The sequence below is a fragment of the Dermacentor albipictus genome, chromosome 3 (assembly GCF_038994185.2).
Source record: "Dermacentor albipictus isolate Rhodes 1998 colony chromosome 3, USDA_Dalb.pri_finalv2, whole genome shotgun sequence".
NCBI classification, from domain to species: domain Eukaryota; kingdom Metazoa; phylum Arthropoda; class Arachnida; order Ixodida; family Ixodidae; genus Dermacentor; species Dermacentor albipictus.
Window position 1 is genome coordinate 105,407,455 of NC_091823.1, and position 72,089 is coordinate 105,479,543.

At 47.3% G+C, this 72,089-nt stretch overlaps 1 protein-coding gene across 5 annotated transcripts; it reads left to right on the top strand.

Annotated features, from left to right (window-relative positions):
- The first annotated feature begins 29,042 nt into the window (after window positions 1–29,042).
- LOC135904910 (high-affinity choline transporter 1-like) lies at window positions 29,043–55,955 on the top strand. 5 transcript variants are annotated; one of them, XM_070535907.1, is made up of 10 exons: window positions 29,043–29,397; window positions 31,578–31,685; window positions 32,369–32,524; window positions 46,295–46,443; window positions 46,949–47,098; window positions 47,630–47,759; window positions 48,253–48,470; window positions 50,383–50,680; window positions 50,774–51,026; window positions 54,827–55,954. In XM_070535907.1, exons 1-10 carry the CDS (start codon window positions 29,205–29,207, stop codon window positions 55,029–55,031), a joined length of 1,860 nt encoding a protein of 619 aa, XP_070392008.1. In that variant the 5' UTR covers window positions 29,043–29,204; the 3' UTR covers window positions 55,032–55,954. The 5 variants fall into 5 exon arrangements, with proteins under 5 accessions (XP_070392008.1, XP_065291986.1, XP_070392009.1 ...); XM_065435914.2 differs by having other exon boundaries at window positions 50,383–51,026; XM_070535908.1 differs by lacking the exon at window positions 54,827–55,954 and having other exon boundaries at window positions 50,383–50,567; window positions 50,774–50,988.
- Window positions 55,956–72,089: the final 16,134 nt, after the last annotated feature.

The window sequence follows — 72,089 nt, forward strand, 5'->3', positions numbered from 1 at the left end:
TATTTCTTGCACTTGAAGAAACTACGGGTGACCTCAAATAATTGCGCGCGAAGTGATGGCGTTATGTGAGGATATACATGACCTCATCACAGGCGACAGCTCAATTTAACAGCCTGAGTCCTCTCGCTAATATAATCTTACTTCGTGTAATGGTCGCCTACTTGGCTATCACTAATACTGCCTCACCTTTCCGGCGAAACTGCAGCCTATCTCTCGCAATCTCTCTCTTTTTTGTGAGTCCAAGTATAAGTGCTGTTGCGGATGACTGCTGTTGATTCTGACTTCAAGGGAATCCGGCTTGGCCTCATTTCGGTTACTGAGTGAGTTATACAGTGTACCCCTGTTATCATGCGCCATGTCTTAAATGAATAGCAGTTGCGTTACTCAAAGAAAACCTAATGTATATTGTTTGCGCTTCAGTGGAGTAGCCGCCAGTGATTTATTCGTTATTGAGATTTAATACACTAATTGCAATTAATTATCAAACTCGAGGAGTACTGTCCAAATATTCAAAGTGTCAATGATGCATTTGTAGTTATTCGAAAATGACATCTAAATGCGGCATATTTAGCGACGTACTAATTGCGTACATTTTTTCCGATTGGCAAAGAAACCTCACGAAGTATGAAAAAGGCTACGTGAGTCTGCGCCCGCCCGCACGACAAAGCAGCCTCCTCAAGTAAGCGGATTGAAAGCAACTGCATTGCCTGTCGCGAACCCGAAGAAACAACGCATCACTCTGACAGCTATTCCTTCCTCTGATTTCTACGTCACACTTATTATCCGTCTCTCAAGGCCGACTGATCACATTGATAACAAAAGTCCCTTCATAACGCGGTCAAAGCGCCGCTCTCACCACGCACGAGATGTGACAAGCAATGTAATAGGCACAGAATGTTCCAATATGCAAACATTACTCGCACCACCTCGAAAGAGTGCGCGCGCAGTCATATTTGGCGTCAGAAACTTGCTTCGGACGAAATCCAAATTAAAGGAATCGTTTTATTTTTGATGAGAGCGCTGCAAAACAGGATCGTGTCAAAAAATAAAAGTGAAATAAACAGAATAAACAGACCTGGAAGTGACCAACGTGCAGACAAAGTGCAAGACTGATGCGTCCATGAAAGTGAATATACCACTTCTAAAAGAGCCGCATTGGCAATCAGGATCCCTACACACAAAAAAGCACACACAGATCACATTTCAGTGTGCCCTTATTATCTATGAATTCATAAGCTCCGTTTAACAGCAGCCCAAAGAACGTGTCGAAACAGGTCTCCTTTTGCGGCTACGCAGTACTGTGTCCGTTTTATCACATCTTCACTGGATTTCTTGGTGACCCACGCCGTAATATTACGGCAGACATCCGTTATCTTTGCCGCGAACTAATCTGACTTCCGTCTCGATCGTGTAAGCACGATCTTTCGCATTACCCCAAAGAAAGAAATTGAGTGGAGAGATTAGGTGACCTAGCCGGCCAATATACAGGCCCATGCCTTCCACTCTATTGCACATGAAAAGTCGCATCCACCCAGGATCGCGCCCGGCTGCTGCTGTATGCTGGCGCCCCATATCGTTGATACCGCAGATGAAGAGGACGTGACAGCGGGACTTCGCTGCGAAGCTCATCCACTACTCCTTCAAGGATTTCGCTCTCGTAACGATGTCCAGTCAGTGTGTGATCGAAGAAGGGAGGACCGATTACAGCACCGGCGTGAATTCCGAACCACGCATTGAGCGACCACTGCTACTGGTGCCGACTGCGGTTTACCAAGCGCAGATTGTAGTCTCTCCTGCAGTGTGCATTATACAAATTTACATAGCCATTGCTGCGAAAATCGGCTTCATCTGTACTCATGATGTTGCTCAAAAAGTCCGGTGACTCACTAGCTTTTGTGAGGACCTGATTCGAGAAATTTAGACGATTCTATAGGTCCCTATATTCAAACTATTGGTGCTGGTTAAGGTGGTGCGGGGGATAGGGGTCATTTCGAATCCTCTAAACTGATGACTTGGAAACTGGTACTTGGGCGGCCGCCTCCTGCACGATAGCATGAGGGATTGCGGCCATAGATTCTAGAAAATCTGTGCGTAGGCTAGGACTCAAAAATGGATTCCTCCATCGCTGTTTCTTGATGCTGCCGCTTTGTCTCAGGTTTTTATAATCGCTGATGATAGTCGATGCTTTTGCTCTACCACCCCAGTTCCATAGTTCTATGACTGATATATATACATATATATATATATATATATATATATATATATATATATATATATATATATATATATATATATATATACATATACATATATATATATATATATATATATATATATATATATATATATATATATATTTGTGGCAATATGTATATTTGCGGCCTTCTTCTTGTTGCCATTTCCAGATCGTAAGGCAAGGTTCACGTTTACCTTCTGCTCATTAGAGAAAAACATGCGACTGGGACAGAATAAAACCCACCTTTAAACATGTGCACTGACATTCTCAATTCGCTTTTGTTGTCACAGGTAGCGTGGCAAAAAAAAAAAAGAATCGTCCGTGCACTTTATGTACGCTTTGAAAACAGTTATCACAGTTTGTTTCCAACTAAAGCCAAACGCGACGTATTACTTCGGCAGGGGCTCGGAGATAGGGCCCCAGCTCCATCACAGTGCTCTTCTTTATTTCCTTTATTACGTTCTGGATAACTCAGAGGGAGCCTGTTCAAGGGCGCTGCTTTATGATACGGGTGGAAGTGCAGTCACGTGGTACCCTACGAATTTCGAGGGGGTTTACTTATCAATCGGGAAAAAAATTTGTCCGAAATTATTACGTCGCTGAAGATATTGCAGTTAGATGTGCCCTGGCTGTGCCTTCAAATGCCTCATTGAGACTTTGATGATTAGGATAGTACGTCTCGAATTAGATCATTACAATCACCTAATTAAATATGAGTAGCGACAAAATTACTATCAGCTACACCAATGTACTGTAAACATTATGCACTAGGTTTTCTTCGAGTAACGCATTGCTCTTCTTTAAAATCTTGGTGTATGATAGTTAATTGGGACACCCGATATATATCTATGACCTTTACATACAAATGACAAAGTTTTCATCTTTAATAAATGTTGTAAATTATTAGAAATGTTTTTTCATGAGTGTTAGCATTGCTTACTGAAAAGAGAAGAAATAATGAGACACAGAACATTCACGTGTTCACCATTGATAAAAGGCTGCCGAAGGGGTCACAGAAGTCTATAGGTTTTTTTTTTTCATGGTCAGAAAAGCACACAAAGCAATTTGAAGCGTGGTGAACATACAGCAACATTTTTATTCTCTAGGGATAGGCTATCCATATTTTTTAAAATTATTTTTAATTTACTGCCTCCATCTCTTTCAAAAGTATAATAAATTTTGTTTTTGTGTATATTTAACTATATTCTGTGTGTGCATGCTGTTTACAGTGGAAATTTAAAACAATGCTGAAGTGAGAAAATACGCATTAGGCAGGTGCCGATAGTGCTTCTAATGCGCGTGTCCTCCTATTGTCAGGATTTGCAGAAATAAAGTGAAAGTATGAATTCAAAACCATGCACGTCCGCGCTAACAATGATGCACTAAGGTATTAAATAAAGCGAAAGTATGAATTCAAAGTCATGCACGTCCGCGCTAACAATGATGCACTAAGGTATTAAATAAAGCGAAAGTATGAATTCAAAGCCATGCATGTCCGCGCTAACAATGATGCACTAAGGTATTACCCTCAGTATAATTTAAAGTGAAAAGCTCGAGGAAAGTGAAAAGAAATCTCAAATGATGTGAGCAACAAAGCTTTGGCAATGGCACCTTAAGTGTGTGTAGGGAGGGGGTGCAGGGGGCTTCGACATCTCCCGCGGGGGGGTGTCGCAGCACCCCCAGAAAAACTCCGGTGGGAGCTCGGGCCCCCATCCCTACCCCCCGTAGTCGATGCCTATGGCCGAGAATATTTTACCGAGTCCTCCTGAGGTATAATGACCATGCGTTATTTAGGGTGTGTATTATTGAATCCCGTAAAGTATAATTAAGCATTGCATGGCATTATGCGAGAGTTGAATGTTTTGTAACCAGTTTTCTATGGCGCACAGGTATGTTTTCAATCGACTACGTAAGGAGTGGATTTCATTGCCTGATGCAAAAAGCGCAATGTCATTTGCGTGAACATATGTGAATATGTAATTATCACAAGGTATGCGACTTAGTGATTTGCGAAACAATAAAGGTGAAGTGTCAACTCCCTGTTGTACCTCAGACGACTATCGATCTCTATTTGAAGAAAATCGTTTCAGAGAGCAATAAAATTATTTGTCAGTTCTCTGTCTCACTAAACCAGTTTGATATATACATTGGGAAATCAAGGGTCGTCAATAGGTTGTATAATTTAGAAGAGTTAACTGCTGGGCTAGTTGGTGATCTTGCACACCGAAAAGACTTTGCGCCAAAAAACAACCCAGTCAAGGAAGACGACGACACCATAGGAGTATAAAGCTTTAAGAAAGGTTGTAAAATGTTTTAAAGGTTGCATATAGCTTCGTGTTATACCCTATCACAGGTGTTTGATTTATCCAAAGTTACTGGAGCCGGATCTTGTCTCTGGTGAGGCGCTAGTTTTATCCGGCTTTCCACGTCAAATGTAACACTCCGATAAAGATCCATTTTGGCAAGGACTGAGTGCACCTATGTCATCGACTAATTTCGTGAAACGAAGATTCAGAATTTTTTTCTCATAATTTAACCAAAACATAGGTTAGAGCAACTCGGGGCATATTGTTGAGCGTGATTCTGTCCCCATTATATCTAAGAAGCCAAAGTAACATCAGCGTGTTTTCAAATGAAAGGTGTCCACAAAAATTGAGTGGAATGGCTTACTACGTCCACAAGATCATCTGTGAACTCCTTGAACAAAATTTTTAACATTTTCACCAGGGCAGAATGTGGCAGACTTCAGTGCCACAGCCAGTTCTTCTTACTGTATCGTCTTTTTCTTTTTTTGATACACGTGGATTCATGAAAGCTTCCCGCAAGATAATTGTCTGGAGGCTGTTGCCTTGACCGCTGGCTTGCACTATGTGTTGACGCAACACTGCTCGGGTACTGGAGTCCGCTCAGGAGCACTTCGTAGTTCTACACGCAAAACACCGGCATTGCTGTCTCTCCAGACCAGCGGTACATGAACACTTTTTTATCATTTATTGCGACCAGCCATGAGACAGCCGCGACACTGCAGACTGCAACCTTTTCTTTGATTGGCATCAGCTTTGTTAACTTTTATAAAATGCCTTGATCTTTTTGTTAACGCCGTGTTCTTGCTTCATCCAGATTCTTCGTCCGAAATCGCATATGCTTGAGTGCATGTGCGAGTTGTTTAGGAAACTGTAGTATTGAGTTTGAAGCTGGCAGATGGTAGTGTGCTGAGAAGCTATTAGGCATAGCGTGGAGCTGATGGATACTATTGTTTCAGTTTTTCGTGCATACTGCAAGACTGATTACACTTTTTAATTGTACTTCACACGTGTATGACTGAAGAGGTTTCCAAAACTTTTTTCTGTGACCGGCCAATTGAATTTAGCGTTTAAAACGTCCCTTCCAGCAGTTGCGTCAGATGTCTTTGCTCGAAATGCGTAGCCTTCATATTAACGCTTTTTACGATTCTCATATTGCACAGACATGTGCCAGTTTGCAATCGACTCCAATAATCTTCCCTTTCCATTCCATAATTATTCCATGAATTCCAGCTACCACCATGCTTGTAGCCTTTGAATCAATTTCGCACGCAACTTCCCTAGGAAGTTTTCTTCGTTGCTGACTCTGTTTCGTGTTACGGGAACGGGTGCTGACAGAAAGTGCCGTACATTTGTGTTGGCAGTCCATTACCCGAAGTTTTCATGTTTTCTTCTTTCTTTTCTTCTTCAGACATGGCCCACCCTTACTTGTTATCCTTCTTTCACACTTTTTTTGAACAAGCGTTCTCATTTGCGCACGGTTTTGTCATCTGATCTACTTGTTGCTCGCTCGCAACAAAAAAACATTGTTCACGTCTGACGCCGAAGCTTACTGCAGGAATGAAAGTGCTAGCCGAATTACAGACACTGGCTCCCTTCCCACTATACTTATAGACATCTATAGAGAATGTGAAAGATGTACGAAGAAATGGGGCAAAATAAATGCCAATGAATAGCACGAATAATAAGAAAGTATACGGTCTGTCTTTATTCGGCTGGGAATCCAAGGATGCCTGCACGTGGCCTCCGTACTGGAAAGATTGTGGTCTCCGTTTGCCTCTTCACGCGTGCTCTTTTTCTCCGTTTTCTTCCGCAGCAGCAAGAGGTTTTCCCGGAGGCCTGCTTTTGAACGTCAAAAGGTGACCCCCTGTCGACCTGACTCAACTAAAAAGCGAACTTGCGTAGAACAGTAACCACCGCTGGAAATGTGATAAACATAAAAGCTGATACAACCGGGTGAGCTAAAAACGGGTAGCGATGACCATGGGGCTGTCGGAAAGCCAGCAAACTGCGCCCAAAAAGTTGGTGGAAGGGAAAAAATTGTCTTTGCTTTCAATATTAATCATACTGGCAGCTTCATACCATTGTCGTTGCCGTCGTCATTGTCTTGCTTATATTGCCACGAACTTGACACAACTGACAACTCGGTGCACTTCTGTGCAACATGCTAGGCATGTTGGGTGGCTCCCAGAAGAAGGCAACGAGGAAGGTGCCAGAACAGCTTTATAAAAGATCTATAGCGTCAACCGAAGTAATTTGTGGCATTGTCCTTGACAATATCGTCACATGCACGCGTGCGTCACGCGTACTATTGGTCGCCTTACACGAACACGTTGTTCCATCTTGTAACCGCTTGTAGCACCCCGAACAATGTCAGATAGTCATCTAGGCGCAAAGTGCTTATCACAGCATTGATTCCAAGATTCCGTAAAATTTTCAAAATGCCTTTTTCCCCCACATTGATGTCGCTTTCGGTTGTTGGTCCACATCGCCTAATCCGGCTTTACCGCTACTGCTTTGTGCGCAACAGCGATGGAGCCGCTTGTAGTGGTAGATAGGGAAACGCCTGAGATCAAGACTTTTGTTTGCTCTAAACTTAGCCTTTCGAGGAAATATCACTGGTAGTGAGCATTGCTTAAGCCGAACATCAATAAAAAGGAAAGGACGTGACCAGAGAACCAAAATTCAGGTTTCCTATTATACAATATAATTAATAATAACCCAAAGCAAAGCAAAACTAGAAGATCAATAACGCACAGGTGACACACACCGGTATCGATGTGGAGGACATCCTCGGGCAGAGCATCTTTCCCAAGTTTCCCGCGGGAACAACGTTACGTAGCTCCTACAGAGAGGCTGAAGAAAGCGGGATCCTGTGCATAAACAAACGAAACAGTTGCCGGTTAGAAAGGCAGAAGTGAATCGCGAGGACTAGGGAAGCTCGGAAACAGACATGCGAGGTAGAGAAGTTGGGCCCAGAAGGAATATGCGTCCAGCTACCAACGACTATTGACGGAGACGTCCCCAGAATGAGAACGGACGAAGAAGAAATGGTATTGGAGGGGGAATTCACGGGAATAAACATCGTGGTGAGCTTGCGAAGCTTCCAGCGCCTTACTCTGAGCGTGTGTTCGTCCCGGCGTACGTAACAGACATGTACGCACACTGTTGCACGCACCAGCTCTCATGGGGCCTGCTTGTAACGTCCGAGGAAATAGGCTCTCGCACTTCAGTCTTCATATCGGAACTGCAACGTCGGTGCTCCTATTTGCCTGCTCGGTGTGCTTGCGTCAATTCCAATTGCCTTGTGGCCATTCTGTCCCGGTTATTAGCAAACCTGTCTTGCCGTTCCCTCCCAGTACCACTCTCTTTGGTTTCTGAGCATGCTTCTTGCTATTGTGTTGTTCCATACATCGGAAGCCAAGATCGGCCGGCTCCAACGGCATCGTGGCACATGCCTCTATCGACGTTCATTTTCGTTTTACTTTCTTAAAGAGCCCGCGGGCGCGAGGGGGTATTACGTAAGAGATGGGTTAAAGAAATGTGTAAACAAATATCGTCAGATGGTTTTATTGTGAATTAGGATTAGCTCCATATGCCATTATGGCCTAAGGGCAGGTGATAAGAATGATGTTGTAGGAAACGTCGTTCTCGTCTCTGGCTTCTTTTGGGAAAAAAAGATGCTGCGAATGCTTTATTGTGGGCACGTGGACAATGAACCTCTAATTCAAGGCTAGTGCGATGAGACGCGTAAGCGTGTAAAGGCAGCGATTTAGTGTACAATGAAATAACTTATTGAAATTGGAGAGAGATGGGAAGAGTGCAGGCGATATCAATAACAAGGCACAGGAAATAAATCACAATGTGCTTTTAATGTCAAAACGCTAACATTAGAGCAGTATGAAGAATAAACGAACCATGCGGCAAAGGTTTGAATTGATTCAATATTCTTAGTAAGACCAAGCTGAGATGGACTCCAGATGGGGGATGCGCATTCTAGTTTTACTGGACTAATTATTTGAGAGTACTAAGCCTTGCATATTGTGGTGTGTGGCGCAGATGACGTTTAAAGCAACCCAATGTTTTGTGAGCTGCGGAGATGACATTAGTCCCATGTGCGTTCTAGGACAGGGGCGCTATAACGTAAAACTATTTCAAACTTTTCTATTCCAGTTCTGTAACGAGCCCTCCGCGATTGGCCAAAAACATTTTTGGACCACCCCCCCTTCACCTGATTGTCACGCGACGTGACAAAAACCGCAATCGCTCCCTATTTAATATGACGTGACACACTGGTTATGCATGATTTGACCGAAAAAAGTAAAATAGTTATTTCTGATTCAACGCATTTTCGCCATTAGCCACCGGCTATTGGTCAAAAATTTTCGGGCTGCACCCACTTTACCTGCCTGTAACGCGACGTCACAAAACCGCAAAAACTCACCGCGTCAAAGCGACGTGTACGCATTAAAGATACATTAATATGCCAAACAAAATTGATATTTCTTCTGAATAGCCGCAGGCTGTCCCGTTCCGAAAGGAATAAAAGATGGCTGCCGCCAATCGCTCAGGCGCTGGCTACTCGCACCAGCTGGAGAGCATGGGTTTATTTGCGTATAATAAATCATCTGTCGTGGCCGTGTAACGTTTTCAAGCACTTACGGCATGTTTACGACCTCATTCTGCCAACTCTTCTTTGCTGAGGATCGGTTTTAGCGTCATTCTTAAGCTTCCGTCGCATGCCGCCGTGATTTTCGACCAGCCACCGCAAGCTAAGTAAGGTAAAGCGGACCAATCGCAGGCGCTGGCACGACCTTCTTCATCCGGTTATCGACTTTCAGTGCAGTGGCTCGGCCCTATCGAATCCCTCTCCACTTGAGCGTGCTCCTCGCCTCTTGTCAGCCAATTAGATAAGACAAGGCACTCGGCGTAGGCAATGTTATTCGTTTTGTAAGCAAACGAAAGTGACCTCCTATGAACGAGGACAGCGTCTGCTCAGACAACTCTGTCGGTGACCGCCCATTGCTTGCGTCAGCGGTTACGCAAATTTGACGTCAGGAAATTAGAATAGAAACATATTGGAACAGTTTTACGGTATAGGGGCCCAGATCATTACATACGGTAAGGCCAACGTATTTGCAATATCAAGTTAAGTTGCTCGCGATGTTGTAAGTGAAGCGGAACGGGTGATGTTGTAAGTGAAGCGACGACTGAAGGACATATTTTTACATTTAGTAGGATTCAACGTCATTAGCCACTCATCGCACCAATTTTGGATCTTGTCGAGATTTGGGTTAAGGAAAATCTGGTCTGACAATTTAGTAATGGTCCTGTAAACCACATATTCTTCAGCAAGCATGCTTATATTGGAATGTACATACAGGGACAGGTCATTAACAAATATTAGGAATATGGTGGGGTTGAACACAGAACCTTGAGAAAAACCAAAACTTACTGAAATAGGTGTAGACACAGGCTTAGTTAAAACACTGTTTGGGGACGACTAGAGAAGAACTCACTGATATAAGCGAGTACGTTAGGGTGTAAGGTTAAGTAGGTTAACTTTACCATTAGGCGTTGGTGGGGTACATTGTGAAAAGCTTTGCCAAAGTTAAGAAAAATGGCACCTGTTTCAATGTCAATGTCAAGATTAACAGGAAGATCGTGGACGAAGATGGCCAGCTGAGTTTCGCAAGAGGAACCCCTGTGATACCCATGCTGGCAGGAATGAAACAAATTGTTAGAATCGAGAAAGTTCGTGACATGAGCGTAAATGATGTGTTCCATGAGCTTGCAAGGCATGCTGGCAAAGTATATCGGTCGGTAATTTATTGGGGTGTATGTCACAAGATTTGAAGACGGGAATGACCTTTCCCAGTTCCCACACATATGGTATGGTACCTGAAGGTAGTGACTGCACAAACTGGAGAAGGAATGAAGTGAGGAGATGAGGTGTGATTTTCGCTTCTTTAGCAGTTAGGATTGACTTCATTTACTACGGCTCCTGATGACAGCTGATAGTTTTGAATGACCGATTAGATATCATCTACAGCAAAACTAATACATGTCATGGGGAAAGTAAAATCATCAGAAAAAGGTGCGGAAGGTGCGCTTAACTCCTTTTTTAAGACAGAAGAAAATGTTGCATGAAACATTTAAACACATGATGCGTCGGAAAGCACTTCGCCCAACTCGCTAGTAAATGTGGCATGGTTTGTCGCTTTTGGATTAATTACTTTTCAGAAATTGAGTAAGTTACTCGTTAGGATATGGCAAATAATGGGTCAAGAAGGAAAACACCGCCAATGGGGGCTAGACAGCAGTACCTCATAATTCAGCCGTCATGAAATAGTGTTCTTTTTAAAAGTTTTAGGAATCTAGTAAACCATGAATTTCGAGAATCAGAATAAAGACTGGTAATAGGGATGAAATTGCGTAATTTTTCGATTAAGTTTTTTTTTTAATATGAGCAAGTTTTCATGAATAAATCAAAGGCAAAAATTTGTCTCATAGATTGTAAGAAAGGTGCTAAATCCATTATTTATTTTGTCGTAATTTTGTTTGCGTTGAATGTTATTGTTTTGTTGTGAATCAGGCCACGAATAGGAGTATGTGGAGAGAAAGTACTTTTTTTTACTACATATATCGCCAGGCACAACTAGACATTGCTCAGTGAAAACCTCCATCTTCCAGTGTAGAAAAACATTCAGCAGTAATAATGACGATGATGATGACGGTGCCAGCTACCTAACGTCCATCATGCAATATCTGGGAAGCGAAAGCATGCAATGCTCCGCAGCATCAGGTGGCTCGACGTAATAAAAAGCAAGCAAGAATACAAAAGCACTAGTGCTGCGTACAATGCCGCCAGCCTTCAGTTGCTTTTAAACAAACGAACGGACTACCCAGGAAAGCACGTCTGTTGCCCCGAAAACGAAGCAGAGCAGACGAAAGATTCCACGAACGCCATGTACAGTTTTAGAGCTAATACGAATCAGTAAGAAGGTTTTAGGGCAAAAAATTTTCTGGTTGTTGTTGATCGTGGGTCTGACGGCCACTAACCTCATAACCAAAAATACTGAACAGTAAACTGCTACGTGTTCTTTGATGCTCTTTCTTTTTCTTCGTGAATTCAGTCTTCTATGCTCTTAGGCAACTCTTTTTTCCACGCATTAACACCAGTGCTTACCGAAGCCGTGACTTCACCGATGCATAGCACCCGAGGAACGTTGCAAGGAAGCCATTCATTTCCGAGCAAGGCGCGAGCCTTCTATTGACGGCATATATAGATGTGTCCAAAGAAAAAAAGAGAAATGAAAAGAGAAGAAATGTCGAAAGCCCGTAAGGAGAAACGGGATAAGGAGGCGAAGAGATTTACGACTGTTTGTCGTAGAGCTAGCACCGCTTACAATTTTCGAGATTTTGCTTGGCGTTGCCTCAAGCACCCGCTATGATCATCAATCGAAGCCCCGTCTCAGCCGTTAGGAACATTGGCTTGCTGCTCCAACGTGCGCAATCTTGGTTTTTTACGAGTTTTACACCTTAAGAATGAGACATATAAACACCTAGAAAAAATGTTTATTTTCTATCTAAATGTCCGAAACACATCAAGAATAAGCATAATCAACAAAAAAGCAAAGAAAAGTATTTTGCGTATTTTTTTTCAGCAATAGGGAAAAACCACCGCCAGGTAAATGGCAGTGCGCTTCATCTCAAGCCACCTAAGGCTCCGTTTTCAATTTGTATAGACCGGTCCAATCACAGGTGAACCATAGGCGTACATTTCATTTGCTTTACATAACATGTGTGAAACTACTGCAGCTGGACATCTTGCATCGGCCTGTCTCCTCTGGCCATGCTTTGTAAAGACAGTCGCGTCCCAAACTTCTTCCTCGTCAGTGTTACCGCTCTAAAGCAAGAAATTACGCTTGCGGCCTGTCATTCAGTGTTCTCCAACGATATTTAGCCAGAAACTTGGTAGTCAACAGTGAAACTCGGCAAGAAAAAAATTTATTTTCTGGTACATTGCCTGCAGGCAGTACTATTCAATAAAGAGTTAAAGCTACCTGCAATTAAGTGGGAGAAGTTACTCACAAGATTTTATGTTTTATTGCTGCAATCATTTTGCTCGTGTGATGCAGTGGCTGGCACCAACGTCAGTCCATGAAGTAAAGCCTTCGGTGCGTCATTAAGAAAAAGGCACCTAGAAGTCGCGGTGCGCTTTTGGTGGTTGTAAAAAGTTAGTTTGTATCACTTTAAACTGCTGTTCTTTGTTTGTGCTCTTCTCAATTAAGGTATTTGCAAGACATTTTCATGAAGAATTCCAAAATAAATTTCGAAATTGTGCTTTAGTGTTCAATATGGGCGCAAAGTGTAATAAGGCTCTTTCGAACGTTGGCTTGCCTGTAGCTCAACCGTAGATGCATATTCTGCGTCCTACTGCTGCTATCAGCAAAAAATGAAAAGGAAAAGGAAGAAGAACATAATATGCATCATGTAATACACTACATTGCATACAGATGCGTCCCAGCAGTAGAAATAGGGGGCAGAGGAAAATGCATTCTGATGAAGAAACTGTTCTCTAGTTTTCAATCTTTGTATCAAGATATATTCACTACGTTGAATCGCATTGCCGGTAAATCATGACAAAGAGGCTTTGATGTGACTTTGTGAGTACTGACTCTTATACTAGATAATATCCCACGCTGATTATTGAAGTTTCTCCTTTTTTTACAAATCTCAGGTCGAATTCAGCATCGGCAAGTATTAACATGCAAGATTACTTCGTTCGTGGTAAAGTAATCTCGACATGCATTTTTCATATTCTGAAACGAAAAATCCGACGACCCAAGTTGGCGGCGTGACGGAATCTGCAGCTTATAGGTGTCCTTTGTCAGCACTCAGTACGTCTAGAGGCTTGCAGATGGTGTTCATATCACCACGAAGAATGCCGAACATGGGATCGACCTTCTAGCAAAAAATCTGAATTCCTCCCTTTTTTGAAGTTTTGAAGCCCACCACGAATATTTTAGTGAACAAGAAATGACGTATTTCATACTATGTCAGCACATTGCCGAAGACGGTGCAAATTCTTCTAGGTTGAACAGTTCTCTTCGACTCACTTTAATTTGCTATGTTAGTCCCGGATAATTGTTTTTATGTCTTTGCAGGGTCCATCAAATTTTAAATGCGCAAAAAACTCTATGCCCACCCAACGAAAAAAAGCCCGTCCGTCTGTCCATCCATCACTAATTTTATTATATTGTTATGGGGTTTTACGTGACAAAACCACTTTCTGATTATGAGGCACGCCGTAGTGGAGGACTCCGGAATTTCGACCACCTGGGGTTCATTAACGTGCACCTAAATCTAAGTACACGGGTGTTTTCGCATTTCGCCCCCATCGAAATGCGGCCGCCGTGGCCAGGATTCGATCCCGCGACCTCGTGCTCAGCAGCCGAACACCGTAGTCACTGATCAACCATGGCGGGTCATCCATCACTAAAAAGATCGCCTTCGACACAGGGCTCGCAGCAGTGAGCGAGTTGATCTTCGTGCTGCCTCTCGCTTCAAGGCGAACCAAGCGGCGAGCACACAGCGCGCACGAAGCTATCAGCACTCGGCGCACTCTGTCCCCATCGCATATTGCTTCCACGACTCAGCCCGCATGGCACGCCATGTGCAACCACCACCGGCGTACGGTTGGCCACGGTTGATAATAACTGGATGTGGACGGATAAGGCGCTAAATTGCGATAGCGGCCCGTAATGATTGGAACGTCATCAGCGAACCTGGCACCACCACCTACAGTAGTTTGCTTGCGTGAGTTGACCTTGCGCCGCCGTCCCCAGCAGTTCATATTGGCGCAGCACTGCCGTTTATACTGGCCGGATCGAGTTTCATAACGTTGGCAATGACAGCGGGCTTCATGGAGACGAGCAAGCGGTACAATGCTTGCGCATAATTAGACAGCTCCTAGAGGTGTTTCAGCGTGTCTTTCTTTATTTTGCTCTAGGAATCTAATATTCAAGTTATTTTACATCTCTACATTACAACTTAACAAAGGCAACAGATAACTGAACATCCTTTATCAAAAGAAAAAAAAAAGGTAATACGCATATGAAATAATTATCAAAGTTATGTGAAATTTAATACCTTATGTGTTTCAGCTGGCAAATCTGTCATTCTTAATGAAAAATAAACACAACATATCTGAATGGAGAAGAAATAGTTCTTGTATGACTGTGCAATTAAAAGGCGCATGCCAGGCAGTGCAAGCCATCGTCTCGCTACATTCTCCTCCGCATTAGAATCAGAGTATATAGAAGAATCGACATTTAGATAAGTTCGTACTTCTTGAACATATTTAAGGGGCAGAGCAAGAGGACACAAACATGGGGGAGGGGGGGGGGTGCTTTGTAATAAAGTCAGTAGCGAGTTCAGCGCTGCCTTGTTTTTTCTCTCCTTTTTTTTTTCGTGTTGCGCTGCCCTTTCAAGATGTTCAATCAGAGTATGTGTATTTAGGAAACATTTATCCGTAATACAGTGCAGTTCATGACTAAATGTGACAATTCTGACTTCCGCATACCCGAGTTACTTTCCGAGCACTTCAAATAGATTTTAATGACGCGTGTGCGGTGCTTAAGCACCTAGGCCCAACTTATCAGAGTTATCTGCAAATGTTCACGGCCGGGTCATCCAGCGTTTTTGACGGCGCTTTCACTGCTGCATTTGGAGTCCCTTCTTTTGAGGTCGCACTATACCGCTTAGTCTCATCGACGATCACAGAGAATGCTGCGACTACAGCTGCGCCACGCATGCCCTAATGGTGGCCTAGGTAGAACGCCGCCATGCTAGCAGACTCGAGTGCGACTCCATAAACTCGCTAGGGGCAATAAACCACCCAACAAATTTTTGACTCAAATATCTGGCTTTACTGAACGATTCGAGAACAAAGGATATGACAAGGGCTACGGGATAAAAGGGATTTTCTTGCACATTACCTGACCTCAAGACGACCAATAGTCAGAGCGCCTATATGAGCTAGCAGTCGCAGAATACGAATGGAATCGGCCCATGAACCCGCATGGGCGCTCAAATCTGCTGGAGCCTCCTCGTTATTATTCACAGATTCACAGACTGTAGTGAAACTGATGATGCAGAATATCTCATTTAGTTCAGGCGGCATCTCGATGCCGTAGCCGAGACTCTGCTAGACATTATTCAAATAATAGGCTCTGCACAAGCCTGTGCCAATACGTAATGCTGCCCGATGAACATAAGATAGAGAGTAAGGACTTTCGCATTCTAATCGCCTATATACACCGAAATTATGGATGCATGGCAGCGCGTTTCTGAGTAGCTTGTAAAACCGCAGAGGCGGCGTAATTGCGTGTCCAGAAGAACCAGACAACCCACCGATCGAAAGACCAAATCTGTTACATCAAATAGTTCACATAAGCTACTCGCAAATCGAGTAGAAGGGTAGTCTTTACGCATGTACCCAATTATGTTACAACTGGCTGCCACAGATAGTAGTTTCAACTAGAGCTTTTATGTGTAGTCGCTTTCCATCGCCCTCCTTGCATTTTCATATACCCTAATGCCACACCAAATTGTCCTCACCTTGTAACTTATCGCACACAATGTAAGAGACGTTAGCTCAAATAATCACTGCTGTCTCCTCACATATATAAAAAAATCTCGCAGATAAAGACAACTAGAGTTACTTCCTGGCGTGAAATACAAAGCAGCTAGATAAATAGGCATTACGCTTTAAACACTTCTTTTTATTCTAAATCGAAAGTAAATCCGAGGAACTGAACATCCCACATTTTACTAAAGGTATTAGATGCCACATTGAGGTCTTGTTGAAAACATCGATTGGCTTTGTGAATGAAAAACTCACTCGCCCTCTCGGCCCTGTGAAAGCGGCTGTCCAGCGAAGCTGTTGAAAACCACCACTAACTGCTGAGGGTGGCACGCAAATCTTTATTTCTCAATTCTCCCTCTGGCTCATTATTCAGCCCCAGGAGAACATGGAAGTGTGAACTTCCCCTGTGCTGGAATTCCACGGCAATCCAACCAGCGGCGACACGCCGCCGCTGGTCGTCTTAATGTTTATTTTCCTTCGTTGCTTCTCGCATTCACGATGCTTCTCGGGAGCCCTAACTATGCAGCAATCAGATCAGATGCTGCTCTGGTTCTTTTATATATGGAAGGCTAGTGACGTCAAGTCTCACTCCGCAAGCTGCCGAGTGCGCCGGCAGCTTGCGCAACGTTTAATCTTTACCGCGAAACATATGTGGGTGAGCTCTGCGTACTTCGCATTGTTAGCAGGAGAACCTTATCATCAACTATGTAGTTTGGATGCTTGTTTTGTGCTTGTTCTTTATTGAAACAAATGCCGTGCTATATGCTGTGTGCGTGATATCAAAGAATGTAACCGCTTTGAGCTTGAATCGCTGAAGTTCTTTTTTTCTCCGTGAGGACGACGCCGCGAAAAATCACGACCGACTAGAGGCTAACAGCTTCCTCATAAAAATCGCAGTTTGGCCCAAAAGGCGAAGTATTGATTGCAAAAGCAAATTATAAATCAGCATTACGATGTAACATTCGTAGTTTCTTTTTCGCTGCATGAACTATAGCAAGGACTCACCTACAATCTAAATTAAGAAGCGCGTTGTCGCGCTTGCACGTGCGACCATAAAAATATCTCACCAGATGACCGCGCACACTCGCTGTCAGAAAACTAGCGTAATTAGCGGCAGCGGCGGCGAGCGAATTGCCCTTCGTGCCGCCTCTATATTTAACGCGACGTAGGCCCGGGAGAACGCAGCGCACATGAAGCCAAAAGATATCTTGGGTCGGGTAGCCTTCGAACCCACCACAGATCGCCATTAAGAAATGACTCGCGCAGCTGCACATTTTGCTGTTGTGACCTGAGTACAAATGAAGACGCGCTGCCTTTCCCCGCGCCCCTCCGTTGCGCGCGTTAAACGTTCTCGCGCGCCCGAGAATTCTCCGCCGCACTAAGCCACAACCCTTCTCGACTCACCCTCGCATGATTTCCCTCGAACTCTATACAGCACACGTCGCGACACCGCAATTTCGTCGCGCTTGGACATTATACGGAAAGGTTGAAAGCCGGGCGAGTTGGTACATAGTGGAAGGAAAAAAAAAACAGACACAAAAGACAAGGGACAAGAAGAGAGGTTCACACCACAACGACTGGTCGTTGTGGTGGGAACCTTTCTTGTCCTTTGTCTTTGTGACTGGTTTTCTCCCGTCAATTATACGGAACCCCACGGTAACGACGACCGCGGAGGTTCACCTGGAATGTCCATATTATTGCTATCTGTCGTGTGTTAGTGAGTGACCGTGCGCGAAGGCAGTCTCGTAGATAAAGGGAGTGGTGCGGCGAAGACAACTTAACATCGAGAGCGAATGGGTGGGCGCAAGAAGCCGACGAGGATGAAGTGACGCGGGTGATATCTGACGCGCCGTCAAAACAAAATAAGAAAGGAACCATTACGGGCTGTACACAATAGAAGAAAATTAAGGAAGGAGAAATGAGGGAGAGACTCTAGAACGGCGTGGTGGTGTTCGGACGCAAGTGAGCGCCGAAGAAGTCAGCATCCGCTGGGAGCGGGAGTAAGCCGTGGGCCCGAACTTCCAGACTCCTACTGGCAGAACCTGGACTGCCTAGCCTCCGGAGCTAGGACAAGGTCCCACTGCGGGACTGGAGTGAACTGTCGGGCCACGGGCTCGAGCTTCCAGATTCCCGCAGGCAGAACCTGGACTGCTTAACCACCTGAGCCAGTACAAGGTCCCATCGCGTGACAATCTGGAGTTGGATCAAGTAGCGACCATTACCTTCCATCGACGACGGCTCGGCGCTCTTCACCTACGCGACCATGCGCCAGAACTGTTGGTGAGCGGCACCCCGCTTCCAGTCTACTGTCCTTGTGTGTTCGGACACACCTAACTACAGGATTAAAATAGCGGTGACATAGATTAATGAGAACTGCGTTTGTTATAATCAGGGTGGAGTGCTCTTTATATTCCTGGTCTTTTTCTAACCTTTCTTTATGTGTGTTTTCTTTCCACTTTCTATGTGTAAATATACATTCCTCTTTCACTTCTGAAATCAAACCCTCTCATCCTTCATTTAAATAGAAAACATGAATAGCGATATTATCTTAAGGCGCTATCCATAAACGAACCGTGACACTATCACAATAAATAGAGAGCGTAAAAACGGTAGTATTGGTTGGAACTAACAACGCAATAAAATTTGATGACCCGAATCACCAAAGCACCATCCGCTGCAAGGAATTTTGTCATCAACGCACTTCTGTCAGACCTCCAAATTCGGAATGCTTTGACTTTTGGTGCAAACAAAGAAGCATTCGAACAGGCATTATTGCGCGGGTAAAATAACAGCAAAAAAAAAATAGTTTGTTTGAACAGGTGATCACCAGATCCCAATGCTTTCGCCCAAAAGCGACGTGAAATGTTACTCCGCCAGATGGCAATATAGTAATTGCACGTCTGGACGAAAATTGCAGACTGCTTTGCACTAATCGAACGCATCTAATTCTATAGGGAAGAGAAGTTCCCGCTGGCACGACAATTTGTCATGAAAAAGATCAAGCGAGGTCTCATAGATTTCAAGAAACAATCTATCAGAAAGAGAAACAAATTTCGACGAAATGTCAAAACAGATTACGTTCAACAAGTATTTATTCAGAGCAAAGCTGCCCACATCAAAGGGAAATTGCCACACTCTTCCTTAACCTACCAGCGCAATGTGAGGAGCAGCTTTCTTACATAAAGTAAAATAAAATAACAATTGCCGCAGCTTTTGTTGCACTGAGGGAGACCTCCACTTCAGCACAATATCACATGGTTTTCTAGCCAGCACAATTACAGTGACCGGAGGCTTATTGTGAGGCGGTCCCATTGAAGTAGTTATTTGCTTTTGGAAAGAACTGGCTATCGGGAAATCTAGGGGATCATCTGTGCATGTTAAATGACCTGCATCCACTGCCTGCACTGTAGGAAAAGACAATAAAAACAATTAGCTTCTCTTGGAAAGTTGATAGGTATCTTTCCTTTCTTATGCACGCGAATTCTGAGACGAAAATAATTTGCACTACCACTAAATGAAGCGAAAGAATTGACTTCTTGGCATCAACGTAATAGCGATTACCGCTGAAGGGAGACGACGCGGGAAAAGTTCACCATTGGATTCCAGTTCATATCTTTAGGAAATAATTATCCTCCCCCTCCTTCCTGGCTGTATTCAACAAGACTCCGCATGTATTGGGCAGTTATCTAAGCTTTATTAAAAAACTGTTTTCATCGAGGTCTTGGAGCTCATAGGTGTGTTCTTTTCGCATATGTTTCAGCAAGAAAGCGCAAATATTACGAAGCTAGCAATGATTTATTAACAAGCTTATGTCTTCGTGGTAACTTGTGCTTGCCATACAAAATACATGTGCGCTCTGGTTTATGTTTGACAAGACAATACGCGAACTTCAAATATCTTCCACAGCGTTAAGCGGTATGCGTATTTTCATGTTCATTTTTGTAGGGTACGTGTCAGAACGACAACGGAGCTACCCAATTACCATCACTTAAACAGGAGGCTCAGGAATCGCAGTTATATGTTTTTGTATAACGTAAACTTTATTATTAGAGCACGTGCTCTTCCACCCAGAGAAAAGAGGTTTTCGCAGAGCGGGAAAAACCATGTGACAACAAACATCCGTGAACCACAACACCTTCCTTGGCCTTCATAACAGCATCCCTTCTCACTCGAAAAACTTTTATGAAGGACGGACGACGACGAAGTTTCCCTGCTAAGGTGGCTGCTCACCGCTCCTGTGAAAAATCTCGCCTTCCGCGTAAATACGTTCCATACATCAAGAGATTGGACCCCAAGACATCTGAGGACGCCCCGGACGCTCATGCGCAGTCTGGTTTTCTGACATTCAGCGAATGTCACTCCATCAGCCCTGCAGCTGAATTGTACACCGGGACTAGGCCTAGTGCCTCCGGTGACGCGCTGGCGGCGGTAGATTCACCGGCGGCGCTCGTCACGACGGCGTTACCGGCCACACAATTGACACCTGAGCCTGGATCCCAGCTCCTGGTTCCTGCTCCAAGTCCTTCGGCTACAGCCCACCCATCGCCTTCCCAAAATGCACATCAGACCGTGAGTGATCTGCCCACAGGGCGGAGTGCCGCGATGGCTTCCCAGACACCGATCGGGAATGGGGCTCCAGTTGTTGTGCATGACGAACCGAGTACCCCTATGGACTTGTCTTCTGCGCTACCATCTGTGGCGTCGGCACCCCGTGGTTCTCAGAAGCGTCCTTCGGAGCAATCTGCACCAGATTCGTGTTCGGCCAACAGCGGTTCCCAAGGCAAGCGTTCCTGTCTAACGACTGACCACCCAGTTGTGTCGACACCGGGCTCGGCTTGCTATAAAGCAACCATTAAGGCTCTGGCCCCAACAAGCCTCACGGAGATTCCGAACAGGATTATTCAGACGAACCTAGACGCTTGTCTTGGCACCACAGGCTTCCGCGGCTTCGCGGCCCGGAAGAAGTCAAATACCATCGCTGTGTGGCTCCCGACATTGGCTGCTGTCGAGCGTTTGCAAACGCTTCAACGTCTCTCGATAACGAGCGAGGTCACCGTGCCGGTCCAGGTGTACCTGGTAGAGGGCTCGGATCTACAGCGCTGTGTCGTTTACAACGTTGACGTTGGCGAGGACCAGACTGCTCTCCAGCGTGAGCTCTACTGTCCTACTCACCGTGTCATTCAGGCGCGTTACATGGGAAAGGGGCGCTCTTGCATCGTCACTTTGCAGGGCCCACCAACTCCTCCAGCCCGCCTGTACTACTATGGCTGCATTCTACGACCTCGGCCATATAAACCCAGTGTCGTCTATTGTTACAACTGTTTCCGACCGGGCCACATGCGCCGATCCTGTCCATTTACCGCGCCAGATGAAGCTGTATTAGCTGGCGCAGTGTCCTATCGATGTGGACTCTGCAAGACCGACGACCACGAGATCACTTCTCCAACTTGTCCCACAAAGCAAAAGGCCACTCAGAAGGTTCGTCGCGGGATCCCTAAGCAATGGCCTCAGCATGCTACAACACAACCAGTGCCGACATCAAACAGGTTTGCGGCACTCCAGTGGGATGACGACGACTGGCCAGAGCTTTCCGAGCCCGACCCGCCTGCACCCCATTCCCAACAGACTTACAGTGACAAAGTTCGCAGAGACCGCCGCCGCCCGCTGGTTATACAGAAGCAGAGCGGGCCGGAACATCCGCGCGATGATATGGCAGCAGTTGACAATCAAATTGCCCGCCTTTTAGCGGAGGTATCCAAGCTCCGACAGCACCGTGAGCTACTTGCGCGTCGGCGACGTTCAGTGGATTCTCACACTAATACAAGTATCGATTCCGCTGCATCATCGTCTCTGTCACGCCCTGCTGTATCGGTCGCAGAGTCTACCAGATCTCCAGCTCCATTGCCGGATAACTCTACAACATCCCTTTTGCGGTTCATGGTCAGCCAGTTATCCAACCTGACATCTGTGATTTTGCAACGCCTGGACTCGTAATCAAAATGGCGGGCACATGTGTTTGTGGCGTGCTTCAGTGGAACTGTAGAGGGTCTCCACGAAAGTGGGGGAGCTTAAATCCCGTCTACGTATGAACAAGCTGCAGGTGTGGGCCCTGTTACTACAGGAGACCAACGCCTTGCCTGCCATTCCGGGCTTCAGTGGATACGTGTCTCCTTCGATGAGTGACCGTCGCGTGCACACAGCTGCCCCTCCAGGAAAGGCGGCAGTGTATGTTGATACGCGCTATCCTCAGGTCTGCCTTTCTCTTGAAAACTGGTGTAACTCATATCAGGAGGTAGTGGCAGTAGCTGTGAAGTTACCCAAGACAACTGTTGTGGTAGTGTCATACTACATAAGACCAGCCGGTGGCTCTGCTTCAAGAATTAATCTGGGCTGGTTAGTGAATGTCCGTCGCCAATACCCAGCGTGTCCTATTTTAGTTGGTGGTGATTTCAACGCCCCTCACCCAGATTGGGGGTACCCTACTTCTAGCCCTCGAGGTAGGCGTGTGCGGGACGCCTTCGCGGATGCGTTGTTTGTACTACTGAACCATCCCGATTCAGCAACGCGAGCTGTGCCTCAAGCTCGACGTACGACATACGCACCGGATCTTACGTGGTGGTCGGGTCCCGGCACTCCTACTTGGCACCTGGAGCCCGACTGCTGGGGTAGTGACCACCACCCTATCATCATCGGCCTTCATCCGTCGCAGGCCCGCCGATTGCGCCGCAAGTGTTCTGTGGTCAATTGGGACAAATTTCGCGCCGTTCTCCAAGACACCTATGTGGACTCGTCATCACTACTTGTTGACCGCATACAAAGCGCGCTCAATGAAGCCACAACCATCAGCTGGGTAGACGTCAATCGACCGGCACCGGATATCGGCCTGCTCAACTTGTGGGCTGCTCGCAGACAAGCTGAGCTGGCAGCATCCCGAGACCCCACTTCTGCACAAGCACGTACAAGACTGAATTTCCTTACTGCTAAAGCCCGCAGATATGAACGCGACCTCTCGCGGAGGCACTGGCATACGTGGTGTGAACGGTTTTCATCCAAGACATCGAATGCTTCTCTCTGGCGGACCTTCCGCGCCATGGAACACGGTGGTAGCCGTCCAGACGCGGCAGCCACAGCCTGCTTCGCTGCTGGCTTGTCGCCGGATGATTTCGCCAGAGAAGCAGCCCGGAGGTTCTTCCCGCAGTACGACGTGTTGCCTCAAACAGCCAATGGTGTTTCCTTGGCAGGCATTCCGACACATATCGACAGGTTACCATCTACGGCAGACTCCGAGGGGATTGCAAGCTCTTTCACCATGCCTGAGTTGCTTGCAGCGATAGATGGTACCAGTCGCAAGACAGCACCAGGTCCAGACTCTATTACTTATGAGGCCTACAAGAACCTGAGCTCCGCTGTGCTGCCTCAACTCCTCGACACCATTAACAAGGTATGGCTAGATGGCGTTGTCCCTCCAGGCTGGAAGTCAGCTATTGTGATCCCGATTCCGAAACCAAGCAAGCCGCCGACTGACCTTGGCAACTTCCGACCCATTTCCCTAACGTCAACGTTGTGCAAGCTTGCTGAGAAAATGCTTGCCACGCGAATGTCGTGGTGGCTAGAGCACCACGGTTTCTACCACCCTGCTCAAATTGGCTTCCGTCCATCCATAGGTACTGAAGATGGACTGGCTGTCTTGGCATCCTCGGTTTTATCGTCAACTCGTAGCCACAGTGTCCGTACTGTCCTCGCTATGGACGTCGAAAAGGCGTATGATAACATCAGTCATGCTGCCATCTTGGCTTCAATTGACATGCTGCATTTTCCCCCCAGAGTACGGAATTTTGTCAAATCTTTCCTTGAAGACCGACATTTTGCAATTCGCCTCAGTGGTGACGCCGTCGGCTCATTTGTCCCTCTTCGTGGCGTACCCCAGGGATCTGTATTATCACCCACATTATTCAATATTGCTTTCATCCCGCTTGCATGGCGCTTACACGATGTACCCGACATAAAGTTCTTGTTGTACGCTGATGACATCACGGTATGGAGCACTCATCACGACCTGATGACTCAAGCCGCTGCCCTTCAATCAGCTTTAGATATCACGGCGACTTACGCTTCTTCGGTCGGCCTTAGGCTTTCCGTCAGCAAATCTGCTTACATGTCAGTCGCCAATCGCTGGGGCCGGCGTAAACTCTCTGCAACACCCATTCGTCTTCATCTATCCGGAACCCCTCTTCAACAATGTTCAACTATAAAAATTCTGGGTCTGACGGTACACGAGTCGGGAACCGGAACTGCTTGGCTCTCCAGCGCTAAAAAGCAGGCAATTCAAACGTTGGGTCTGATTAGGCGCATTGCTCCTAAAATGGGCAGCGCCAGCTCATATGTTGCGCGACAATTGGTAAAGGCGGTAGTGCAACCACGCCTTATTTATCAAGCCCAATTCCAGCATTTGACGAGGGCACAATGGGATCGCCTTGAGGCTGTTAATCGCGAGGCAATGAGGGTCATCACTTGCCTTCCCCGCATCACCCCGATCGTGGCTCTCCAAGAAAATGCGCAGCTCAACACACTAGATGAGCTGGTGCAGCAGCGGCGTGATGCTCGCAGGCTTAAGGCCAGCCTTTCACACGCAACGAGTGCTCTTAGGGCTTACGCTTTCTCGAACTCGCTTCTACCACCACCATCGCCAGTTCTTCCTCCCTGGAGTTTTGTACAGCTGAGTGACAACAAGCCAACTGATATACATCGCCCGACATCAACTCACGCGGCGGCATCGCTTCGTGACCGAATTGTAGATCAAAATGCCCACCTGCCGCTTGGCTCCATCGTCCTTTACGTTGATGCAAGCATTACGGGCTGTGAAACAACCACTGCAATTTATTGCCCATGCGCACCTGCCCTTAATAAGACGACCCGGTTTCAAGTCCAGGAACCTCCTTCCTCCTTTTGTGCTGAGCTCCTTGCTGTCCGAGAAGCGTTGTGCTCTGTGGCCGCCTTTCCCTTGGTCCCCACGGCCCGCATCGTCATCCGCACTGATGCTCTCCAGGCGACGCGGCTTCTGCGACGCGTCAGTCGCAGCCCTGACATATGCCAACAGATCCATATTCTGGCGGCACGCATCCCGCAGTCAATATCTGTCGAGTGGATCCCACGGGACCTTCTAAGCTTCCAAAGCCGTGCGGATTCTGCGACCCGTCTAACGACCTCTCCATCGTCACCGCCTCAACTCTTTCACCTAGATGATGCCACCCTCCTTTTAACAAGAAAGGAGCACCTCCGGCGCCGCACACGTGCTCTCATACCTCCGTGTGCGGTAAACCTTCCCCGCGGTCTTACCCGTGCAGAGGAGGTTGCGCTTCGGAGGATCCGGGTCGGGGTTGCCCTCACTCCTGCCGTGACTAGGAAGTGGCCGCACTTTCGCCCGCTATATCCTCGTCCTGAGTGCCCACTCTGCAAGTCGCCAAACGTTGAAGCCGACATCCACCACCTGCTGTGGGTGTGCCCTGCTCTGAAACCGACGAGGCTCCGGCACCTCGCAGCAGCGGGACTCTCGCCGCATAATCTGAGCCATTACGCTGCTTGGACGCTGGGACCGCATTATCGATCCCTCTTGGACTTCATTAGGTCAGCAAATCTATTTTCATTCATTTAATCATCCTTGTTCACCCCCATCCCATACCCTTGTATGCCCTGAGGCATTTATCCTCGCATTAAAAAAAAAAAAAACTTTTATAAGAGACCTCTCAGCCACATCTGTCCGAATTTGTGCCTACATTGACTATGCTGGTCTACATTGGAACAACGTGCATGAGCTGGTGTACTTTGCCACGAATGAACCCTTGTGGTGTCTTTGCTCGAAACTGAAATGGATACTCAAGAGTGAAATAAATTGAGAAGAAATAGTGAAATACAATTCTGTATTATCAAAAAAGGCACGCCTACTGTGACAGCTGGTTTGGTAAGCGAGAAAAGAAGCACTAATGAAAGAGTCGTTGTGACGCGATTCTGAAATTCCCGCACCAGAACGCAATGGCGTCATAATTTCTGATGTCGTATTTTGCGGCCCAGTTATTTTTAAAGCAATACCTTCTTCGCCTCTTCATCGGCCTTTGGTGTTCGTTGTCGTTTCCTCACCTAGTAGACAGCTTGGACAACTTAATTGTTATGTGTCTGTAGGTGTGTGCTACAGGGTACGTGTCCGAATAGATAACTTAAGTCACTGGGTATGTGTTCATTCTTGGCCACTTGCCCATAATGTATATGTGCCACTGTGGCACAAATAGTATATCAGCCGTAAGTGTTGTTACATATATACCTTGCTTCGTCGCTGCATGTACCTCCCATCAACATTCTATCCTTGACAAACATCCCTCGTGACCTTCCGGCTCGGCACACAGCCTACGACGCCATGCGCATGTCATGCGGTTCTGCTGCTACCTCGATAACTCAGAGAAGCTTAGCTTCATTTAGAATTGTACATTGAGTTGGATCTGCAACTTCTTTTTATTGTTAACACTGCGCTAAGGAAGTTGTACACTAAGAAAAAAGACGTTGCTAAAGCTTAGTAAGTTCTGACAACTTTTACTTCTCCTGAACTGTATAAAAACAAAATGATAGCTATAAATCCGTACTTCAGACGTGAAATTGAAGAACATAAAAATTTTACTTTTGCTTTTTCCTTCTAGTAATCAACGTTAAGTCGTAGAGTTAGAAAAAATCTAAGAAAACGTTGTCAGCCAAAACTTACTGAGTTGTTATTGTCAGTGTCTCTTTAATAAGACAAATAAGTGTAATTTTGACCTAAATGTTCACAGAAAAATGCCTGCAGAGTGCCTTGTACAAAGGACGGCATGAGTTTCAAAGGTTTATTTTTCAACCGTTCATTTTCAAAAGACTGGCGAGAAAAAGTTTTATAAGCAGGGGCAAGAATTATGCTGCTGCTCTGTGGAACACCCTGCCAAAACAGGACGGTAATTGAAATTCCTTTCTATATAGCACTCCTGGGGGCGCCCCTGGCTTTTGCGCCTGCACAGCATTGATATTCTGTCTACTAAACCACGACTCAAGCACCATATAAGCGTAGTCACTGCTGGCCAACGACAGAGGCAAGAATAAAACAAAGCTGAAAACTGAACAAACGCGAAGAGGCAACTCTGATGCTTGAGTTTGCAAGAAACCAGGGAAACAACACATGCGAACGGGCGCCAACAAAACAGTTTGGTGAGGGTATCAGAAAAAGAAAACAAAAATATTTGGCTACCATTTTCTCGGTTGCACTTACGCACTCAATTGTGCCGTGTAATAGCGTTCATGCGCCATTTTGAGCAATAAATGGGAATCATGCATCGAGAAGTTGTTTTTTAATTCTGAAAAGGAATTGTTTTGTTTGGCTATCTTCCAGTCTGTATGTACTTTTTTTCAAACATGTTGCTTTTGGTACTACAAACTTTTCTGCTCAGCATGCACTAATCAGCTCATCAGCAAGTACCACTGACGTTTAATTTTTCGACAGAGGGCCTTTATGCTATGCGTTCCTGCAGGTTATCGTAATCCAAATGTGTTGATTACCCACATTGGATTCACAACATTTCTTGCTCTTCACATTATCTTGCGGGTTAAGAAAGGTCTGGTACCCCACGAGGTACTTGCCATCTGTGGCCTACTTACGCATTGATAGGCTCACCTTAGGTGAGTTTGCAAGATTTACCATTGAAAATTATGGTGTCAGTCACGGTTCTTCGAGGACACGCCTAAGGTTGCCTCTTATGCCCAGTATATTGACTGGCTAGAATTGAAGACTCTGCTGGCTATGAGGTAACTTACGGTTGGACTAACTGAGGTAAATGGACGTGTGTTTTTAAGTGACTAATGAACAAAGAAAAAATGTGGAAGAGCAGATGCGCTTTGTTGTTCTTTATGAAGTGGATCTGTCTAATTCAGTGGTGCGCCTTCTTGAGAAATGCTCCAATTATGGCTTGGAACCCACAGTGGCTGCACAGGAATTGGTCGTCATCGAAATATGTGTGGAAAAGAGCGCTGATCAAGCTCAAGAGCGATATTTGATCGAAAGAATGGACTACTGGCTCATGAAATTCCTAGGAGGCAGAGGTCTTCGCGCGCAAATTGCTGTAACAGGTGCTGTGAAATTGCTCACACAGTGGGCTGAAGGTTTTGCAAGCGGACAAAGACAGTGTGTTCGCTGCGCTTACGAGTGGACTGTATGGACTGGACTGGACGAGTGGACTGGACAGTCGTTCTTCATAATCAATTTTACTGCGAGCTTCCCTCACTTCAAGAGTAGTCCAGCCCATACCACCCTGCACAACTTCATTTGTAGTCTTCGCGTGAGCGCCCAATGAGGGGCGACCCACTGACCTTTGGTTCACATGGAGTCCGAATTGTACCCCTCATTTCAAACAAAACCACATTTCCGCACTTCAACAACTGACAGCAGCGCAATGCTGCGGCACTAGCGGCAGATAAGGCGTGCCCGGCCCAAGAAAGGTCCACCGCTGGGAATAGATATGTTGACTTCGCATTTACAGTCGTAACATGGCTAAAAAATTAAGGGCGAAAATTTTCTGTTTCGCCCTCGTATAATGCTTACACTCAGTATTGGGGTTGACGAAGAATCGAGTAGGCTTAGAAGTATAGTTACTCAAGTCTAAAAAGAAGAAACACTGATGGAAACGTTTCATAATATCAAAGGAAAGAGTACCACAATGTAGCGTTTTAGGAATTCAGCAAGGAAATTATTTCTTGCTTTCCATGGCTCCTGGGAATGCGCTGCGCTTGAAACTGACTCAAGGGCGACGAGGACGAGGCGTCACACGAGGCACGAGCTCTGCGCTAAAGCACGCCAGCGGTCGAAGACGACGGCGAGGAGCAGAGCGCAGCGTCCGCCATAATTATTTTTGACCGTCGAGCTCGCAGGTCACGCACTCAGCCGCTCCTCCGCCGGCGCCCCTGCCTATCCCCGAGAGACTGTCCGTCCCCGCGAAACCGAAGCGAGATGGCGATCAACATACCGGGCCTGGTGGCCATCATATTCTTCTACCTCATCATCCTAGTGGTGGGCATCTGGGCTGGCCGCAAGGACGATACGCCGCGTCGAGGCATGTTTTCAAAGAGCGTGGGCGAACAATCCCACATCATGCTCGCCGGCAGAAACATCGGGCTGTTCGTCGGCGTCTTTACTATGACCGGTAAGCGCCGCTGAGATGCCAGTAAATTTTGATCGTCCGTCGATTCCAGTATCTCCGTCTGCTGGCGCCTGCGGCACACGCGCAGGAGCCCCAAGTCTATAATTACGATAATTGTTGGAGGTACGCGGCAAGAACTACTTTAAGGTGGCGCCAAGAAGCGTGTGTTTCTGAAAACACATCCCAACAAAGCGCTTCTCTATAGCGAAACCGTGGTAGAACTTCAATGACGTGACTTGTGCGAGCGCTGAAGTTCTGATTGGCTGGCCTGGGGTATGCGTCAGAAGGAGACAGGCACCCCCACCAAATCAGCACTTCAGGAGCGAAAAAAAAAGGACATGTCCACTAGGTAGACACATACCCCAGGGGCGCAATATTCTAATGGTTCGGAGAATGAACCGTTCGCTTGCCCTCGCATGTCTGGTCAGCAAAAGCGCCATTCTGACCAATCACACGACTAAAGCGGCCGGCTTTCCGGACCATTATAATATTGCACCCCTAACATTAAGAACGAAAGAGCAGATATGACACACCTGGCGGCGGTGTTAACAAATATGTCCTGGCCTGGACGCTCAGATTAGCAATCAATGGTACTTTTGCTCATACGCTTACCTTTTCTTCCTCGCGTAAAAGGAACCATGTCGTCTATAGCAACATTGCGATTGTTTGATATGCTTGAAGAGCCATATGATACCATGATGTTCCAAACCGCAATGAGACGGCTGCGAGGTCAGTTCTTCACAGGGGCTATTTCAGAGCGCCCGGTACCATGAAACTAAACCTAATGACATTAAATATTGTGTCAAATCTACAAAAGAAGTGACAGATGAACTCCCGTTCAATTCCATGTATGCACTGAATGCCAAAAGAGTGAGGAACAATTTCCCTGCCACTCTGCGATTCGAAGGAGCATTAGTATAACTTCCACAGCTCTTCGCACTTTTGCAATTGCTTCGCACTTTTTTTAGAAATGTTTTACCTGACATAGCATATGCATAGTTAACTTAATTGCTAAGGCGCAGTGACTTTTCTTCTATTGGCGCTTTGCTGGTGACATTAATTGGTGCTTTCAGCTGGCGTGTTAGTTTTCAGAGCTGGCCTCAGAAGGCCATTACAGTGTCTTCCTTTCTTCAACCACTCATATGTACTATAAACAAGGACTGTCATTGGCATGTGGTGATAAGTATTGCACTGTGGCTGGCACTGCCGGATACGGCGGCGCTGCGAATCCTACTCGATGGAACGAGCCGATAAATTACGTTGCTGTGCTTAGACGTAGTGATCACTATCTACTACCAGGACGCGTATTCACAAGGTAAACAGTCCTTATAGGCTAGTGCAATTTCTCAGAACAGGCGCTGGTCAATCTAGATGGGCACAGCGCCTGCAAGTGCGACAGTCTAATTTGGTTGCACACAGTTCTTATATGGGAAGCGAGAAGATTTGCTAATTTAGGCTCGCGTTCCGTGGGGCCCACCCTATATTCGCCACTGAAGTGGCTCACTTGCGGTAGAAATGGACGCTCGAGGCGCATTCCTGCCGTCGCGCCGCCGCCGCCGTCGTGCTGTCCCGCTATGGACGGCTCATTCGAAGCTTTCGAGAGCTGAACGTTGATGTTGCGTCCACTTTGTCGTTTTTCCAGCCAAACTCACTCGAGGGCGTTCGGCTGCAAAAACGACAAAGTGGACGCGCCATCAATGCTCGATTCAATCGGCTCAAGCGGTTCGAGCTGTTCAAGCCAGGGTAGATCGTTTTGCCTTCCACTGCCGGCATGAGCGTTGTCTGCAGGCGCAGCTATGTAAGTGCACTACAGCATTCCTGCGGAGCATGCTGCTGTGTGCATGCACTGGTCCGAGCTGAACAAACAGTAAAAGTCAGGCTAACGTTAGGGTTGTGTTCCGTTCTGCCCAGCAGCAGTTGTCATGCGTGCTACGTCGTGCTAACACGTAGCACCCGCGTCACGTAGTGCGTAGTGTCCGAACAGTTAAAGCACAACGCTTGGTATCACTGTCGATGCATCGCCCTTCGGGTGGAACTGAAACTTTAGTGGTGTGTTTCCGTATCGCGAGAAAGAGGTGCCGGGGGGATAAGCTTCTAAAGTTGTATACGGTACAATGTGACCCTACACCTGCAGTGTTGGCATGTCATGGGTTATGACAGTTGAGTTTTTCTCGTCTCTTTAGCGACTTGGGTTGGCGGCGGTTATATCAACGGTACCGCCGAAGTGGTCTACCTCAGCGGGCTCTCCTGGTGCCAGGCTCCCTTTGGATACGCCATCAGCCTGCTCATCGGTGAGCTAAGCTGATCGGGTAGGTTGGTTTGCAGTAGGGCACAATCGTTGACCTCGTCGTCACGTCTGTTTGAAGCTTGGCACATGAATATTGACATAAGTACGTTGCTCGTAAAAATATCAAATGCAAAATATATTTTTGTTCACTACTGTAGGTATTCACACAAAATCGCACATGTACAGATGCATACGCACACAACATAATCACGATCGCATATACACACATAAAGAAACAATTAACACGCACGCGCACGATGTGACATGCACTTGTCGCATATATTAATTTTAAAAAATACTTTTCTATGCAACACTACCGACTTCAACAAGGAGATACAAAAAGCAGGGAAAGACCGGTCACCACGGCCCTGAACGTCTTGTAGTTGCCATAGTAGATACTCGAACAAGCTTGGCGGAAGTCACGTGGTGGCTCCCCACTTGCTTGCGTATTTACCGTGGCACAGTGCGTCGTAAATACGAATAAATGTGAGGATTTTTATGCCTCAAAGATCAGTTACGACCAAAGAAATCCAGAGCCTCGATTTGCTTACTGCGCAGAATCGGTACATATGATAGGGTTCGAAATTCGTACACGACAGCTTCCCCGAGAAACACTTATGCAAGAACAACCACCAACATGGCGATAGAAGCGCGTTACATTTCAGGTGCTCCTTATGCTTTGCGCAGGCGGATACCTGTTCGCGGTGAAGATGAGGAAGGCCGGCTACAAGACAATGCTGGACCCTTTCCAGCAACACTTCGGCGCCCGCATGGGCTGCCTGCTCTTCCTGCCGGCCCTTTGCGGCGAAGTGTTCTGGTCGGCCGCCATCCTCGCCGCCCTCGGTAAGATGGCGCCGGTCAGTGTTGTCACGGCGCTCTTTCCAGATCTGTGCGTAGACGAGTTACAACTTGCTCTGTTTGCCATCATTGTACGGAAATATATTTGGTACTGGCGTGGGAAATTTGGCCTGTATTCCTATACTCTCTGAGGAGAGCTAAGTAGATGGCTAAGCGGACAGCGGCCATCTTAAGTCTCGTTCCACTTTTCACGAAGACGTCAAAGTAGACAGCTTCGCTAAAACAGCATCGAAGTCGAAAATGGGGTATGCTACTTTCCTGTCCAAGCAATATGGCGGCTGAGCAGGACGCTTGGAAAGCCGACAGCAAGGTTGTCCGTGCACAAGAAAACGTAGACACGCTATCCTACGCCCTTAATGTAAGCTACATCGGGCTTTTCGTTGGTTTGCAGGCGCAAATACTTCAAATACAGAAATAATGGGTGCTTTTCTCAACTTCTTCTTGCCGCCGCAAGGTGACGTCACGTCGCAGAAGCGTCTTCCGTGCGTCTTCCAGACGGCTAGAAACTCGTTCGATTAAATGGCCTCAAAGCTTTCTCGGCTGTCTCCTTAGCTGCCTACGTAGACTGACTCCGATGCTGGTCATAATTGGAACACACTATAAATCTCACTAAGTATACTAACAACGAAGGGACGGAACAAACGGAAGCTACGTTCGTAGCACTTTAGATCGAGGCAAACTCCGATGCCGCTTGTTCAGATACATGTAAAATGTAGAATTGCTTCTATGAGACGACGCTTGGGCAAATCTGAATGAGATTTGTTCCACTTGAGAGAAAAAAGGTAAATTCTAATCACTCTAGGAACCAAAGCCTTGATTTAGGGCTTGGAATAAAGAAAAAAAATTAAGTCCATCTAGCATACGCTAAAGAGCATGAAGGCAGAAGCCGGCACGCCACCGAGACATTCATTAAATTACTTGACATTCTCATACGACTGCGTTGTTACTTCCTATTATATGTTTTCTCCCGCCAAAGGTCGTGGGCTCGAGTGCCCTAATTGTGCCTTAGTTCGCCTTAACACCAATAGTCGCTGGTTCGACCCCTACCAAGGGTCGTTGGTACGACCACCAATAATGGCAACATCAATTTTAGTGCCACTGAATTTCGGTCCCACCAAATGTCGTCCCACCTCTGCGCTTGTCAGCTCAAAATGGCCAGACCTGGTGAGGGACCCGGTCAGATGAGGAAGGCCGACGCAAGATCTCCCGCTGCAGTGGTGTCCCTCATGTGATGTAAAGCAAATTAATAGTACACCTATGTGTCGCATATGAGGATGGCTTCTATAAAAATATCTCAGTGAATCCATAGGGGCCTTGGGGTGAAGCCCACTTCAAGATTTCTGCCTGTTGTTTCACCCCTATGGCTGAAAAACTTGCCGCAGACTATTGTTGAATCCCGTTGATTAATGCTTGTTCTCGGTGCGCTTTCACATTTCGATAGAACATAAACTTCATTTTTGCGCGTATTGGCCCTGGACCGCTGTTATTGAAGTCGAGAAACGCATTCGAAGTTAAAGTAGACTATTTCACAAATACTTTGCCGAAAAATGTACTTCACTTCGTTCAGCAGAAACAAAGTTACTGCCATTCGAACGTCCCCTGCGCAGTGCTCCCGCTCCTTCTTCAATGTATTGCACTGCGAAGGCTACGGTGGAGTGGGGCGGGCCCGTAACGCTCTGCCTACAGAGCCTCGCCATGGCCCACAGTTCAAATTTAATTTTGGGTGTTCACGTAGGCACCACTACTTCCGGTTTTGGCGCCCACGAGGTGCCAAAGGTAGGGTGCTTGAACAGTCTCATCCCGTGGCGTCCGCGGTATTTACGCTACGTAGAAGACCGCAGCTATGCTCGTAGATTCAACTGTAGTGCGTATTTGCAGTGTTTGCTTTGTGCACGACAGGACTTGAGCGCGCGTTCGCGCCCATACGGGATGCGGACCGGCTTTGTCCTGCACCAGCTTGACCAACGGATATTTGCCGCATCCAACTTGCGCATCTTGAATCGCTATTAATAGTTCAATACGAAATGAAGTCTGCAAAGGCGTCTAACCAGGTGCGGCAAGGAATGAGCGCGCACTGTGAAGCATGCTTCTGGTCTGAGCTTAAGTTTCGCGTAGTTCGAGGCATGTTGGTTGATCAAAAATAGTCGAAATTAGCGAGACCCGATGACTACGACATCGATATAAGCAGGGTGGCCAATGTGTTATTTCCTATGCGGGCGGCCACGGCCAATCGTGAGCAGACGATAGTCGGCTTCTTCCGGAAGTACGTAATTATTACAGAAATTCGAAAGCAACAGATGTTCACTTACTTCAGCCTGGTTATTAAAGTGCGTCAATAAATATATACGATAACAGTGTGAAAAAAAGCGTTGATCCAAATACTCTTCTTGATTGATGTCCGCCATAGAGTTTTTCACTATATTACCTATACGCCTCGTGTACCGCCTGTAGAGGCGCCACTGAAAGCCACCTAGCGGACGCTTCCAACAGTACACGCGGGAGCAGTAGCAGACGACAACCCTTTGCGGCAAGGATGGCTGAAGTTCGCGGCTGCGATTTCTCCTTTGTTCGGGTGCCAGGCTGCTTCTTCTGCGGTGACAGCTGTAGGGAAGATGCTGACCTCTGTGCGAGCGGGTATGAACACGATGTTACCTGTGTTTGGGACAACATCGTCCACATACGTTCAAGGTGTGTCCCGCAGACAAACGCCATAAACTCCATTTACATGACGTGGAGCTCATGTTCACTAGCCGAAAAATTTTGTTGAGTGATGCGATCTCTCGATGGTTTTCTTTATTCTACCCTTGCCGCAATGCTGCTTCTGTATCTAAATAATGAGCACCCGTCGTTAGTGCAGACTTATATAAAACAAATCCGCACGGTGCAATCTCTGCATGCCATTGGGATTTTTCTGCCGATGAATACATTTGACATCGCCGAATAAGTACAGTCGAAGTCGCCTCAAGAAGAGTAATTGCCAATTTATTGATGGAAACGCGTACACTAGCCAACGAGGTCACCAAACACAGAGGTTAATAAAAGCGCGTGTTAGTGCTGCACCGCCGATGCAATTATGCTGCACTACCCGCCGTGGTTGCTCAGTGGCTATGGTGTTAGGCTGCTGAGCACGAGGTCGCGGGATCGAATCCCGGCCACGGCGGCCGCATTTCGATGGGGGCGAAATGCGAAAACACCCGTGTACTTAGATTTAGGTGCACGTTAAAGAACCCCAGGTGGTCAAAATTTCCGGAGTCCCACACTACGGCGTGCCTCATAATCAAAAAGTGGTTTTGGCACGTAAAACCCCATATATTATTATTATTATTATTATTAATTATGCTGCATACGCCGATGACCTACCGTTCCCGCTGCAGTTTGTGCAAATTTATATTCCCCAAGGCAGCTGCTTGGAAACGTACAAAGCTAAACACTGACTAACTTTTCAATACATTTTTATATTACTAAATAGAGGTGCCACATGATATATTTAAAGGCAGAGCAGTGCCAGTCAAAGTAGATGAGCGCTGGCGGCAAGGCCTGGTTTAGTCGTCTACAGCGTAGGTACAAGAAAGAATTCAGTTGAGTACAAAACTCACATGCAAGAAGGGACTACGTTGTAAAACAAAATCTTCACTCGGCGTGTTAAGTTTGCTCAGGCAGCATCGAGGTGTGATGACTTCCCAAACGGTACCCGAACTTTTAAGCGAGAAGTGCAATAAAAAGACCATATGCAGCAGCTATTAGCAATTCTCACCCTGAACTACCTATTTTCTAAGGACATTTCTAAAAACGCAAACAATATCTAAGATGCCTTCGGGCGAAAAGAATAAAGCTGTTAAAGAAGCACTTCCTTGGTATCATTCCGATAAGACACAGCGTGATTTACACCCTTTACAAACAAGGCAGGCTGAAAACTTCGCAGCTCAAAAGGATCGACAAGAGTTATGCACGGAGCTACTAGCAACTGTTAAACATGTGCAAAGCCACGCATAAAATAGATGTAAAAACATGAAGTGCGCGACAGCTGGTGCGAGGATTCACCGCACCGCATGAAACCATATATTTCAGTTCTCGCAAACTTCAGTAGCCTTAAGATACAACGCAATGCCCTCGTGCAGTCTTGCTGGCTAGCTAGCGCAATGCGGTAAAGAAGCGGAAAACAATATAAGCGGCAAACAGCATTCCAAACTTTAGCGAAATGCCTTTAAACCTCATGCTGCACTGCAGATGAACTTCGTTGCTCACGCGTCTAAATATGATCGAGTGAAAAAAAACACCGACGAGACAAAGGAAAGAATGAGAACAAGAAATTTCCCTTCGAAGCGACGATCCATTTTGGCTACCGTTGCTCCCGCTGATGAGGCTTTGCGGGGAATGATTAGAACCCTATCGCGGGCACGTTTTCACCGGTATTTGAGACGCCCCCCCCCCCCTGCAACAATTCTTCTTCGACATTCCCTGAAGCTTTGGCCACCCTACACGTGCGAATGGTGTTGCCTATCTTGCTCTGAAAACATGAATAAGACAGAGAAGCATGATCACCGACACAACAAACTACGGCGCGCTCCAGGCTCCTCTCCCGCCTGTTCTGCGCAAGGCCGCCACCAGTGGCGCGTCCGTCGGTGTGCACGGCGCGTATAGGAAAATCTGGCGCTGCTGCTCTGTGGTATGGATGGGAATGCCGGTATATTGTGCCTTCGGCTTGGCATCGTCCTCAGAGAGCCAGGACACCTCGAAGACGCGCCTGGCAAGCACCGTTCCCTAGGTCACAGTGATGCATTTTCTACAAAATCAGCATGTAAAAAGCTGTTTTAGCCTTATTATTACACGAAAACATGTTTTGTTTAACTATAGAACCTGTTATTGCATGTATAATTATATGAAACGTAAAAAAGTATCCACGGGCCGCTGAAGTTGGAGGACAGTCGAAAAGATTCGCGCTGGCTTTAATTGGAACAGTTTGTCGTCGGTTCTTGCTTTTGTTCGCTTGGTTATACATTGCAGGTGAGTAAACTTCAGTGCAAGATGTAATATACGTGAATGGAAACATTTTATAAAGATTTTACTTTAAGAAAACGGTATTTGTTTAGCCATATCTACATTTTGAACGAAGCCTCTTGCAACACCAGCCAACACAAGCCTCGCAGACACATATACCGTCATTCTCATGACGGCACAGCGCCCCTTAGGACCCTTCCATAGACGGTGGCGCCAGATTTCCCTCTAGGTGTTATAGCGAGAAACTCTATGATGTCAGCAATGGGCCAGTAGCAGTCACATATGGGAATGTGCTATATCACGAAATAAAGCGTCGAGAAAAGAATGAGGAGCTCGCTGATGTTCATAAGTAAAACTCTTGCTTGAGCTAGTTGGTTTATGCTTGAAGTAGTAAAGGTAAAGCGCAGAAGACCAGGACTCAAGAAGAAGAACACAAACGACAGGACTGGTGCAACAATATGTTATGTTCAATGTGTTATGTTCATAAGAGAACGTTTGAGAGAAAGGTGACTTCGCGTTCCGTTTGCGAGCTCCACGCACCGCGCACGACTGCAAAATTTGGCTGAGATGTTCACACCAGCGTATGCTATCCACGCATTGTGTTTCTTCACCAAGGCCGAGGGTTGGTTCAGGATCCCTTTGGAGGTGTGCTGGCTGAAAATGTTTTTCTAGTCTTTATTGCTCCTTTGGATAGCCGTCGATCCAGTGATTGCACTAGGAAATCTCAGTTCCCTGAGAGTGCGACAAATAATTTCTTTATCTGCGGCGAGCTCAAAGCGAGCGCCAATAGCAGCGTGCCCTGGGATGGGAAAAAAGGTGACCTATCACCTCAACGAAACTTGTCTCGTTGCACCGCGTTACGGCCGCTATGCCAAGGCTGCCAAAAGCTGAGTCGGTTCAGCAATTGACGGTGCAGGAGGGGAGAGCGTGCCCCCCTTCCCCCCTATGTTTCCAAATTTAGCCGCTTTCGGCGATGCGGTCATTGTCTGGTCTTCAAGAATGTCACCCCGCCACTTCTGCTTTGGAAGCGATGATCACTTTCGGTGATAGTACCTCGTCGGTGACTTTGCCGCCGTCAGGTGGGAGCTGATTGGCTGGTTGAGCAAAATCTGCTGAGCTCCTTAGCTGGTTGCGCCCTATGTCACGCGAAGGCGATCGTCGCAGAGAAAATCCCAGATGAGTCTCCTTTTTGACGTCCGCACCCACGCGGCGTTTTTACCCGCGTTTGGAACGAATTGTACAAGAACTGGTGTAATTAATCATTTGTGCTGCTGTCGAGAAATCGGACGGACGGAAAAAACTTTAATGGAAAAAGGACCTGCGAGGTTGCCAGCCCGGGCTCAGGCCACCCGGGCATTGTGTGCGGTGAGGCATAGCCTTTCCACCGCTGCCCGGGCCCGCTGGATAGCCCATAATTGGTCGTGTAGTTCTGAGCGAGACAGAGCGCTTAGCCATCGCTCCTCGAGAAGGTCCGGTTCTATCTTGTCCTCTACGTATACTGAACCGATCTGTGTGCACTTCCACAAGATGTGTGCCATGTCTGCGTGTTCGTGTTTGCAGAGCTTGCAGCTTGCGTCTGGATATTGTGTTGAATTTATTCTGTTTAAGTGTACTGGGTTTCGGAACGTTCTGGTTTGCAATCTTCTCCAATCTGTTTCTTGAGACCTGTCGAGTTGGTTGTGGGGTTGTGGGTATGCTTCTCTTTGTTTCGTGTAGTGTGTCAGTATGTCGTGGTACGTGACCAGTCTGTCCCTGTCGTCTTGTATCGCTTCTTCGTCGTCCTCGCCTCCTCCGTCTTCTCCATCGCCTCCGCCGCAGTCCTTTCCTCTTCCCCAAGGGTTGCGGGGTGTTGGGCCGTCACTGTCCGTGCCGCGGTGGGTTAGTGTTCGCGCGACTCGGTGGGCCTTCTCGTTGAGGTTGGGAGGGGCATTCATGGTAACTTCTCCCATATGTGCCGGGATCCATTTGAGGTATTTGGGTGTAATTGTGCCGTTCTTAAAGTCTTCTGCTCTGTGGTTCAGGATTTTGGCCGCCTCGGTGGAGACCCAGCCTTTTGTGAAATTCCTAATAGCCGTCTTCGAGTCGCTGATTATTGTTCTGTATTGTTGCCGACCGCTGATTATAGCCAATGCGATTGCGGTTTCTTCCGCTGCCTCCGACGATCTAGTCCTTACGGAGCCCGCAGTCACGGTCTTTCCTTTCGTGCATACGACCGCCATTGCGAAGAGGGAGTTACCTTTGTCAGCGCCGACACCACCATTGTCGTCCCTGTTTCGGGGGTACCGCGCGGCGTCTACGAAGAGCACCCCCTCCCGCGCGCCGTGATTTTTGAGAATCGTTTTCGTGCGGCATTTTCTTCTCTCGACATTGTGCACGGGGTGCATGTTCTTCGGGATATTTTCCGTGTTAATTGCGGCTCGGACGTCTGGGTGAATCTGTATCTTGGGGCCGTTCATTCCGTGGTAGTTTATGCCGATCTTTTCCATGATTTCTCTGCCCGCCTTGGTTCCGGAGAGTCTTTCAAGTTGCGCTATTCTCTGTGCTTCTGCGATCTCCTCCAGCGTGTTATGCACCCCGAGTTGTAGTAACCTTTCGTTTCTTGTGTATTGGGGGAGACCCAGTGCTGTTCTGTACGCTTTTCTAATGAGCGCGTCGATCCTGTCTTTCTCGGCCTTGTTCCAGTGGACGAATGCCGCCACGTACGCGACGTGGCTGATCGCGAAGGCCTGAACGAGCCGTACGACGTTTCTTTCCTTAATGCCCCTCCTGTTGTTGGAGACTCTCTGTATTAGCCGAATGGCCGCCATGACTCTCTTTTCCAAGCGTGTTATAGTTTCCGTGTTTGTTCCCCTGGCTTCGATCCAGAGACCCAGGACTCTAATCTTTTGGACCATGGGTATCTCCGTGCCTTTCCTCGTGGTTAATCTGATTCCCCTTTTGTGTAGTTCCGCTACGTCTCTGGACGGTTTGCCGGACCTCCTGGGGCGGTAGAGCAGCAGTTCCGATTTTTCCGGTGAGCATTCAAGTCCGGTGCCCTCTAGATGATTTTCGATTGCCTCCACCGCCCCTTGAAGTCTGTTCTCCATATCACCCTCGCTTGCGTCTTTCGTGGCCCAAATCGTAATGTCGTCTACATAAACGGTGTGATTAATGCCTTCTATTCGGTCCAGTTTTTCCGATAGTCCGATCATGACGAGGTTGAAGAGCATCGGTGACACGACGGACCCTTGCGGCGTGCCAGCGCTGCCCATGTTCACCTGGATACTCTCCTCCTCGTCCAGTCTGATTCTGGCTGTTCTTCCCATAAAGAAATTTCGGATAAAATTATACATTCGTTCGCCCAGGCCGAGTTGCACGATTCTGTCGAGTATGGCCGTGTGCTTGACCCTGTCGAAGGCCTTCTTTAGATCAAGTCCAAGTATTGCTCTCAAGCCCCGCCCCGTGGTATCTATGACTTGCTCCTTTAGTTGTATCATTGCGTCTTGTGTAGAGAGCCCTCTTCTGAAGCCAATCGTGTTGCTGTGGTACAGGTCGTTTGACTCCAGGTAGCCGTTAACTCTACTCAGGCAAGCGTGCTCCATCACTTTACCGGCGCAGGAAGTGAGAGAGATCGGCCGCATGTTCTGTATTTCTAAGGGTTTACTCGGCTTCGGGATGAGGATCACGTCAGACCTCTTCCATTCGTCGGGTATCCCGCCGTTCCGCCAGCACTCGTTGATGTAGTCTGTCAAGCGGCTCGTTGCCTGGTCGTCCGGGTTCCGGAGCATCTTGTTGGTCACTTTGTCGGGGCCCGGAGCCGACTTGGTCTTGATGGTCTGCAGGACCGCCTTGATTTCTTGCTGGGAGAAAGCTCTGTCGAGGTCTTCGTTGGGAGAGCCGGAGTAGTTCCGGTGTTCAACGGCTGGAGGTCTCTCAAGGTAGAGCTTGACGATTTCGAGACTTTGCATGGCAGTTATGGAGTGAACCGATGATTTAAAAGAAAGGAAAACAACAAAGCAGGACACAATACTTTTTGGGTCAGTACTCACTTGATGGCCATATAGTGAATTTTGTTTCTACGCTGGAAATTGTTACGTGCCCTCAAGCGAGCGTTCTACCGCAATAATTGGTTTCAATAACAATTTCAAATTGGTTCATTATTAGCAGCGATAGAAATATATGTGAAGTGTCGCGAACCCATGATCTCAGGAGGCGAGCTTCACTGTCAACACTGACACTTTCTCCACTTGCCCCGTCTAGCCTCCACACGCAAAATTCCTTGCCCGCGTTCTCCCGTACCGGAGACGGAGGACCGCGTCACCTACACGTCACTGAGCCCCGCCTCCTTTTTCTTTCTCACGTATTTGCTGCGCGTCGTACTTCCGGGTTACAGTCCTGCGCGCGAGCCCACGAGCTGTTGCGTTTGTTTCGTTCCGCTCTGTGCAAGAGCTTCCAAGCTGTGCGTGATACACCTGCGTTGTCGTCTGGGCCGCTGCTGTGAACTGGATCCGTCAGTGTGCGCACATTTGGAGAGGCTGGCCAGGCTCACGGATCTTTACCGCGACACACCGCGTCATTGTACCGCTGGCACCTGACTAGGGGTATCATAAGTCAGTGCCACATAAACACTGAGGCAGACGCTAGCGGATTACAGAGCATGACCGTGCGCTGGAACATGTAAAATGAACATGTAAAAAACTACCACGTGACATCTGGTGGAGGTGCTAGTGCGTTCATGTACCGAACGCACCCGCAAAGCCGCGATCCAAGCCCGAAGCCCGAGGACAAAACCGACACCGCCCAAGACCAGATGTCACGTGGTAGTGACGGTGAAGAAAGAACACAGTAGTAATACTGTGAAAGACAAAACTAGCTTTTATTGGGCGAACCTGTGCCCACAAAACAGGCTACACTTAAAGCACAACGATAGCGGCGAACACAGTCGGCGATCGTCGAAAATCTGATCAGCGAGTCAAGCGCGTCGGCTTTTATAGATCAGTCGTCGAATGTTCCAGATTAACTGATGGGACCCGCGTGTCTTCCACAAAGTTCTACACCATTCGTGTCACGCGATGAAATCTGATAGCACAAGGTTCGGCGACAATAGACACGCTGATAGAAGCGTCGATAACTTTCCAGAAACGTCGGATACATGCAGGCGCGTCCCTCGCTCTGCGATTACAGTTGTTAAGCGGCGAAACGTGGTTGCCCGATAAACATAAGTACACGTGTCAATACTTTTGTTCCCTGTGCGCGCGACTGCACGACGTGGGAACAATAAACAGACGAAATAGAAGTGCATCTCTTTTTCTAAGGTACGAAGTAAAACAAAACCAAAATAAACACACAGACATTCGGTTCGTGTGTTTTCTTATTTGCCTTAACTTTGATTCGTCTATTGAAGCAACAGGTCAAATAAATACTTGCTGTTGCATTTACTAATGCTCAAAGTCATGTGTCACTGTGGGTGACGTCACAGCAGTGCCAACTACGTAGGTTCACTGGTGCGAGTGACGCCGACTGGGAGCGCGGCGCCCGCGAGGAGAAGCGAGTACGACGTTTTGTTGGAAATTTCAGCCGTTTTCGGGACGCGTAGCGGTGTGATACTTTGCCGGCGCGATTGTAACCGCGCATTGTATGCACCGCTCTTGCCAGCTCATAATGGCCAGACCTGGTGAGAATTAGTCTTCAAAGGAACACTGAAGAGAATGGTTTCTTCTGTATTTCAGTAAATCACCCTGCTACAACGCCAAAATCACCACTCGTACCATGATAAGACGCTTGGTAAGCCAGAAAAGTGCAATAACAAAACACGGGTGCTAACGCCTCCTTGAAGTTCCCGCACCAGTTCACTGTGATGTCATAAATTTTGACACCGTCTTCTAGCTTCTCTAGGGCCTAGTTAATTCTACATTGTGTTCTAATGGGGCCAGAGATCGAACATGGCGAGTTTCGGAAACCTCTGCTGAGCCAAAGTGGCCTCAATGCGACAAAATACTTTCGTGTCGACACCGTGACGTACCCTCGTTCGGAATTCGGCCCGAAATTCAAAAGCTTCGACCTTCATTTTATTTTTGTAATATAAAACCTATTATTTCAAAATTAACGACAACGATGTCTTCAAAAACGTTCTTTCCGTCTAAACTTATCTATTGTTTTATTGTCTTTTGAGCTTTGTACAGCCCCTTGAATATTGCATTCGACACCGTAGCTTTTGCGTGAATCCTGTTCTTATGAGGGAAATGTCTACAAGTTTGAAAGGTTTTCATGGACACCACCTACCTGTTCGTCAAATATTGCAGTGGTTGCCGCGAAAACAGATTTCCCCTTTTTCTATGTATTTAAACAGGAGCCCCCGCTTCCTCTTAAAGCACAGTACAATCCACTGCCCACATATTTGCAATACGCGGCCCCTACGCCTATATAACGGTCTGAAAGTTCAGAACTTTCGTGGGCCACCAGCAGACTTGCACCTAACGAATAATGCGTAATTAATTAACCGAAATCTGTTACATTTGCTGATAATATTGCAATAAAACAATTGCATTTTTTACTCGGTAACGCTCACTGTAACTCAGTAAATATTTTTCAATGACCAATTACATGTAAATAGTTGCTTTACTGACGATATAAGCTGTAACACGTGACGCAGCTTTAGGAACCTGAATTTGGTGGCAAATATAACATACAACGCCCGAGATTGTGCCACGCAGCAGCTTCACAGATGCGCCTGCTAAGACGGGCAAGTCCGAGAGCTCAGCATCTTTCTCGTATGAACGCTCCACCAGGCGTTGCCCGTCGAATCGAACTGGAGCTGGTATGTCTCGATAGCGACTAGCACTTGGGACGTTAATGCATTTGTACAGCTTCTCATTGGTCCAACCGGGAGCGTCTCCGTGGAAGACCAGCAACTATGAAACAATGAAGCGCCTGCATTTCATAGTGTGGACCCAGATGCTGAGTAGTGATGGCCTTGTGCGCAGAATATCCGCACGATAGAGCACCGACCCAGCGTGCACATTTGAGCGACTATTCATGATCACAGCTGATTCCGATGGTATAATAAGTTCAAACGGAAGTAACGTAAGAAAATAGATTTATTTTGATTTCCGTAATTATTTTCGTCGGCCACTAATTCGTCAGAGTAATCAATTACATTTCTGAATGAAGTACTCGTAATCAGTTACCTTTTTCTGTAACGTGTAAAAGTTTGGCCACACTAGCGTACGCCTTACGAATTGCGCACAAACGTATAACGTATACATACATTGAGAGGATGACAAAACGGAGAACACAGTGCTCCTCACAGGTCTACCGGCAGGAATACAAGTACTGCGTTCATTTTTGAGCAGAATTGTGGCGTAGCGAAAACTAGGCATGACAGAACCAACATGAATCATGCGCACACTTTCAATTAATGTATTTCCAGGTGAAAACGGGCTATATAAAGGACACGCGCATCACAGGCGTAGCCAAAAGCGAAATTTGAAAAAAATATATTTGTTACTGTCGATCAGAATAGAATGTTCCCTTATCCATGTGTCCCCCCCCCCCCTCTTTTTTTTGGATGAAATGTGCCTCTGCCGACTCACGTGCAATTGCGGCACAACTTCGTTTTAGAGTTCGAGTTGCTGATAGCGCGGGCTCACAGCCTGCGTCCAAGGTACACAGTTTGTTTATATTGTTTTTTTCTTTCAGAAATAAATGTATTGCAAGTATATTGCGTCTTGCACATGTTAGTTCTGTCGTCCCTGGTCTCTTGCTGCGCCGCAATTCTGGTATATATATATATATATATATATATATATATATATATATATATATATATATATATATATATATATATATATATATATATATATATATATATATCAACGAGACGAAAGAGGGTTAACCGAGGGGCCCGACTTTTATTATAAGGTTGCCCTCGGTCTCAGTGTTTGTTGGCTTCTCACGATATGACTACACACACACACACACACACACACACACACACACACACACACACACACACACACACACACACACACACACACACACACACACACACACACACACACACACACACACACACACACACACACACGCACACGCACACGCACACGCACACGCACACACACACACAACACACACACACACACACACACACACACACACACACACACACACACACACACACACACACACACACATGTATACATATATATATATATATATCCCCACATTTGGTCCAACAATGTCTTTTATAGAGCCCTCCTAAAGGCGTCACGCTATAAGCTCGAGGTATCTGTTTCTATCGTTTCTCCTGGCGCTTGTCGTTACCGTCCACTTATGCCATTGGCGCTTCTGCCTACTATTGCGACAGGTTCCACACAAAGCAAAACAAATCATCGTTTATTCGGACACACTCGTTCACGATATTGGAGACAGCGCCTTCCTTAGCGAGTCACCTGCACTTTTCCGTGTCTGACTTCTGGGTTTCTAGAATTTTTCGCTGACCGATCCCGAAGACAGTGCAATCTGAAAACGCGGGCAAGTGCCGAAAGTATTGTAATCTAAATTGGGGCGTTCCCGTGGGTATCTAGAATAAAACTAAGTACAGTAAAGAAAATTTATCACTCCTACTCACCTCCTCCTCACCCCACGTGAGCGCTGAAGCTTTAAGCGCCGTGCGCAGTGACTGTGCCCACTGTCACCCCCAACTTGCTCAGGAAGACCTTGTCTTTGATGCACTTCCAACTGGATGGTTGAATGGCCATTCAATTATTGACTGCGCAGGCGCCACCGTAGAGGTCATCATGGACTTTGAGCGCACAGAGTCGGTGGTCGCGTCGGCGTGCATCGCTCTTTTCTACACGTTCACGGGCGGCCTCTACTCGGTCGCCTACACGGACGTCATCCAGCTCATGGCCATCTTCTTTGGCCTGGTATGCGGTCCTTTGGTTGTCTTTCCTGCTCAACATTCTCCATAAGTGCTGCTGTGTGGGACGAAAGAGGCATCTGCATAATCTAGGACCTCGTAAGGTCCTAGATAAGGTCCTAGACCATGCCTTAAGGCACGCCGTTCTGGAATTGTTTTCTTACTAACGCGCCTTCAGAAGCCTAAATTTGAGGAGGGAGCTGACAGCTGAAGTTGCACACTTTGGTATTGAAGTTACGTAAACAGGGCTAAAGTGCCTCAGAAAGGCTGGCTAACGTTTCGATAGGTGGACCTATACCATAGTCGAAGGTGGCCTTGTCATGCACGGAGGGCTGACAAGGCACCTTTGACAAAGATAAGTCCACTTACTGGAACGTTGGCCAGCCTTCCTGAGGCGCTTTTGCCCTGTTTATGTAACTTCAGTGCCACAGTCCTCAGTAGTGTAATTGTGCTTTTCTTTATTGGTCACATGGCACATGGCTGATGGCGCGTCTTTGCCCTTCGTCGCTCAGTGGCTGTCGTTGCCCTTCGCCATGTTCCACGAGGCGGTCGGCCGGATCTCCTACCCGATGAATGACTTCGTGGGTAGCATTGACTCGACGGAGTTCGGCCTCTACTGGGACTCCATGCTGCTCCTCATGATGGGCGGCGTGCCCTGGCAGGTTGGTGGACCACGTGTCCCGAAACTCTCGCATTGCTCTCTGTCCGACTTGCCACCACTCGTGTAGCCACCTCCTTTGCGCCGGTTCCAGGCTAGTGCACTACTCTCCTGCGACAATAGGAACACAAATACCCTCTCGCATTCAGCGGAAAATATTGTTGCTGCGTGTACTTTTCACCGCGCGTTTTCCAATGGTGCATGGACCTGCGAACCTGAGGCTAATGGCTTTTCTGTAGCGTTCGTGAAAGTCGCCTATCTTCACAGTGCGTGCTCGAAAAATACTGCGTTAATAGAAGGGGACTCAGTGACATATAGAAGTTGTGCTAGAGACGTGGACAGCTACGAAAACCTGTTGTATGTGGCAATGTTCTGCATGTCTAAGGAATGGTCGAGTGAAGTCCTCGCCTGCTCTAGCGCGGCTTTGCCAATGTGAGAGTTCACCGATTAAACCAAGTTTCCCTGCTAAAAGCGGCCCGCCGCCTCTCTCCTTACTACCTGTCGCTCTGCAACACTCAACGCGCCGCGCACGCAGGTCTACTTCCAGCGGGTTCTCTCGAGTCGCACGGCCGAAGGTGCCGAGCTGCTGTCGTACATGGCGGCCTTCGGCTGCCTGTTCATGGCCATCCCGCCCGTCATCATCGGCGCTGTCGCCAAGGCGGCTAGTGAGTGCAGCAATGCTACGGAGGGGAAAACAGAGGGCGCGACTTGTAATTGCCAGAATCACGGAGTAGAAAAAAAGGCCCCTAGTCCATTGCACTAGAGAATTGGGTCTCATCAACCAGCCCTCCCGGTGCAGTATCAAATACACTTCAGCTGTCAAGGAGAGCTGTCAAGGATGGACGTAGCCTGTATGGATGTGCCACTCGGTGACCGACGTGACAGGAAATGCGTGACGATCACAACGAACGGCACGTACCGCGCGTGGGAGAAATAGCAGGACCCATTGTGTGGCCTTGGCACGGCGGCTGTTTCAACCTAATTGTCGTGCTTTGCACCGTTACATTAAGCTGCCATGCTCAGATGGAATTCGAGACGTTATCCATACGCCGCAGCGAACGGTATTTTCCGTTCCTGATTGGTTCTTGCCCCATGCATGGCTCGCCTTCACCGACGCGCATTCGCACCGCCAACTCTTTTCTGTGCCCTTGCGTGCAGACTTCACGCAAGCGGGCTACACGAAGGCCGTTCCACTGACGGGCGAGGCGACGTCGCTGGCGTTGCCGCTGGTGCTGCAGTACCTGACGCCTGGCTTCGTCTCCGCCATGGGGCTGGGCGCCGTCTCCGCTGCGGTGATGTCCTCTTCGGACTCGTCCATCCTGAGCGCGGCCTCCATGTTCGCCTGGAATATCTACAAACTCGGAATCAGGCAGAACGTGCGTGCTCCGCCCGGTCCCTTTGTTTTTTTTTCGTTTTTTTTTCTTCTTTGCTAACAGGGGTGGGCTAGCGTGGAGCTTTGTTCTGTAGCCAATAGTGCAGAACGTCACAGGGCACTATGGGTTTCCTGCGGTGGGCAATCATCACAGAAGGCACAGGGTGCACACACGTGCAGCTGCCACTACGGCGCTGAATGTGAAAAGTTGGAGCAGAGAACGTGCATTTCAGAGGAATGGCCATTGCCACAATAATCACGTAATAATGACGCTGCGGATTATGATATGTAAAGGTGGTGACTATACTTACTTGTTACAGGAATCGGTACGTACGGTTTGAAATGAGAGAATTCTTTTCAAAGGGGTTATCGCTCCTTATTACAATATAAAGGATTGACCTTGGCCGATATTTCCGGATATAGAAGCCATATCAGCGAGGGCACCGCGTCGTCTGACGTTACGCAGCGACTCAGTCGTGGTGCCACTGTCTTTGCGTGAGGATAACCGAGAATACCAGTATTGTCTTATTTAATATTTTCGTAATTTCACAATATTCATTTCAAAGATGACATAAATACAGAAAGAGGTCTCATAGTCAAAAGATGTAAGGTGCGAGACCCCTTGGTAATGCTTACGTCAAAGAAAAAAAATTCATCCATGATTCACCTATACTCCTTAATGCGAAATACAAAAGCAGCTCCATATACGTTTTCATTTTGCGATATATTGGCTGGCGCGGACAATCTGTCTCATGCGGCTCGTTGAAAATGGAGTGAAGCGTCACGTGATTGCGTCGCTAGTAGGGAGACTCCGACAGGCAGCGTGTGGGTGACGCGTGGGCGAAGTTCACAGCAGCCGTCGCAGACAGGCCTCCGCTCATGCAACGCGTTGTTTCCATATATAGTATCGTGCGACGCGATCACCGCATGCCATCGGTAAACAGACGTGGGCCCACTCCTCTGGCGCCATCGTGTAGCGATCGTCGCAAGCCTTACGCGGCACTACGCTTTTCTTCTCAGGCTGGGCTCAGCGTTCGCTTTCATGTTTCTCCGTTCTCGTTCGCTCGGTTACGCCGAGGGACAACGCCGACGCTCGCCGCAGGAATGGGCGCCTAAGATCTGCCCTCTAAAATAACTATACAGTGAACAGCATCAGGCTATTCAGAACATCATGCACTCATGCACTCATGCACTGTAGAGCAGCTGTAACATCATGCACTGTAGAGCAGCTTTCAGTATATAGAACGTTGCGAACAATCAGAATTATGAGAAATACGATATTCATTCTACAAGTCTAAACATACAGAAGAACGTTGCAAATAAATAGAATAATGAAAAGTTAACTTTCTATTTAGCCCATGTAAACGCAAATTCCTTTTAAATGAATCAACAGAACCCTCTTTTATACCAGGCGGCGATGAATTCCACATCGGAACACGTTAAATATTTGCAGTGAGCTTACCGTAATTAGTCGAGGGCGTAAGTAATAAGTAGTTATATTAGGTAACAAGAAGCGTCGATGGAACATGACGAAATTAGCTAGGATGTAGCAAAAAAAATGGAACCTTTCCAGAAACGTTCTTAAACATAAAAATTCCACTATATCTTTTCAGATTCTGCATTGTTAAAATTTTGCGCGTAAAATGTAATGAAGGAGTCTGAGACATAAAACCGCTAAATATTATACGTATTGCTTGATTCTGAACGTGTTGAACTGAGGATAAGTAACGTACGTGTTGCGCCATGATGAGATGCAACAGGTTATATGGCTAGGGGAGCGCTATGGTTTTTCCTTCTTTTTGGAGTTATTCTGCAGCATAAGTGTTCGTGTTCTTTGGAATCGCAATATTCCCTTCCAGCGTGATGCGATTCTTGTCGTTAGAGTGTCCGTTCGATCGGCATTCCGTGCTTCGCAGGCTACGGAGAAGGAGGTCATCAGTGTGATGCGCGTGTCCATTGTGCTGGTGGGCGCGCTGGCCACCTACATGGCTCTCACGGCCGACTCCGTCTACGGCCTGTGGTACTTCTCCTCGGACCTGGTTTACGTGATCCTCTTCCCGCAGCTCGTGTGCGTGGTCTACCTCAAGGAGTACGTAAACACGTACGGCTCCTTCGCCGCCTACGTGCTCGGCTGCTTCCTGCGCGCGGGCGGCGGCGAGCCCATCTTCAATATACCTCCCTTCATCAAGTACCCCTTTTACGACTACGAGCAGGGCACGCAGCGCTTCCCGTTCAAAACCTTCTCCATGATCATCAGCTTCCTCACCCTGGTGGCGGTGTCCAGCGTCACCTCATGGCTCTTCGCAGGTGGACGCGCGCCTCTCGACTGGGACGTGTTCGGCTGCTTTCAGCCCGGCGCCAAGGTGCTCGACAAGGTGCCCTTGGTTGAGGGCGCGGAATTGAGGGCGCCTGCCGCTGTGGGATCACCGCTCGCTGCTCCCGAGCCTGTGCTCCCGCCGACCACGGCGGAGACGTCTGCGATTCCGGGCAGTAGTGCGTCGGCGTCGACTACACCTCGCGTCGCCGCAGGCATCACGCCCAGTCGCATATCGCAGCACTCGTAAGTGAGCCGGCGAAGAGTCTTGTTTTTTTTTTCCCTTTATGTTAAAGCGCAGCTCTTAGTAGACGCCTGTTCCTGCGGTGAGCGTCGGCGTGACCGAGTGAACGAGCTCCGCGAAGAATAAAAATGAACGCGGAGTGCCGTGGGAGATGCACGAAATGCGATAGCGCAGAAGGAGTGTGCCGCGGAACCATGAGTGAGGCGGAAAGCGGAGGAGGGCAGGAGGGATACGGACTGTGCATGCGCTAAGTTGTCGACGGCCCGGGCAGCCTCAGCCGCGTGGGAAACCTCATCTGCGCTTCGGAGGGGGGCAGGGGGCCGTGGGGTGGGGAGGGCTACGCTGGTCCGCGGCGTCAGATGCCGAGGTCAGTCTGCGGTATGTGGCACGGGGACCACTGCTCCTGCAAGGGACGATGCCGAGCGGCTACGAGTGAGGCTTGGTGTCACGCTTCCTTGGAAGTTGTCGCCGGTGACACTGAAGGCACGACTTCCCAGCGACGAAGAGCCACTGTTGTCGTTGATGGAACGAAAGCGTTAGAATAAAAGCGTAGTGTCGCGCAAGACGGCCTGTGCGGCGACGATGGCTATATGCGATATGGCGCCAGAGTAGCGCGCGCCCTCTGAGTGGAAACAAAGCACTGCATGAGCGAACGTCTGTCTGCGGCGGCTGCTGTGAATCCCACCCACGCGCTGGCACCACGAGCTGGCTCTCACGATCTCCGGATTAGTGAGGCAGTGATGCCACACTTCGCTCCGTTTGAAACGTGCCACACGAGACTGATTGCCTGCGCCACCCAATATATCGGAAAATGAAAGGAGTATCGCAATCATCGGTGATTTTTTTTTTCGCATACACTCGGCAACCATGAACACTGAGTGCACTGTAGTGGGTTCCGTCTCCCAAGATCAAAGTGCACGCTCAGTGACGGGACGTATGGACACACTAACGATCGACTACGATCAACCTTGATGCGCGCGCAGATATCCGAACGGTTCAAAAACATCTCGATCAGTCTAGGCGCCCCGCTGCAACCCAGCGCTCTGGGATAGTTGTCATATTGTTCTTGTATATGGCTCACGTATACAAGGACTCTATTCACCTCGTTGCCTTGTACAGCAGATATCTACAGGGACATCGTTGCAGCTCCATTCTCCGCGTTGTTGATGGCGTACTTCGGTTTATCTTGGACATAATGTCCGAAATATACCACTGCTCTTCAGAGCTGCGTCGGAAAGAGAGGCGCAACTCTGAGCATATGCCCAGGGATACTATTCGGAACAACTGAAGATAAAAACTCCTGATTTCAAGATTATTTCAATTCGTACCAATGACATAAAGCACATGATCAGTGACGTAGCAAAATTATTAAACAAGTACGTCAGGGCGGACCTGGGGAACACCAATGTAGTCCAGTTCGTGATATTGCAAAGCTGAATCCGGAAGCTGAAAGCAGCTGTACCATTGAACCGGTTTGCGTTTTTTGGCGAGGAAACGCTTCTGCCCATACTCTTGCGCTTAATTGAGATCATGCATAAAAAATGCGTTACACTCCCGAAAAATTCCCGGTCGCTTTTTTTTTGTCCGAGGAAATTGAAATAAACTCTGCTATTTTACACGCCAAAACCATCATTTGATTATGAGGCACGCCGTATTAAGAGACTCCAGATTGATTTTGACCCTCTAGGGTTCTTTAACGTGCACCCAATGCACCGTACACTGGCTTTTGCATTTCACCCCCAAACGAAATGCGGCTGCCTCGGCCGGCATTCAATGACGCGCCCTCGATCTTAGCAATCCCAACGCAATAGCCACTGCGCCACAACTACGGGTAAAAAAAGAACCGAAATTCGAATCCTTAGACTATGTATACAGCTACTTTTGCGCAAGTCAGCGCAAAGGAGTTGCCCGTTTCTAAGTTTGGCGGATTACATCGCACCGATACTTCGCGTGCGCTTGGGCAAGAAATTCGGCCGCGAACGGCAATGCCGTTGCATGCTTCACGTGCAGTCGGGGCGTGTTAAACAGGGCCCGTGTTCACAAAAACCTCTTACGCTAGAACCTCTTACGCTAGAAGGGTGCCAACTAAGGGCAGAGATCACTTACAAAATAAAAGGTTTGTGTGAATTAGGCCCCAGATTTTCTAGATTACATTCAAACTAGTCTCCTCGACAAGACATTCGCAAAAGAAAAAGAAATAAAAAAGACGGCCTTGTAAATTTTTTTGCCGGCGCCAGTTGTTCGCTTACTTTTCTTTCGGAGTTATGCTGACAAAAACGCGTGTGTGCCTCCCGGGCCCGCATCTCACGTTATAGTATAACGCAACCGTATTGCAGCATGCAGGTAGCGGTATACCTGGCCAATGGCGATACCGAGATTTGACATCCGGTGAAGAGTGTGGTGTCAGGAGAGAGCAACTGAGAACGGAAGAAATGCCCTCTCGCAGGCATATAGTATTTAGGGAACACTGAAAACAACACAAGATAAATTATGCCCTTCCACAATAACGAAAAGGCTGTGCTGGAAGGCGCGTCCGACGTCTCCCTTCAAGTTCTTTGACAGATACGTTACACGGGCCCGGCAATGTTTTTACGGAAGTAGGCAATGTTTACGGAAGCACTAAGTAAGCGGTCCTTCCTTTAGTAGGCGAGGTAATGGACTCTAGTTTGCTGCGACCGCGGATGCGACAGTTGCCGCAGACAACCTGCTTACCTAGTAGATATTGTATTGCTCTTCATTGTGAGCTTTCTGCCCACACAAGGTTTGTTTGCTCGATATAGCGGACACGGTTCAACCTTAGATCAGTGGAGCTTCAAAGAAACGAGGACCTGTATCGATGGCATTTCAAAAACCCTGTTCGCGTGCACCTCACCTATGGGGCAGCAGTACGCCAAAGTATGGAAAGAACAGCTTGGGGTGACGGAGGAGTTACACCGGATTTGACGAAGTGGTTGTAAAAGTATGAGCCGGTTTGCATTTCTTTTGATTTCCGCCAATATCTCGTATGGTTCTTTTGCTTTCCTTTCCGCCTCTTTTGAGTACAGCTTGGTTGTCTGAGTATTTGCCTCAGGAGTACTGTATGCTGGACGTACTGGTATTCCATAATCAAGAAAGAATGGCGCGAACGCATGTTGACGAGAAAAAGAAATGAACGGCGCTCGTTCATGTTTTTTCTTTCTCATCCCTGTGTGGTTGCGCCATCCTTTCTTGAGTATTCAGTTTGTGTGTACCTGAGCTTTCGTGTTTCTCTTGTAATCGATAACTATTCTTGTGGAGTAATTCATTCTCGTGCATACAGTCTCCATTTTCTCCTAGGAACCAACGTGCGATTCTTGTAGATCGAAGAAACTATCGAAAACTTGTTGCGCCCTTGCACTCAGCACGACATTTTTAATGAGGCCTCTTTCTCGTGACAACTTTAAACTAGCTAGACTCCGTAGAATCTCGGTTTCAGCTAGTCGCTGCAGGTGTCATATTTCCGGCAATGAAAGGCGCCAAAATACACGCGAACAAAGACGTCCAGTGGTACGTCTTTTACTCCGCGTCTACTTTGCGCCTTTGATTTCCTGAAAGAAGACTCGGTACCATTTCCTAAGACCAGTATATACACCCGTCGATGGCGTGAAAGGTTCGTACAAATGTGCAGATCAAGTGCAACTGCCTGAGTGACCGGTTAAGTAGTCCTCGTGTGCCTATTGCGCTGTGCGCGCTCGTCATGGTCGACCTCCCTGCCTCGACTCGCCTTGCTTTTTGTCTCCCCTCCTTGGAATTTGAGCGTCTCGGCAATGGGTGTGTCTTGCAGAGCTGAAATGACGTCCAAGAGTCCCGGTGCACCAGCGAAGGGCGACGTCAGCAAGGACCTGAGCGATACGTCGCCCAGCAAGCACAAGCGCAAGAACCCCCGCCCCTCCAGCCAGGAGTCAAGCAAGTTGGCGCAAAGCGACACCCCGCAGCCGCCGCAACCGTCGGCCGCGCACGAGACCACAACCGAGGAGAAGCACCACTGAGCTGCCCGGGTGCCGCCGCATTCGGAGCGAACGCCACGTTGGTCGTGGTGGCAATGATGAAGAGAAAATGCGCTCGCCTCTTGGGAACCAGTTCGACTTGGGCATTAATGCACGCAGCCGATCCTCTCTAACCACGCATTGTAGTACATTTCGAGCGCTGTAGAGGTAAAGGTCCAAGGGGATGCACCCAAGGAGCTGGAAGATATGCGCAGCCGTAACACGTTCCATAGAGGTGTCCGAAGGCAACCGATGCGTACGCGAGACGGGCCATGGTGAGGCCGCATGTTCACGAAGTTAGGTTGTGCGGGATATGGCGTTAGAGGCGTTGTCACTGTTGCAAGCGTCAGTGATGCTTCTTTGTCTGCACACACAGAATATACTAGCTGTTCAGGGTTGACGAGACGAGACGGAAAGAAATTCGGGGCTTACTTTTTCCGGGCCTAGATACCGGGTGCGAACACTCTAGCACATGGGCTGAGAACAACGGATACACACTGAAGGAGGCGCGGCTGCTATAATTCTGATTTGCACAGATTTACGGTGCTAGCGCAGCAGACAAAGGCGCAATGGCTCTTGAGCTAACGACGTGTAAGTGGAACAAGACGAGTGATGAAATTAGGCTTTGTTGCCTGATAACGTGCCCCGACCCAGTTTGTTATCAATTCATGTTTCAGTGATATACAAAGATAATATTCTTAATTTTCTAGTGCTTTGCGACAGGTGATATTCCAATGTCGCACCTAATTGCCAATATTCGTTTGTTCTTAGGCTTCACACGTTCGCGGAAGACGGTATTCATCTGCATTTCAGGTTTCCACATCCTTGCGAAGGAAGATATTCACCTTTCCGCATCACACACATGTTCTTTAGCGAATCAGTTAAATGATTCTAGGAATCGCTTCCGCCATTTTTCACTGGAATAAAGGCTTATTCTCTCCCTTTCACACGGCTCTTCGCTCTTCTTCGACGCCATCTTGCTGCCACAAGTTGCTTCCGACAACACATTGCCATGGAACGCAGCGTGTCGTGTACACTGTCGCATATCTGCCTCAATCCGTATTGCCCACGCGCGCTGCCTCGTACCGCTGTGAGGCGCACACTGTCACGAACCATTTAATTTGGAAGCTTGCACAAACGAGCCAATTAAGCACGTAGGTTTAAAAGGCCTTTGGTTTCACGAAAGCCAGCGTCCGACTGCGCTATCAGATTAAGTGACCAAGCATCATAGCATTGGCGCCACCTGAGGCCACTACAGCAAAAACTGCCGGACCATTCTTTTCAATTAAGTTTCTTCTTCTTCACTATATAACGTTTAAATTAGTGACTCTACGACGCATGTTGTCATTGCAACGCCGCACGTCCAGTACTCAAAAGAAGGATTTTTCTTAGCAACCCTGCGCCTCCTGCCAGTTTAGATAAATACATATGCTGCTGCAGTCGAATTGCTGTTTAGTGTTACCGCATTGCGAAAGATGAAAACTATAGATGGAGTTGTATGCACTGTGGCACGGTGACGATCTGCTAGAGAACTATGAGTCCGCAGCTAAGTACAAAGCGCATTCACCACGTACTATCACCTTAACTTCAAATGCTAACAAGTTGAAAGCGAATAAGCTGCATTATCGGCGTTTCCAGCTGCCGCTGCATTTGTAACATTGGCTGAATTCAAGCTCTACAAAGCGTATGATGGGTGCACACCATGCTTAAGCACCAGCTATGAATTGATTGAACATAGCTCTCAGCTGCGGTTACAAGAAATAGGTGTTCTGATTTGTTTTGTCAAGCGAAGCTTTCACTGGTTGCGCACCCAGGTTTGGGGTAGCTGCGGCTGGTTTGGTCGGTACCTCGGCGGATATCATTGTGAAACATATAAATACGCCTATGCAATATATAAGCGCCTGGTCCTGTCCACTCTCTTCCTTCTCTTTGAGCGCGTTTACAGTTACAAGATGCAAGTAAAGGAACTAGCCCAGCCTTCCAATCTGCTATATATATATGTATATATATATATATATATATATATATATATATATATATATATATATATATATATATATATATATATATATATATATATATATATATATATATATATATATATTGTATATAGCTCCAAGCGAATGCGATCTAATCCTCTCAATGTATCGGACGTGCGCCATTGAAGCTATAGTGCACGGAAATTTCTCTCAAGGTCTTCTCTTTCTGAAGGCCACGCTGGCGCCGCCCCATTCACATCGCATATTCAACGGCACATGTTCGAGCTGGAGAAAGCAGCCCGGAACCATGCCATCTCAGACCCAACGACCTTACGCCTCTCCACCAGCGCACGAGCCGTCCCCTACGTTGTGAGACGCCTGAGTTTCCACTTTTGCCGGAGCAGATTATAATAGCAGTAGCAGACAATACTGAAATGACATCCCAGACAGCTTCAACCGGGATAGTTGTTGATCAGCCGCGAACGCCCGAGCCTTTTCATGGCGACACCTTCGAAGACGCCGAGGACTGGTTGGAAGGCTTCGAGCGCGTCCCTGACTACAATGGATGGGACGAAAACCGGAAGTTCCGAAACGTTCACTTTGCGTTGCAAGACTGTGCGCGAACGTGGTTTGAAAATCACGAAGCTGTCCTCCGGTCGTGAGATTACTTCCGACGGGAGCTGTTGGCCACGTATCCGAGCACAGACCACCGGGAAAGAGCTGAAGCCGCTTTGCAAGCAAGAAGCCAGCGAAACTACAATAGCGTGGCAATGTATCTCGAAGATATGTCCCGCTTATTCCGCCGGGCCGACCCGAGCATGAGCGAAGACAAGAAGCTTCGGCACCTGATGCGCGGTGTGAAGCAGGAACTTTTTGCTGGTTTGGTTCGCTGCCCTCCACGCACCGTTGCCGAATTCCGCTCCGAGGCGACAACTATGGAAAAAAAAAATGGTTGTGGCTTAGCTAAGGTTAAGCCCAGGATGCGAAAGCATACTAGCCTTTATTTTAGTTGTTATGCGTTGCATATTGCAATCACTCAGTTCATCCCTTGGGCGCGGCGGGGCAGCCACCATTTAACCACGTGACGTGACGTCACGACAGCCGGGGAAAAGCTGGGTCCCAGCTCGCGCGGTCGCGCGCGGCCGCAGCCACCACCTGACTCCCGCTCCTCCCGCTAGGGGCGCTGCACCGGCGCGTGACGTCATGGTCACGCGCCGGCGAGCGCCTCCGCTTTTGCAGCTGTTATGACGTCAGATGGTAGCTACGCGGCCGCGCGCGGCGCAGCAAGGAAGAGCGTGGTTGTGCGGCTAGTATGCTTCGCATAAAACTCTTCAACAGCGTGCGAGACTACAACCGCGACATGAACGTCGCCTTTATGGATGCAATGTCGGCAATGTTTGGGAACAGCGTCGAGGTCTTACGAGAACTCGTAAGATCTGTGGTTCGAGAACAGCTCCAGAGGCAACAGCTGAACAATGGCCCCACAGCGGTTTCTTCGTTAGCAGAAGTGGTTCGCCAAGAAGTGAGACAAGCAGCCCGCGAACAGCACCCGCCAGCACAGCCGCAAGCGTCGTCACCGGTACGGCCGACGGTCTCGTACGCCGAGGTACTCAGAAGATCTCCAGGACGTACTTTCGTCGTGGCAACGGCGCATGCACCCGAAACTCGGTTCTCGCCGTCTCCACCGTAGACGAGATTCCGGAAGGCTGACATATGGCGCACTCCTGATAGAATCCCGCTGTGCTACCACTGCGGCGAAGCTGGTCATCTCTACAGGATGTGCGAATACCGCAGAGCGGGACTTCGGGGGTTTTCCGTAAACGCTCCTTGTCCAAGAAACGGTGAACGCGCTTTCTAGATCCAGGAGTATGGTCAACGCGCCAAAGCCCGCAGACTTCACAGCGAAACCAACCTCGGTCAACAGTGCCGCTGAGGTATCGATCACCGAGCCCACGTCCATTCCAAGCTCCCCAAGGCGACGTCCTCAAAGCCCACATCGGGAAAACTAATACCGGCGACCTGTGGAGGTGAGGCCGCTGTCGACGCAAGAACAGAGCCTCCAGCGCTGATTCTGAAATATAACGACGGACGCGAGAGCAGTTGCGAAAAGAGTGACGTAGCTTCCGATTTATGTGTGTTTATAGATGGCTGCGAAATTACTGCTTTAGTAGCACAGGCGCAGACCATTCCGTTATGAGCAAAGTACTTGCCAGAAGGGGACCGCAAATTCGAACCGCCGGTGGACACCTTATCAACCAGGTGGGCAGGTGCACGTCTAGAATCGGAATACGCGGCTTTACATACGTCGCCAGTTTCATTGTCCTATGAAATGTTCAAGGGATTTAGTTATTGGAATGGACTTTTTGCAGGCGAACGGTGCAGTTAACGTGCAGGAATCCTGTGTGTCGTTCTCAACGAAGCACGCCGTCGTGACCTTCGTGGATGAAGAACAATTCGATGCGCTTCGCTTCAGATTATAGACGACGACGTGACGATACCCCCAAGATCCAGCATAGCTGTCGCCGTAAGGAGCGCCGTATTCAGTGACTCTGAAGGAATAGCAGACAGTAACACTGGTCTCTTACTCGAAAAAGGGATCTGTATGGCAAGGGGTCATGTTCGGCTGCGTGACGGGTGTTCAAATGTCTTCCTGACTAATTTTGGAAATGAAGTCCAGCATGTTGCGAAGGGAACCGTCATTGCCCGCCTTAACGATTATGAACAGATTACGGATTTCAGCTCTTCCGATGCTGCACTACTGGAGTCTGTCAACGTAGACTCCATACTCGCATTCGTCAACATCGAAACAGCACTATCACCAAGACAGAAACAGCAAATAGAGAACGTTGTACGAGAATTCGCCTCGTGTTTCTCAACGACATCGAAAGTCCACAGAACATCCATCGCTAAACACTGTACCATTATCGATGAAGCTGTGAGGCCAATTTGCCAGCATCCCTACCGAGTGTCACCGAAGGAGACAGAGATCATCAGCAAACAAGTCGAATAAATGCTTAGAGAAGACTTAATTGAACCATCGACCAGCCTGTGGGCTTCGCCTGTGGTGCTAATAAAGAAAAAGGATCATACCTTGCGCTTCTGCGTTGATTATCGGAAGCTGAACGTCGTCACAAAGCGGGATGTCTATCCACTTCCGAGGTTCGATGGCACCCTCGATAGACTACGGGATGCGAAATTCTTTTCCTCTTTCGACCTCAAAAGCGGATACTGGCAAATAGAAGTGGACGAACGGAGTCGTTAGAAGACAGCATTCGTGACACCAGACGGACTATACGAATTCAAGCTTCCGTTCGGCCTCTGTTCCGCACCTGCCACCTTTCAGCGGATGATGGACACTGTGCTCTCCGGGTTAAAGTGGCAGTCCTGCCTGGTTTATCTTGACGATGTCGTGATTTTTTCTACCACCTTTGCTCAGCATGTGGAACGAGTAAGGACTTTGCTCAAAGCTATTAGTTCAGCAGGGCTGACGATAAAGCCACAAAAACGTCGCCTCGGCTTCCATGAGCTTCTTTTCCTCGGCCATGTGATCAGCTCCGAAGGCATTTGTCCTGACCCGGAGAAGACCGCAGCAGTAGAAAAGTTTCCTAGACCAACCGACAAAAAGGCCGTTAGGCGATTTCTAGGGCTTTGTGCCTATTAGAGGCGTTCCGTCAAAAACTTTTCGAGGATTGCCGAGCCGTAACACGATTAAGGAAAGAAGATATGCCTTTCGTATGGCACAGTGAACAAGAAGATGCATTCAATGAGCTGCGACGGCGACTTCAAAACCATCCGGTCCTTGCGCACTTTGATGAGGAAGCCGAAACAGACATCCACACAGACGCCAGCAATTTAGGACTCGGTGCCGTCCTCGTTCAATGGCAAAACGCAGAGGAAAGAGTGATTGCATACGCTAGCCGCACTCTTTCGAGGGCTGAAACCAACTATTCAGCCACAGAAAAAGAATGCCTCGCACTAATATGGGCCATAGGAAAATTCTGACCATACTTATACGGTAGACTGTTCCGAGCAATCAGTGACCATCACTCATTGTGCTGGCTTGCAAACCTGAAAGATCCTTCTGGACGACTTGCTAGATGGAGTCTGAGCCATATTATCACAGGCAGTGAATATTCGACCACACATATTCTGTGCCATATACCTCTTTAGTATGGACAGCAGCTTGTGAACAATTTTGTCGCTTTACGCATAGGAACGATGCGTCTTGGAGGGGGGATAACGATACAAGGCAGAAACATATTTAAACAACGCACGCAGGTTCGTGCGCCCCCTCAAGAGGACAACGGCGTATTGGAGGAAAAGACGAAATAATGGCACGTGTTTTCGCCGCACGCACTCGCATCGCAGGTGGCCGTTGTCGGCGTCTACAAGAAGAAGACGAGGTGACGCGACGCTCGAGAGAGAAGAAGAAGGCCTTCCTGATCTCCCGTTTTCTTCGGAGTACTTTTCTTCGGAGTACACTGGCATCGTTTTCATACACCACAGGTGGTCTTCGTACAAACATTGATAAACCCCTTAAATGTACGTCTTTGGGAGGTAGCGCCTATTTGTGAGGTGCGAGAGAACCTAAAAATTATATATGATGACATCTACCCAAATAATGCAAAACATCTTCCTTATAATATATTAAACGGCTTATTACAGGACCATTTATTGGGTTTATCTATAAGTACGGTCATTGCGACAGACGCCTCACAGTGTGAAGAAAAATCTGGAATTGGCATATTCTCTCCCGCTCTAAACTGGTCATTTGCAATCAGGATTCCGGACTTTTATTCCGTATTTTTGGCTGAATTTCTAGCTGTAGTCCTAGCCTTACGCAAACTAAATTTCTCAACATCGGCGGTAGTAATTATAACAGATTCTTTATCCTTATGTTCCTCGCTAACAGCAAATGGTGTCACTAACCTTTTACGTACATTTCATTTTCTAGTACCTGCCCACATAAATTTAATTAGATTGCTTTGGGTGCCTGGACATAAAGGATTAGTCATGAATGAAATGGCTGACAGTCTCGCGAGAGCGGCCCTCAGTGGCCCTGTATTACCATTACTTCCTACAATCGCTTACCTGACGACTACTAGATTCAGGAGATATACAATTACTCAAGACTTTTTGAACCCAGCTGTAGCAAATTTTTCCGAGTATCGACACCTCCTATTCCCTTGGCCTAAAAATTCCTTTCACACAAGAAAAACTGAAGTCATCTTTACCCAATTACGTTGTCGAATACCAAAATTAAACTTTTATCGTCACAGGGCTGGTCTGGTGCCCTCCCCTCTGTGCCCAGTCTGTGGAGATGATGAAACAATCGATCATTTTTTCATATTCTGCCGCCGTTTCACTTCTTTAAGAAAAAATCTAGAATAAAGATTTACACAGCTTGGTTTGAGCTTTTCAATTATAAATATCCTTTCTCTAGGAGCCTCCTCTCTTGGACAGTGCCACAGGGATATTTGCTCAACCATGGAGGATTTTATAATTGCTACGAAGAGGTTGTCTTGAATTCTTAAACATTTTATTTTTGTTCTTTTCCTCCAGTTAGCTTTACCATTTTCAGTTTTTTAATAAAGATAGCCTAATTTCATCCAAATCTTGGCCAATCCCCCACAGTGGGTGTGCGCCATCGCTCAAGGAATACCATACCATACCATACCCATTTAGAACGCGGCAGTGCTTTTTATTTACCCCCAGGGCACAAGTTAGCCCACAATAAATAGTTGTATCTGGACTCCTTAACTTTCCGTTATAATATGAACGAGAAGAAGGCAAACCAAGGGGCTTGATATTTAGTCACACCAGAAGCAGCCAACAATCTATGACACCAAGCACAGCATAGGGTAAATTATCCGTAGTTATTGATTGAATTAAGGAAACGATCAATAAATGGAAATGAAAGTGGATGAAATGAACTGGCCGCAGGTGGATACGAACGGTAATTTATATTTATATTGCACAGTATATGTGGCAATAGTGTGCTATTCGCATACAGCTGGCGATATTAGTACTCACTGCTGTTGAAGTTGTTGTTGGGCTTTCTTCTTACATTCATTTGCGTGAAGCGCACTTAATGCTCCCCCTGTCTCGACTTGGGTGCTCGATGACTCATCTTTTCTTAAAAATGCGTCAAGGCAAATCAGGCTGAACATTTCGCCATGCATCGTTACGGGCGCCCGAAGGCAATATGCTACTTATGCGCACGCACAGCTTGGCCGCAACGTTATAACCTACCCGACGCTCGAAAAAAATACGAAGCTTGCACAGTGCTCGCTCACACGTTTTATTGGTGCGGGAGTGCAATACCATAAGCAAGAGCTATACCAACATTTTTTTTCTACCTTGTATCGGTGCTACGTGTAACCTCCTTCCTGAATTGAGACGGAACCGTCGTGCTGACGGTTACGTTAGGGCAGCGCACGTCGATGACACATTTAGCGCTCCTCGTTTGTCGTTCGTCTGTTTTTCTCTACTGAAAGACCAAAAACCGCAAAGAGTGAGTTGTTTTAATTTCGAACATTCATTATTTCTGCCGTTTACTTTTTCGACCTCTACATTTGCATCTCAATGACATCATATTTCCCGTGTGGAGAACGCAGGACGGTATCATTGGCTCTAGCGTAAAAGCGTAGACAGAAAATATAACCCTGGATGTAACACTGCTTCCGTGACTTGTGCCTCGCTTTAATAACACTCACATTGTCTTTCGCGCCCACGAAAACAATGTAGACAGCCTGAAAGCGGATTGCCGTCGACGGCGTGTGGAGACCCCTGTGGACCGGCCGTGCGGATATTAACGTTCATTAATCACGAAAGGCGCCGAGGCTCAATTAGTGCGCGGCCTATTTATACGCTCCTTTCATGGCGAGCGATAATTATGACTGACGGCAGCTGTGGGTCCCATGGAGGGCCCAATTTCAGGCCTGACATGTCTTTGCACTGTACCCGTGCCCCCTGTGCTTGACAAAGCAAAGCTAGCACGTTTCGCCTTGTTTACAAACTGTTAGTAGACTGTTACGCATCGCTTGAGGATAACTTTCACGTGATTGATTAGTGGCAGTGGCAGTCCAGTATACTTCTGGACAGCCAGCAGAAGAGGAAGAAATCAGACGTATCTTTTTGTTGTACCACGCGCGTAAGCAAACAATTGCAGCTCTCTACACCTTTTACCAGCCTCTATAATTGAAGTCTGTTTACAATGAGCCTTTGTTTCTATACCGCACTGTACAGGGATTGAAACTGTATTCCGCACACCAGAAATCAGTGCATAAATTATATACTCTGCAGGAGATGCCACATTAGTGCTTTTTGCGAATCAGTCATCTGTGGTGCTGTAATTTATTGCATGAAATCGCAGCTTGTTTTAGATTTTGAAACCCCTCGAAGCATGCAAACGAGATCGCTGCAACATGGAGACACTGCCCGCCAAGGAGCAGCTCGTTGTGACATCAGCCGCAGCTCATGAAACTGCAGCCTTATTCCCTAGACTCCCTTTGACATTTAAGGTCACTAAAATAGCTCATTCATCGTGTCCGAATTGTTAAAAGTCAGCAGGAACTTAGTAGCGACGGTAAGGCTTGCAGCACACCTGTGACAGTTTTCTGCAAGTGAGCCCCAGAACATCATTAAGAAAAAGCAGATCAACAAGCTTATTATTCTACACTCCTGAATACTAACTTTACGAGGATTGACTTTTGTTGCAAGGGCCAGAACAGTGTAAGTTTGTGCACGCATAGATGAATTAGATCATGCTTAAGCGAAGTAACAGTGGTTTTGAACGGGACAAGGGGTGACGACAGATACGAGCGCTGACTAGCAGCGATAACGCCTGTTGGTAGAGTGAAACTCTACACATGCGCGTTCACCACCAAATACACGAATGCATGAAACGTATAATTCACAGTCTCGTGAATCACATTCTTTCACCGGGATGCTTAAAAATAAACAGTGCTTCTGGGGCCGAATCTTATAACGGTTCGGAAGGGAACCGGTTCGCTGGGCCTCATCTGATTGGTCAAAATTTTGCTTGCGTCAGAGGTCGTCAGAGACAGCGGAGCGGCGCCGGAAATTATGATCACGTCACGCATCTGTCAATCATTTCCAAAGCGAAGACGTCTTTGGCTAAGAGCGGAACCGGCGAAGTGGTAGTCCGCTTTGGTTTCCGTTGCTGTGGCTTGGCTGTTGGCTTGCGACCCTGGCCGCGCGCGCCGGTCGCGCGACCCCAGAGACGCGCCTGCGTCACGCGGGCGTGCGTTGGTTACTACAGAGACTGTTACTTGCCTTCGTCGTCTGCTTGGCGTTGCTCTTTCGGTGTCGACTACGGCTGGAAGTGCGATACGCGTTTGACGAAATGACGGATAATGAATTGCACCGCCCTTGCCGGCTTTCTAAGTAGACCTTTTGCAGGCTACGCTATCAAATGGAGGAGACTCGGGTGTAAGTGTACCAGTGGTTATTCTACGCAGAGGAAGGAATACTGCGCGCTGCGGTTCATTGCCACCGGCCTGCAGCTTCCAGAGGTCGGTCGGACACGAAGAATTCAATGGAATTTCCTAAATCTCTGCTGCCGATACTGTCCACAAAGTTGCTCCCGCAATTACTGTGTTGGCCGGTAGAAGAGCTGGGTTACCTTTCCCGCGACCTCCGCTTCAAAGCCAATACCAAAGAGATATTTGCATGGTGAGATTGAATTCCCAATGCCTTCGCAAACGTGAATTGCTCGCAGATCGCCGTTCAGCAATCAGAACGGTTCAACCTAGGCTGGTTCAGCGCTTCCTTCTTGCGGCTGATAAAACTATACAGACAGGATGAGGAGATATCGTGGAGATCTCTTATTTGGGTGCCCTTTTTTCTCTAGTTCGGGAGTGCCGCACTTTGTTGCTAAATTTCACGGCACAGCGCGCTCCGTGAGCACCGCACTCTTTGATTTTACATCGCGCAGGCAGTGCAGCGCTTGTATATCGTGAAGTTCAATTTCAAGTTCAATTGCTTATATCATGCGACGCGCCGTGGGGCAGATCGCAGGTATAGCGGCAGCGTGCCGGCGAGCGAGTAATGTCGAAGCCGATGACGAAGGGCGAAAAAAGAAGGAAAATTGATATAGTCGGCTAGTAAATGTGTCCCTAAGAACCAGTTCACGGTTTTGTGGTGCTCGCTATACTTAAGAAGTGCAGGCAGTGCGTTCCTGTTGCTTGCATCGTGCGAGCTCCTGGTACAGACGATATAGCGCTGCGCTCTGCCAACTTAGTTACGCTTGAGATGCCGCCTGTCGGAGTAAATGAAAAAGAATGACAATAATAAATTACTTCTGCTTCGCGTAAACGACCGGCACCACACGTGCATACTTCAGAACTTGGCGTATATTATTTACTTTAAATTTTACATTTATTTAGCAAGCAGAAACATTCTGCAGTTCTTCAATTAGCTCGTCATATGATGACGTACACTTCAGAAGTGGCACCCTCTCATCTATTGGTTGCGTCCTCCCACCACCCGCTTGGGAGTGGCACATTTAGTGACCTAAGCGGCGAAGCGAACGGTTCGTATTCCGAACCGTTAGAAGATTCGGCCCCTGGTATCACAGATGAACTTATACAGACCATTTCCTATTTTTCAGCTGAGGTTGCATTTATTTCCTTTGAAGAACACAGTATAGGTTCTTTGAAAACAAAAGGAAAAGTAATATCAGTCAAACATGTATAAAGGTGGGCAATGACATCAACTCCAGCCGCTATGGTATGGATTTTGCACCACTGATATAATATCCATAAATAAAAATTCAGGCCTTTAGCATGCGGCATGTTTCTAAATAGAGGAAAACGTAGAGTGGGCTCAGTTTTCTACAAAATTAGGAGAAGTCACCAGAATGCCTATCCCTTAGACTTCTAGATGCGAGCCTCCAGAAAATGAAGGATAGCAAGGCGCAAGTTCTACAAGAAGGAATTTCTCATTTATATAAGGGGCTTCTCAAATTGAGCTTTCTCCTGCGGACGCTTCATAGGACAAAAAAAAAACAGAATATATATTTCGACCTTACCCCAGAGGAGGCAAATGCGTTAAAAAGAAGTGATTTAAGAACAGAAAAGAAGGTAAGTCAAGGTAAGGAAGCCCTTCGCTCTTCGCGCGCACGTCAGGATAGAAGCGAAATCCGGTGTCTCATGTCACAGCCCTACTCCTTCGCACATACTTACCTATGTTTTTTTTTCCTACTTTTCGTCATTTCACCCCGCTTGTCACCTCTAACAAGATTTCCCCAGGGACAGCAAAGTTCCGCGTGGACGCTTCTTTGAGTGTTCCGAGCGATGACAGCAAGCGACTGACGAAATAAAAATCAGAAGACTTAAAATGTTGTTGTAAGGAAACATCGGTGGCGGTGCTTCTGCAGTGTCGGCCGCGTTTGGACGTAGATGAAATTGATGTAGTGCGATGGATTTTACTTTGACGGTGCCTCCATAAGATGGGTATAGTCTGGCAATATAGTTGTGAGCGACAGAGGGTCCCTTGCCGGAAGCAACGCTGTCTTCTCAGATACAGCGTGTGCGAGCGGGCAGAATTAGTTTTGAAGGGCCTGAACAACGAATAACTAAGTTCGCTTCGAGAACTCGTGCTGTGATCACTGACCCAAAAACACGCTTCTTCATGGTCTGCCCCCTTCGGATTACGAACCTTGAAGTTATTTAAATTCAGTTTTTTAGCGCGATGACGTCATTACGACAAGAATTTTAAATTTTTTTTCTTTCATTTGATGTTCGCCGAAATTTTACCTCTATATTTTTTTGCCCTTTTTCCTGTGCTTAGGTCATATAAGACTAGGAAAGTAAATATTTCTCCCTCGTTGAAGCAGATGTCGTCCAAGAACCTCAACAAAATTTTATTACCTTTTTAGGGAAATGAAACTGACGGGTCTTATAAGGTTAGTCATGATTTGACCCGCAAGGTATATATGGAGGTCGGCTACCATTCGTCACATTTTTTTTTTTTGGGGGGGGGGGGTCCAGAAACAACTCAGGTAGGTGTCTGTCAATGTTCTATAGTGTCAATATGTAGCCAATGAGAAGTTATACGGAATACATAATAACATAAACATTAGGTAGAATTCAGGAGTTTCCAATGACACAAAGGCTGCCCCTCATTAATTTCTCCTCAGACAGCTTTCCACCTTTACGTGCTTAACGAGTAGCCTTTGGCGGCTCATATCAGGGATTTTAGTGAAGGCACGCAGACCATCATCATCTCAAAATTTTAGCGAAGGCTCGCACGTGAGGAACTCACTACCGAAAAACCAAGCCTCATAACGGTCGGCTTCTTGGGTATGTTTGTTGACAGTCGGTTGAGCCTTGCCTTGTGTAGTCTTCGTTCTTGGGTGTAGCCACAGGAAGCGGCGAACGTAGACGGTGAAACAGAAAACCTCAGATAGTCCACGAAATTTTGCAGGTATTCGACATCTGGCTCCAGTGAAGGAAATGCGTAAGCGTTTTCTCACTTCGATCTTCCAGGCGCACACTTCCGCCGCAGAAATGTTGCCGAAAATGGAGTTGACATGCATGAATTACAACCCCTGTGATGTCGAAATAACAGAGTTAGGATGAAGATGGGAGCACAGGTGTGAAAGAAGCACACGTGTGGTCTCTTGCGAAAATCAGGAGCGATACAGCGAGAGCTACTGACATTTAGCTCTCTGTACTGGTACTGACTTGTCTTGTGCATTGAATATACATTCATGACTAAGACTGTGAAGCTGCGAACTGGCATGAATTCACAGAATTGGGCTGTCTTCGAAATTTGCTAGAGGTGCAGCGCAGTGCTCAGCAAATCCTTCTTGATTACTAGTGTGATCACGCACCATACTAGCATGCCTCAACGAACGCGTATACTAGCGACTAAGAGCTGGCTCTGACTCCTTTAGAGCACTGCTCTTAGACGCCCCTTTCTGCGCCGAGCGTCGGCGTCCCTTGTAACCGAGCAAACCAGCGCAGTCAAAGATTAGAGCGGACGTGGTGCGCAGCGGGGCTTGAAAAAGGCTTCGAAAGCGATGAGGCTCAATGATAAAAGAGGAGAGAAGGGCGCAGTGGAACCACGCGGCGGAAAGCGGAGGAGAGTATGACGAAAGGATTAGGATAAAAACGGAGTGCTGGCGGCGACCAGCCATGGGACAGCGCGGAAACAAAATTCTGACCTGGGCTTCAGACCCATTGTACATGCGCTGGTTTGCCTGTGGTGCTGCCACTGCTAGATTATTTAGCAATTTAGCCTTAGCTGACATCTATCTATCTATCTATCTATCTATCTATCTATCTATCTATCTATCTATCTATCTATCTATCTATCTATCTATCTATCTATCTATCTATCTATCTATCTATCTATCTATCTATCTATCTATCTATCTATCTATCTATCTATCTATCTATCTATCTATCTATCTATCTATCTATCTATCTATCTATCTATCTATCTATCTAATCCTCTTGTGCCGGCCCAGTGGCTCAAGTTCTCTATCTGCATGGACCAATATGTATGTGCTCCTGGCGGCGGATGCCGTCATGGCCGTTCTATTGTTGTCATTTCAGCTTCGGGATCTTCCTCTCGCCACTCTGTCATCGACACGCCTTCTACCCCAACTCCCTTGCCCCAAATGTCGGCCTTTAGTTATGGGCTCGTGGTCGTGATGCTGTCGTAGTCGTTCCACCGTCGTAATACTGCGTTTCTCATCATACGTCTGCACTCAACACTTGTCATGCCTTCGTCGTTACGCCATAATCGTCATACATTCGTTATCACACCGCCATAGTGATGCAATCGCGTGCCTTCAATCGTCGTCATTCCCACTTGGTGATCCGGCACTTGTAATACCGTTGTTGTTACGCCTTCTACCCCGACCCCGGCGCCCCACGTTGTCTGATACCTTGACCCACTAGGTATGGGCTCGCACTCATGATGCTGTCACGGTTGTTCCATTGTCGTCGTTCGTGGTTGGTCACGTTACAGTTGTCACGTTACAGGTGTGGCTACGCCATCGTCGTCATACAGTTGTCAAGCATTTGTTGTCACTTCGCTATAGGGATACCGTTGAGGTATTTCAATCGCTGTCCTTCTAACTTTGTGATGTGACACTCGTCATGCTGGCGTCGTCACGCCTTCTACTCTGACCCAGTGGTTCAAGTTGTCTTGGGTCATTCAGTATGTGTTCGGGGTCTGCCTCGCAATGCCGCCATCACGTCATTGTCGTCGCACAGTCGTCGAGGATTATAGATTGAGGGTCGTTTCAACATCACATTATCGTCATGCGGTCGTCATCACGCCTTCGTTGTTCCATTGAAGTCACTATTTATTCATTGTATTCTAATCATATTGTCATCATTCAGTGGTTATTATGACGCACTTGTCAGGCCGTTATAAGGCAGTCGCGATCACGATCTCACTGTCAAACCGTATTCGTAATGCCACCGTGGTGGTGCCATCATCGTCCCCCCGGCTTCGTCATCCAATTTTCGTCATGCCACTGTTGTCACACCATCGTTCTCATACAGGTTTCCTGATACATTCATCGGCACGCCATAGTCGTCAGAACGTTGCCGTGGTGCATTCGTTTTCATACTATCGTGGGGAGGACGTCGCCGCTCTTGCATCGTCATCACTCTAAGTAGACATCTGACTACGTGCTATCTGACTACATATTAATACAAGACATGCTATCAAAAACAAAAGATCAGCATCGAGAATCTATAAATTTGTATTCGTTACTGTTGTAGATGTAAAATGTTTTTAGATTCTTGATGCTGATTTCTTTCTTGGTAGCATGTCTTGTCGACCCTTAGGAACTAACGTTGTTGTTTAAATGTGTAATGTACTTAATTAGTTAGCGGATGTCAATATTGCTTGTATAAATATATTGGCTGTTTCTGTGCAATAAATTCAGTTGCAAGTTGCCGCTCCTTCTGTCCCGTCTTTCCGTTTAGGTTTATTTGCACTAGAAACACATTTCAAGCATGAACTAGCCGACCCAACATCGCATTCTGCTGTAGAAATTGAACTCTCTGTGCTAGCAATCCCACCTTTTTATTAACTGCACTCCGGTTGAAACGTAAAATTTGCTTCGTGCATGACTACGTGCGCATGCGCTTCTCACAAATTGTAAATAGGGAAATATATATATATATATATATATATATATATATATATATATATATATATATATATATATATATATATATATATATATATATATATATATATATATATAAGCAAGCCTTGGCTCGTTCCGCCGTTTAGAGGAAATTGTCAGCGCTTTCAGTGCCCTTGAACATAGTGGGATCACAGAAGAACAGACCACCGCAAGTAGGCCTCGGAACGGGATCATTAACGTTAACATCGGTTTTGGCACGAAATAAAAATCTTGGAAGCAGCAAACTACATCACGCAAGCCTAATATGGGTGGACCATATAACTGAAGGTAACTTGATGTTTTACTAACTTGATCGGTCTCCTAAATTGAAGTGATGTAGCGATGACACTTCTTACCGTTCGGCCGGTCCAACTAGCAACTTAACCAACGGACTATACTATTATCATCTTCTGGATTACACGAACATGGCTGTCCTATGGAAAAAGTTATTGGAGATATAATTTCTCGACTCGCTCTCGTCACTCATGAGAAAGTGAGTTAGTGAGAAAACTTTATTTCTAATCAGAACGATTCCGGTCTGGTGAGTTAGTGGGCTGGGGCACCGGCCCAGGTTACCGCCAATATTTCTTGTCTCCCGGCGGCTTCCTTGTTGGTCTTGCAGATTCGAGCTGAGCAGCGTGGCTTGCCACTGCACGCGGAGGCTGTCGGTGAAGGTGTCGCACTCATTATCGTGTATTAGTCCCTGGCATTCCCATAGCATGTGTTCTAGCGTGACTCTGGTGCCACACCATTTGCATCTATCTGCACGTGGCAACTTAAAGCGTCATGGTCTATTTCTAAGATCAATGCCAACAAACCTTTGCTCCTTCTTTAATCCACAGATATGAATAGAGTTGCAAAGAAGCCTTTGTGTCGTACTTTTGCAGTAAACACCAATAA

Coding starts and splice junctions, on each gene's coding strand:
- LOC135904910 (XM_065435914.2), top strand. CDS start 29,205: ATGGCGATCAACATACCGGGCCTGGTGGCCATCATATTCTTCTACCTC. Junction 32,525..46,294: donor CGCCATCCTCGCCGCCCTCG/GTAAGATGGCGC, acceptor TTGACTGCGCAG/GCGCCACCGTAGAGGTCATC. Junction 48,471..50,382: donor AACTCGGAATCAGGCAGAAC/GTGCGTGCTCCG, acceptor CGTGCTTCGCAG/GCTACGGAGAAGGAGGTCAT.